This window comes from Eschrichtius robustus, chromosome 12, assembly GCF_028021215.1.
Source record: "Eschrichtius robustus isolate mEscRob2 chromosome 12, mEscRob2.pri, whole genome shotgun sequence".
NCBI lineage: Eukaryota > Metazoa > Chordata > Mammalia > Artiodactyla > Eschrichtiidae > Eschrichtius > Eschrichtius robustus.
Genome location: NC_090835.1, coordinates 48,040,807 through 48,101,754, shown reverse-complemented (window position 1 = coordinate 48,101,754; position 60,948 = coordinate 48,040,807). Strand labels below are relative to the sequence as shown.

Sequence of the window (60,948 nt, the reverse complement as noted above, 5' to 3'; positions counted from 1 at the left end):
AATACACAGGAAACAGACTCTAAAAGGAAGTGACGTGCTCAGGGTTCCCCTGCTACTAAGTGCCAGTATTAGGGTGCAATCCCAGGACTTTAGGGTCTATGTTCTATGTGCCTTTCATAACCCTGTTGAGTGAAAATGAACATGTACTCGTTGTATTTAAAAAATACAAAAGTAGTACATTCTCACTGTAGAAAAATATAAAAGTAGTACATTCTCACTGTAGAAAACCTAAAAAGCATAGAAAAGTATAGAGAAGAAAATAGAAATTACCTATAATCCTATTATTCAGAGATAATCACTGTTAACATTTTGGTTTGGTATTATTTCATTCCCATTTCTTTCCTTTGCATAAGTGTTTTTTAAAAATTTGGATCGTATTTCATTGTTTTTCTCTTTATCCTCCATTTCATCAAAATCATTTCCCCCATGGCATTAAATATTCTTTAAAAATGTTTACAATGGGTGCCAAACCATCATATGGCTAGACCATCATTCATTTAAACCCTGTATGGTTGAAAATCTAGTTTTCTTCCTCCAGTTATATATGATGCTGGCATGAATAGCCCTTCTGTTAATCTTTGTCTACTTCTGATTACTTTCCCTGTATGAATTCTTAGAGAATTAAGGTTGATGATACTGAAAAATTTCTTTTCCAGAAAGTAGCAGTTAGCCCCACTTCCAACAATATATGTCATTTATGACGTTTCTTTCTCCTCATTATGTTTTCTCTGGTGTTGAATAAGCTGTGAGCTATAACGATAGGCTTTCCCACACTCACTACATTTATAGGGTTTCTCCTTTGTGTGGGTTCTTAAATGTAGAATAACTTGAGAAGTCTGCCTGAAGGTTTTTCCACACTCGTTGCATTTATAGGGTTTCTCTCCAGTGTGCACTCTCTGATGATCAATAAGATTTCGATTAGAAGTAAAAGCTTTCCCACACTCATTACATTTGTAAGGTTTCTCTCTACGATGAAGTCGCTGATGTTCATTAAGGGTCTTCTTTAAGATGAAAGCTTTCCCACACTCATCACATTCATAAGGCTTCTCCCCAGTGTGAATTCTCTGATGGTCCATAATCTTTGTATTAGAAACACATGTTTTCCCACACTCCTTACATTTGTAAACTTTTTTTCCTTTGTGCATTCTCTGATGTTGAGTAAGGTTTGAACTACGGCTAAAGGCTTTCCCGCACTCGATACAAGTGTAGGGCTTCTCGCCAGTGTGAACTCTGTGATGTGAAATCAGACCAGAACTCCGACTAAAGGCTTTCCCACACTCCTTACATTCATAAGTTTTCTCCCCACTGTGGATTCCCTGGTGCCGAATGAGGTGTGACTTACCGCTGAAAGATTTCCCACATTCGCTGCACGTGTAAGGCTTCAGTCCAGTGTGGATCCTCCGATGAACAACCAGGTTGGAGCTATGACTGAAGGCTTTTCCACACTCCTTACACTTATAGGGTTTCTCTCCTGTGTGGATTCGTTCATGTACTGTGAGGTTTGCACTCTGACTAAAGGCTTTCCCACACTCAGTACACACATACTGTCTCTTTTCAGCCTGACTTCTCTCATTTATTGTAGGGTCGTCTTTTTCAGATTCTTGGTCACTCACTTCTGTGAATGTTTTATTATCCTTAACTGTCTTCTGTTTGAAGTTTCTTGTCTTTCTCCTCATTTTCTCTTGCTTGAAGCATCCCAGTGGCCCCTTGAGTCTTCCCTTTCCCTTCAGAGGAGCCTTCTAAACATTGACTTCCTTGGCAACACCTCTGCGGAGTTCTCTTGAAAGTATGAGATTCAGATTTTTCGGGAATGATGTTTTGGAATCAATACTTCCTCAATCCCCGTTTCACCATCTGACAGAAGAAAGAAAAGTTGCACATGTCACCTGCTCTCTATACTAGAGGAAGGAGAATTATCCAAGGATAACAAGATGTGGCAGAACACAAGGTCCCTCATGGAAAAGTAAGTGTTCAAAGGCAGGGGGACATGATCAAAAAGATGAGAAAAATGAGGATAGACATAGAGGCCAATGGAAAGGCTTATGGAAAGCCAGGGGCTGACAGGAGCCCAACATGTCCAGCATCAGAATGAACGATGAGTAGTATAAAACCCATCCTGGTTTCTTCCTATCTCATGCTCTACTTCCAGAATTGGAGCCATCTAACTCCTAATCTGATCCCTAGAAAAAATGCACTGAAAGATCCTTCGTTCAGTAGTTTAAGTGACTAATCTTCAGATCAGTTTGGCATTTAGTTCATGCTGACCTATTCCCCTAGTACCAGTGATATAGTGGCTGGAACAAAATAGGTGCTCAAAAATTGTTTTCTGGAATAGTAACTCGGATTTTGTCTTAAGGTATGACTAAGATTTCATCTTTTGCTTTGGTCTAGGTACTACATCCCTCTTCTTAAACTTTGTTGTGATAGGGGTAACACAATTCTTCCAATACTGGAGAGTAGTCACATCATAGCCTACTCTGTAGGGGCTGGTCTGTAGCTGGATCCAGCCATATGTGCTAGTTCAGTCTGTCTGCTTTTCACCAAGCAGTCTATTGGGTGAACCTGAGAGGTTGAACTGGGAAACAGGGTTAATTAAAGCATGGCAGGGGAAACTCTAATAGGACCTTGCATGGTACAGTGGTAAAGTGTCTGAAGATGGCAATAGGGTGAGAGTAGAGGGCAGCACAACCAAGAGGGGCCGATACATGAAACCAATGTCAGGGAAGAGCAGGAATTTCCCAACTGGTTTGACGTAAAACTCTGGACATATAGATATCCCTAGCAGACCTCAATCTAGAGGGGATTGAGTCATGAAAGAAAACTGAATGATGACTCCATGATACTAATGCATGACTAATTTTCCTTTTACTATGTTCCTTTTCAGACTTGTCCATATTCATAATTATATAGTTGTAAATATACAGTAGATATAATTTTGCATCCTACTTCTTCTACTTAATTTTTATAAGTATTTTTCCATATTGCTATTAACTCTTCATATGATCATTTTCTGACTGTATAATTCACCACCAATTAAACTCCTTACACTTTACTTACAATTTTGCTAGTGTCAGACATTTCTGTTGTTCCCTGAGGTTTAACCACTATTAATAACACTATCATGATCACTCTATACATATAAAGTTGTCTTCTCATTGAAATATATTCTTAGGATAAAAGTTCCACAAGTGAGTTATTGGGTCAGAAGGAATGACGTTGTTTTGTAGTACTACCTACTGCTTTCCAAAAAGTTTGACCAGTTTTCATTATCCCATAGCTTTCTGATAAACTGAGTCACGCTCTCTGAAGGAGGGACATATCCAATGGTGAGTGCTCAAGGCCAGCAAGAAGAGAACTGTGGAGGTTAGAGTTCACATCTCAGAAGGGTGGGTGCCACCGATATGATACACAGGCACATATACACAGACTCATGCCCAAGATATGGAGGGCAGGCAGAGAAAATGGTGGGGGAGGAGGGGTTCTTGGCAGGAGCCTGAGCACACTCACATCCAGCTGCTGTTACCCTCCTAATCAAACAGGAGTTAGCAGGTGGAGGAAACTCAGTGAGAAGCCAGGGGAACTGCAGAGCAGAGTGGGACAGCAAGTGAAGCCGCCTCCAGAGTTCTGAGAAAGTTGATGGTTCTTTCTCAGCTTCTTTTCCATTTTTAATCTCTGAAACTTTCTTTTCTTCATACATTTCTTAAACTAGTAATTATTGAACACTCTACCCTGTACATATCTCTGTCCTGGGTCTCACGCAGGGAAATTTTTAAAAAGCATTGTTGCAGAAAAGTGAAACCATTTGTGGTATGGATGTGATAATAATGGATGGATGACTAGGTGGATAAGTTTATGGATGTGCTGTTATGAAAGCCTCCCATTTTGCTGGCAAATTGTCCTCTGCTAACTTGTGTTATTGTTTAATTCTTCTTCTTTCTACAGTATTACTTATGAAAACTCAGGAAATGACTTTAGAGGAACAGATTCCCATAATTACTAGAACAAAGTATGTTAGAGATTCAGAATGAGACAGTGCCCTGAAGCCAGCCCCCAGATGTCTCATTTCTAGGCATGGCTGATCCAATGCTCCCCAGTTAGCTACTGCAGTAACTATTATATCCTTAAAGGCTATTATGGAAAGATCAGTCTTGCAGCCTTCCAAGAAGAGGTGTTCAGGAAAAACACTAATAACCAGGTATTTACATGACTCCGTCTGTCACAAGCAATAAATACCATTATTGAATGCAAAAAAAAAAAAAAAGTTCTGTTACACACTGTGTCCCTCCAAAATTCATATGTTGAACCCCAAGCCCCCACTGTGACTATATTTGGAGATGTGAGTTCTAAGCAGGTAATTAAGGCTACATGAGGTTATAAGGGTGGGCCCTGACCCAATAGGATTAGTGTGTCCATATAGGAAGACATACCAGAGAGTTAGCTTTCAACTTGCACTCCTGCCCCCTTCCCACCACATATACAAACCGAGGAAAACCATGTGAGTACACAGCAAGAAGGTGGCTATCTACAAGCCAGGAATAGAGTTCTCACCAGAAACTGAATCAGCCAGTCACCCTGATTTTGGACTTCTAGTCTCCATAACTGTGAGAAAATAAATGTCTGTTGTTTAAGCCACCCAGTCTGTAGAATTTTGTTATGGAGGCCCAAGGAGACTAATATAAACGTGAAATATCATACCTACTTTTAAGGAACTTACAATGGAGTGATGACAGTACACTAAGAGACTAAATTACAAATTTACAAAGTACCCAACCAGGGGATGAAGGGGGCTAGGAGAGGGAGTGAGTACTGGGGCTTGAGACGCTTGTGGAAAGGTGCTTAAAAAAGGCAGAATTAAAAAAAAAAAAAAAAAAAAAAAAGGCAGAACTTTGGCTGAACCTGAGGATAAGCAAGGACTGTTTTCTCAAAAGGATGTTAGCACAGCGTTGATGTACTCAGAAATAAGTGGGAGGTTGCACTATCACATAGCTTTATGAGGGCAGGAATTTTTGTCCATTTTGTTCATCATTGTATTCCTAGCAAAGTTCCAGGCACATACCAAGCACTCAAAAAAATTTTTTTTGTTGTTTCATGAACAAATGAGGAAATGAAACAATCGAGTTGTGTGAAGTGATAACAGCCAGAACACTGAAATCACGGGGCAAAAAATATGGATATAATCTGCTGGTCAACAGGAAACAAGTTCTAAATGGAAGAGTGAAATCTACCCTTAATTTCCTCTCTGTTTTCTATATTCGTTTTTTGTTTTTTGTTTTTGTTTTTTTTGGCTGCGCCATGGCGCAGCTTGCAGGATCCTAGTTCCCTGACCAGGGATCTTACCTGTGCCCCCTGCAGTGGAAGCTTGGAGCCCTAACCACTGGGCCGCCAGGGAAGTCCCTCTATTTTCCATATTCTTTTTCCTACCTTGCTATTCTCTTTTCTTGTTACTTTCTTTCTCACTCTCACTTGTCAAGAACAAAGTTTTTCAAGCATTACCATTCATTTCCCCTAGTCCCAAACTTCCCTCCACCCCCAGCACATTCATGTTTCTCTGCGCTTCATGAAGTGGAAAACAGGAAAGAGGAAGCTGGGGTATCCCATGAGGAGTAAACTGAGGAAAATAAAAAGAAAGAATCCAAGAGCTGTCACCTAGGAGTAGGGTGATCATATACCCTGGTTTTCCCAGAATAGTCCTGGTTCATACCTGCTATTCCAGCATCATTATTCTTTATTTTTTTATTAAAAAATTTTTTTTCCAGCATCATTATTAATAGTGCCCCCCTTAATTCACAAAAGCATCCCAGTTTGGACAATAAATTTTGTATCACCCTACCCAAAAGTGAAATTAGGAAAAGAATGCTTTTGGAAGATTAGCCCAGATGGATTAGAGTTGAAAAAAAGAATGGAGGAAGGGAAATGAGTTGGGAGAGAAGTTTAGGAATGCAGTATGGGTGACCATTAGAGGGCCTGCCACTTTCTAGGTGCTGAATAAATGTTTGCTGAACGAATAAACAAATGTATGAGATAGTGAGACCCTAGTCCAGAATAACAACAGGATAGAAAACAAGTCCAGCTATTTCCAGGAAAGCATATGCATATATCAGACTGGATATAGAGGATGACTAAAGGAAAGAATTCTAGGCCATCAGATCCAGGTCTAAATATTGAGAATGGTACTATCACTAAGAAAGATGGGGATGTGGGAAAACATTTTAGACAAGAGGAGGAAGAATATGTCAGGAATACTAATTTGAGAATAAGACATAGGGGACAGATGAAGTCATGAAAATGTATAAGCTTGCTGAAATAGAGATTTTGGTTAAAGGGCAGGCAGAGAGAAAGAGAAATGCACAAGGACGTGATGTAAGGATGCTCAGGGTGGTTCTGGAGGACCTGAGGAGGAAGCAAGACTTGTCAGGAGAGCAGGGAGGGATAGTTTGAAGAGAGTTTGACCAAAAGGAAACCTAACTATTTGTCCTCTTCCCAAATGGATGGGAAATTCCCTCAGAAATTCTGGAAGAATTCCCAGGCAGTAGGGAGGTGGGGTCTTAGCTAAAGAAGTAGGAGGAGGGACAGATGAGGCCATAAGGATAGCAAGTCACTAGGGGTATCCAGGCAACTGGGCACAAAATTACAATCTCAGACAACCAGAAAATGGAAGAGGACCAATGAGGCCCCACAGGTCTCTGACCCACAAATCCCTGAGACTGATGGATGAGTGTCCTGATCTCAGGAGCACCATTCATTTCAGGCTGTGAGGAACCCACAAAGGGAAGAGTTCTATTCTGAGAGAGAGAGACAGAGGTTTTACCTAGAGACGTTGTATTCCTTTAATTCACCAGCATCACCAGCCTTTCAGGTCCCTCTGGGCAGTGGTCACATGGTCTTTGGTTACTGTTTAGCTGCAGTGGAGTGATGAATAAGAGGCAATACCTGAAAATAAATTCCAGAGAAACAGATGAGTGAAGTGTAAAAATTTAAAGGAAAAAAATAAAAGAACTATTAGAAATTATCTTGATCTCAGGGAAAGGCCTAGGCCTTAAGCATAAAGCAAAAGCTGACACCATAACAGAAAAGCTGATAGATTTGACCATATAAAAATTTCTTCACTTAAAACATAAAAAATCTGTAATATAAAATAGAGTTGCATTATACCATAATTCCTTCTGCGTATGTCTGTGCCCCTCCTCACATGTATACTTTAAGCTCTAAGCCCCCAGAGAACAGGGCCCATGATATTTGTATATGGATCCCACACAGTGCCTGGCACATAGGGCTCAATAAATGTTTGATTTGAAACGTTAAGTAAGTTCAGGATTCTATCTAATTCTATCTGGGTGTAGGGATGGTGAGAAGTGCATCCTCCACACATGACCACCCTCATCCCTCCTCTCCACCTGTTTATCTCTTTGGTGCTTCATATTGTTGAAACACCATGACAATACTGACATTCCTGGCAGTTCTGTCTCAACAGGGCCATCCAAGGGCTTAAATTCCCTAAGAGACTCACCTAGTCTAACTGCTCAGAGATTCTCAGAATGTCAGAGTTAGGAGGAAACTCCTAGACCACCTCGTCTCATATTAAAAATTTGAGCTGGGGAAACTGGAACTTAGAGGAGAGCTGGGACTCAAGCCAAAGTCTCCTGACACCCAAAATTGAGTTCCACTACATCACCCTTCCTCACCAAAACTCTACTCCTCAGGGTACAGAGGTCCTCCTCCCACTTCTCTGTTTCTCTCGAGAAATGTTCCCTTTCAGACCTGGTTCCCATACTCTCTAGCAGGCAGGATTCCCGTCCCCAGACTAACTAATTTCACAATAAAGATCTCACCTGCCAAAGAGAAGGGAATGGCTCACTTTCACGCCTGTGCACAGTAGCCTCACTCCAAAGGATCTGCCCAGCACAGATCTTGCCTCATCTCTTCCTTCGGTTTGGTGAAAAAGTTCCTAGTGGGGTCTTGGATCACTGTAAACACATAGAAATGACTTGAGTTCTCTGAGAGCTCAACTGCAAGTGGACACTCAGGGCAATGTCCCATCCCTGGGTCACTTCCCTTTCTATTGAACTGAGAGCAATAGGGATAATCATTCCCATTTTAAAGATGAGGAAATGAAGCTCCCAGAGATGGAATGACTTGCTGAATGTCATATGGGTAGTAAGAGATAAGCCTTCTGCGTCGGAAGGAAATCCTCATTCCATCACACCACGGTCGCTCCTTTTCACCTGTTCTGTTGATATCTAAGTCTCCACATTCTCCTCTAACTGAAAAATGCATTCCAAGTGAGAAGTTCTCTGCAATCCAGCTTTCCAACAAAAGTTTGCAGAAAAGGGATGAGGGAAACTCTGCTGAGTCAAATGTCTTTAAAGACAGGAAGAAATAAGGCTTTACAGGGATGCTAGAAGGAGAATTTTTTTATGATTACCCATCTCTCAGGATCACTAGGCCTCAAAATCGGTTTTGTGTTTCCCCCTTCAGATTCCCAGACCCCGCGTCTAACCCTTCAAGCTTGTTCCATTTCTTCCCTACCAGAATATAGCTCTGCCTTGTACACAACTGTAATCCCTGGAACTAATACACTACAAGTTGGTGCTAAGTATTTGTTGAATGAATGAATGAGTAACCTTCGGCAAGGCTCTGCCCTCCTCTCTGGGTCGGCTTCCTCACTGAGAACACAGCAGGGATTGGATTAGTGATCTCAGCCAAATACTTAGGTGTTGCGGAGCCCTTTGAGAGCCTGGGCGGGACGTGGACCGCTTTTACCAGGGAGGCCCCATGGCTAGCAACGAGGATGATACAGTTCTGTCACCACTGTCAGCTGGTCCGAGTGAGCAGCTACGCGGAGCAGGAGACGAGACCCAAGACAAAGGGGCAGCGCAGAGCATGGGGAGCGCGGCCCACGAAGACACCTTGACCTGCCGCGCCCCCGTCTCCGCAGCGGGCAGCGGTGAAGGAGGCCTGGCCCCCGGCCTATGTGCCCCACCCGCTCCCAGAACCGGCCCGAAGCCCCACACCAAGCTGCCACATACCCCGCACAGAACGCGCCCGAACCACATCTTGGAACAAAGCGGAGAAGGAACTACGTCACCGACTCCCCACTAACTCCCACCCTAACCCTCCGGTCTTTCTAGGCATCGGGAGGTTTCTGCATCTCTGTGCCCCCTTCGCAAGCCCGCGGGTTAGGGGACGCCCTGGCCCCGCCTCCCGCCCAGTTTTACCCTACCATTGGCTGAGAGGGCGAAAGGGCGTGGAGAGTTCAGCCAATAGGCGGAGAGCCCTGGACGGGGTGGAGCCTGGGGAAAGGACTTGGTTAGGGCGGGAAGAGGGACCAATCAACTGGGCGGCCAGACTACCTTCCTCGAACTGAAACTCTCTGAAGTCACACCCCCAGCTCAGGCTGCTGAGCCGAAAAGTCATCCTTTCACACATCCTTCTCCTTTCAGCCTCAAAGTCAGGATCGGCTACCATTTATCGGCAGCATATAAAAATACGTGTCGAGTGCCTACTATGTCATTGTTCTAGGCTCTGCAGATACAGTACTGAAGACAAAGAACCTACTGCCCCATGAAGCTTACCTTCAAGTCAGGGAGACAATGGATAAATAAATACCTAGAATGTAGTAGTGCCTAAGGGGAGAGAGAGAGGGAGAGAGGAAGAGAGGGAGGTAGAGAGAGAGAGAGAGAGAAGGGGGTAAGTGGTGGTGGGGTTATTTTATAGATGACAGGGAAGGCAGAGACAGGAAGTGAGCAATTTAGGCATGTGGGCAGCTGGTGGAGTATTCCTGATAGATGGAACATCAGGAAGCAAAGGCCTTAAACCAGAAGGAAGGGGGCGCACGTTTTGGTCCATAAGGGATTTGGATATGTCCCAAATAACACTGGAGGGTTTTGGGACTGAGAAGTGACATGATCTTACCTTTTTTTTTTTTTTTTCCTGCCACATGTTCAAAGGTTTATTAGCTATCAGATACGAATGGAGCCAAGAAACTTGTTTTTCTATAAATTCTAATTTCTTGCTTTCAGTCCTTAGCCATTTTGACATAAACCTTGCATAAAAGTTTCACTCCATGACATAACGTTTTAAAAATTTGCTCTGGCTGCTCTGCTGAGAACAGTCTGAAGGTGGGCAAGAGTAGAAGCAGAGAGATTAAGAAGCTACTGCACTATTCCAGATGAGAAATGATGGTGGCTTGGACTAGCTTAGAGGTGATTTAGGTGATGAGAAATGGTCTACATATATTTTGAAGGCATGTCCAGCATGATTTGTTAATGAATTGGATGTTGATTAAGGATGACTCCATGGTTATTGATTTGAGCAACTAAAATAAGACTGCCTTTTGGAAATAGAGTAGACTGAAAGAGGAACAGGTTTAGGGAGAGGGATCAATAGTTTTGTTATGGATGTGTTAAGTTAAAGATGCCAATTAGACATCCAAGAGTAAATGTCAAACAGGCAATTGGGATAGGAGTCAGGAGTTCAGTGAAGAAATCACAACTAGAGATGTAAATTTAGGTGTCGCTATATAGGGCAGGATGGGACAATCTAGGGAGTGACTATAGACAAAGAAGTCATCTGAGCAATAAGCTTTGAAGCTCGTTAATCAATAGATGTGTGTTGAATACTTAAAGAATACCAGGAGCGTTCTTATCCATCAATTCTTATAGGTGGCACAACATTTTCTAAAGAAGATTGAGGCACAGAGATTCAGAGAAATGATAAGACTTGCACAAGTTCATACCCCCAGTTGATGCTGGAAGTAGAACTCAGGAGCACAACACTATTGCCACTACATCAGGAAACACTTAAGAAGAATATTCATGTACATTATGACCGTAATGATCAACTTGGTCTTGCTTTTCACCTATTCTTTTATTTGGCGGAGGAGTTGTCAATTCTGATTAAAACTCTTAACTCCACCTCTGGTCCCGGGGGTAACAATATTTCATTAATATTCCAGCCCCAGCTGGTCTCTAATTCTAGAGAGCATAATGAGGACACATTAAAAATACAAATTCCAGGCCACCCTATCCAACTTGTTGCCTTTATCCACAAGGATATTTATTTTTTCTGACAAAACCTATTCATTCAGTCCAGAATGATGTCACTGCTCAGAATCAGAGTATTTGTGGGGTTCATAATTGCCTAAATATTCAGCAATTTCAATCTTTATCATGACATCTGTCAACCAAAGAAATTACAACTCATTTTTGGGTAAATGAAATCAATATCCAGTTATTCAGGTCTTACTTTATTGGTCAAAATGGTGATAACACAATGCTTCCCTCTGGTAATTCAGTCTCTTTGAGGCTATGACTCTCTGGCTTTAAGAAAAGATCAGGGGGGAGTTTCCTGGTGGCGCAGTGGTTAAGAATCTGTGAGCCCTGGTCCAGGAAGATCCCAGATGCCGCAGAGCAACTAAGCCCATGTGCCACAACTACTGAGCCTGCGCTCTAGAGCCTGTGAGCCACAACTACTAAGCGTGCGTGCCACAACTACTGAAGCCCGTGCACCTAGAGCCCTTGCTCTGCAACAAGAGAAGCCACTGCAATGAGAAGCCCGTGCACCACAATTAAGAGTAGCACCCACTCGCTGCAACTAGAGGAAGCCTGCGCGCAGCAACGAAGACCCAATGCAGCCATAAATAAATAAATAATAAATTCATTAAAAAAAATAAAGAAAGAAAAATCAGGGACTTCCCTGGTGGTCCAGTGGTTAAGAATCTGCCTTCCAATGCAGGTGACTTGGGTTCAATCCCTGGTCAGGGAACCAAGATCCCACATGCTGTGGGGCAACTAAGCCAGTGCGCCGCAACTACTGAGCTCGCAGGCCACAACTAGAGAGAAGCCCATGCACCACAGCAGAGGATCCCACATGCCGAAAGGAAGATCCCACGTGTGGCAACCAAGACCTGATGCAGCCAAAAATAAAACAAATAAATAAATAAATATTTTTTTAAAAAGATCAAAGGATACTTCAAAAGTATAAAAGTGAATGGGACGTTACTGCCATACACACCACACACACACACACACACACACACACACACAGCTTTCATGGGCATTAAATAATTTAAGCCTCAGAGTAATTTTATGGCTCAATGCTGTCCTTATTTTTATTTATTTTTACTTTTAGTTTTTTTGGCCACGCCATGCAGCTTGTGGGATCTTGGTTCCCAGACCAGGGATTGAACCTGGGCCCTCAGCAGTGAGAGTGTGGAGTCCTAACCACTGGACCGCCAGGGAATTCCAATGCTATCCTTATTTTTAGATAAGGAAACTAAAGCCTGGATACGTCAAATGATTTGCTTATGGTTGCACAGCTAGTAGTGGACAATTTGAAACTTGGACTGGGTTTTCTGACAGTAGATCCTGTGTTCTTTTGTCTACTGCCACACTGCCTCAAACTATAGATTGCATTTCTTCTAAAAGGTGTTGAGTTATAACAAGCTGTCCATAATCCCTTTTTACCTTTTTCAAACTTTATTTTGAAACTTTCAAACGTGCATATACCCTCTAGCTAGATTCAATAATTATTTTGCCATATTCGCTTTTTCTCTCCACACACACATACACATTTTATTTGTTGTTATTTTTAGCCATTTGAAAATATGTTGAAGAGATCATGAGCCTCCAACCCTAAACACTGCAGCATGCATCTCCTAAGAATAAGGACATTCTTCTACAGAAGCAAAATATAACTTTCAGATTTAAGAAATCTAAACAATTGCATATTATCATCAAATGGGCCTACTATTAAATATTACATCCATTCCATATTTAGTGTCTCCATTGATCCCCAAATATCTGCTACAGCTTTTTTAAAAAATTCAAAGTTCACTCACTGCATTTGATGGTTGTGTTTCTGAAGAGTCTCTCTTAATCTACAACAGCCGAGCAACTTTTTTCATTTCACTGACTTTTCAAAGAGTCTAGGTCAATTGTCTTATATAGTGTCTCACATTGTACAAATCAAAAATCAGTGAATCTGACTTATTTTCTCATCATATCCCCCTATATTTCCTGTAAATTGGAAGGTAGGAAAAGAGGCCTGATTAGATTCAAGTTAAATCTTTGCTTCACTGGTGGTGTTAGAACTTATGCATTACATGCCATCCTTAATTTCTTTTTCTTCTTGTTTTGTATTTTGTGTGTACATTAAAATTTCTCCATAATAAAAAGTAAAAACAAAACATTAAGGCTGGCAGTGGGGGGAATTAGGGGGAGGGATAGGTAAAAGGTAGGGAATCTCTTTTTGAGGTGATGAAAATGTTCTAAAACTGCCTGTGGGGATGGTTGCACATGCATGTGAATATACCAAAAATCATTGAACTGTACATTTTACAAGGATGAAATATATGGTATGTGAATTATATTTCAATAAAAATGTTAAAAACAAAAGTCAGGAACTCACCTCAGAGAACCATTTGTGTACCTGCCATAGTGCTGAAATGTCCAGGTTTCAATAGAGAGTAAAATACAGATTGAGGAGCCATTTGGAAGACAACCCAGGAGGCAGTAGCCACAGCGTTCAACCTAGGGGGAAATGTGTTCACTTAAGAATAAGGCCAACTCCCCACATTAGCAGGTCAATCCAGACTTGCCCTTCAGTTAAACTGATATCATGGGCTACATTTTGTCCCCTGCAAATTCGTATGTTGAAGTCCTAAATCTCAGGACCTCACAATGTGATTATATTCAGGGATAGAGCCTTTAGAGTGGTAATAAAGGGTAAATGAGATCATTAGGGTACATCCTAGTTCAATACCACTGTATAAGAAGAGGAAATTAGGACATAAACTAACAGAGGGAAGACCATGTAAAGATAGAAGGAGAAGATGCCCATCTACAAGCCCAGGAAAGAGGTTTCAGAAGAAATCAACCCCGCTGACACCTTGATCTCAAACTTTCAGCTCCAAAACTGTGAGAAAATAAATTTCTGTTGGTTAAGCTACCCAGTCTGTGGAACTTCGTTATGGCAGCCCAAGCAGACGAACACACCCAACTTCCTTGAGAAGCAACATACATCCTTGAGAAGCAACCAACTCATGATTCCCCCAAGAAGAGGAAAAGGGATGTTCCAGAACCTGGAGATGCAGAGCAGGTGGCATGTTAGAAGATGGCTTTACCCTTGATATTAATTATGGGCCAAGACATTATAGCTTCTTGTTTGGGGGAGGGCAGGTAGAGCACAGCTTTAGCTCTGCCTCAATGCAAGATATTCCTGACTCTTATTGGAGCATATTGCTCTGGGAAAATCAGAGGTCCCTAACCAGATGTGCAACTTCTCTAGTTCTTGCAGATTTTTGGGAATTGCCCAGCTGTTCCTGATTCTACAGTTCAAATATCCCACATATCCACTCTCAATGGAAACCTCAGGGAGCCCCTGAGAAGAGGTGAATTGTCTAGTGTTCTTCTAATGGTTCTCTTTTGAAAGTCTTTTAAATAACTCACTATCTCGTTATTTCAGTGCTGCTCATTAGGACAGATGTTGACAATGGATAGCATGGTAAGTGCACAGCTTAGCCTGGAGAATACAGTTGCCAGTGGCTTTAATTTTAGCACCATAACAGCTACCATGACCACCTTCTTCATAAATGGACCCTGTAGTAGGCTGCACATACCTCAAATCCTAAGGGCACCAGTAGTGTGGCTCTCCAGTGAGAGCTTGAGTGTCATCGATTTTTGCTCATTGTTGAGGCAGCCTGACTAGAGGTTTCACTAGTGGCCTTTTTCTGAAATCAGGTCATGCTGACTTGCCAGGGTCCCTACAGGTATGGTGTAATTGCATCATTCTGTTCCCTCCTTCCCTGGGGAGCAACACAGATAGTCTCTGAGAGGGGATATAGCATTTTTCAATCTCACCCAAATGGAAATCAAAGTATAAGGTATACAACCTGGTGGATGAGCATGTACCTATGCACCCCGTGGCCCTGAACATGTAGCCGTTGTTACCACTCCTCATTTAATCTTAGAGGAATATATATTGTCCTGTGATTACTCTGTCCTTTCATCTCATTGTACTCAAATCTTGGGTGACTGTTGGCCCTGTCCCTTTCCATCCACAATCCATATGGCACCAGCTTGGGAAACTTAATATCTTGTAAATGCATCATCCATACACAAGACAATGCAACTGGAAGGGACTTGGGGGAGAAGCCTGTTAGATATCATAAAATGCCAACTGTACATACATCTCTAGAAATGTTTAGGTCATTGGACTGAGTCACCTAGGGTGGAAAAACATTATGTTTTCAGTCAGTTGCAAATTCCTAACCAAGAGTCACAGATCAGAAAAGGGGGTGGAACACCAAATATTTCTCTCAAACTGTGTTTTCATGCAAGGTATTCACAGGTCTTTAAAGGGAAAGCGCACCCATCCTACAGGGCATCCACCTGGGCAAAGTACAGGCCGTTGGTCCTGTGCATATATTAGTGGGAGGACTGTCGTGGTTCAGTAAGGAATCAGTCTACAGTGTCCTATCCTGGGTCAAATATCTGTACCACAAGGTACTTGGAGCCAGCTGACATCATAACACCTTCCCATTATCCCCCTTGGGCAAGAGTTTTACAAGGCCCCATCAGGCTAGAACACATCCTAATGTTAGGGATAGGGGGTTTGTTTTTAATTTTCTATAGAGCAAAAGCCACCCTGTGGGTATTCACAATTTGTCCCTAACACCTAGAGTATCCTTTGTAAGACTCCAAGAGGTCGACAACTTCACAGAAATGTCTTCCAGCATGGGACAGTACTCGTCAACTTGTCGGCACCCAAAATCTCTGGACCTTTCCTACTGGTCTTAGAAGCTGAATTACCAGGGTTTGGGATGCAGAATATAGCTGTGGAATATTTTCTTGGTGTGTAAGAGGTAAGAGGGTAAGTGTGCAGCTCCTAACACGTTTACCACCATATTTGGTCACCTGAACTATCTCCTGGGTATAAATTTTGACTGATTTTTTTTTTTTAATTTTTTGGCTGTGCCGCGCGTCATACAGGATCTTAGTTCCCGGATAAGGGATCGAACCTGTGTCCCCTGCGATGGAAGCGTGGAGTCCTAGCCACTGGAGCACCAGGGAAGTCCCAAACTTTGATTTTTAAAAGTAAATTGGGAGCTCTATCACACTGCTTACTGTAATTCTTTACTTGCATTGTGGACTCATGAATGGAGCAGAAGCCATGTGCTATAACTAAAAGCTTTTCTACACTTATTCCAGGAATAATATTTTTCAAAAACGTGTACAAAATAATAGACGCTCTGGATGAATGATTTCTTGCCCTCTAAAATCCAAAACAGATTATAACCCAGGTGGGTTTTGCTATGTCAAACAAGAAATAAACTATAACCAAGGCTTTCCCACACACAAATAAGTAGACTTCCTTGTAAGCATAAAGTCTCTGGTGGATGTTTCACACAACTGAATGTTTTCTCACACTTATCTCAGGAATAGTTTCTTTTCTCAGTTTGGAGTTGCCGAGGTAAAATAAAGTCTGAGTTGTGACTGAAGGTTTTTCCACATTCAGTTCTTTTACAACAAAGCTATTTGCAACAGGTAGAGCACATGGAAGGAGCCTCCGCTGTACCCATAATGTGAAGGCTGAGCGAAAAAGAAAAGAGGGCTCTGGGCGGAAGGTTTGTAACCAGATTAGCAAAATGTCAAGCTGCTCCTTTACTTCTTTACTGCTGCACAGCATATTAGTAATATAAATTTATAACTCACCTTCTAGCTCCAAGTCTAAACAGACATGCAAATAGAATATAAAGCAATTCAAGGAAAACCCACTTTCCCTATCTTGGGGCAAATATTGTTGATTAGTGAAGAAAAAGACAAATGAAATATGAGGCTAATAAAAAGTCTCTGCAACTTGAGGCAGTAAAAGGACATATGAAAAAAATATATTCAAGGGACCTCCCTGGTGGTCCAGTGCTTAAGACTTCGCCTTCCAATGCAGGGGGTGCAGGTTCAATCCTTGGTCGGGGAGCTAAGATCCCACATGCCTCTCAGCCAAAAAACCAAAAATCATAAAACTGAAGCAATATTGTAACAGAGTCAATAAAGACTTTAAAAATGGTCCACATCAAAAAAAAAAAAAAAAAACTTAAAAAAACCCCCAAAACTTGGCAATCACGAAAGGAAAAGTGAAAGGAAACCAAAATGTAAAACATTATGGATGGGGTTTGCCTGGTGGCGCAGTGGTTGGGAGTCCGCCTGCCAGTGCAGGGGACACGGGTTCGAGCCCTGGTCCGGGAAGATCCCACATGCCGCTGAGCAACTAAGCCCATGTGCCACAACTACTGAGCCTGCGCTCTAGAGCCCACGAGCCACAACTACTGAAGCCTGCAGGCCTACAGCCCGTGCTCCACAACAAGAGAAGCCACTGCAGTGAAAGGCCTGCGTACTGCAGCGAGGAGTGGCCCCTGCTCGCCGCAACTAGAGAAAGCCCACGCACAGCTAGGAAGACCCAACGCAGCCTAAAAAATAAATAACTAAATAAAATCTATTTAAAAAATTGTGGATGAAACACAGCTCTAACTACATATACAAAAGAGAGTAAAAGAACTGTACAGAATACTAGGTGCAGCTTTATGCCACTCTTTGACAGTCCAGTAGAAAGGATGATTTCCAGATACACATCACCAAAATTTACACAGAGGTAGAAACTTAAAGAGGGCAGTAATTGAAGAAATCAAAATGTTGCTAAATATTTATGCTTCTCGGGGCGGGACAGGACAAAAAAAAAAAAAAAAAAAAAAGACTTGTCCCTCTCAATTCCCTCATCCCCCAAAATGGATCAAGCCCAGTTAATTTTACTGTTCAAAGAATAATTCCCACATTATTTAAACTCTTCCAGAGTAATTAAAGAAAAACAAATACATTTTGCAAGGCAGGCAAAATCTTATTAGTAAATTCAATTTAGTTCTGTACTTAAAACATCATGAACAAATGGATTTTATTCCAGGAGTGCAAGGAAATTTCATTTATCTAGAAACTCGCTCCCCCTAAAATTACAAAAATAAAGGACATTATCTGTAAAATTACACTCGATTTTTTCTTTTAAAAAACGTGGTAGAACTTAAAAACCATCATAACAAAAACTCAAAATACAAAACAATAGTAATTATTATAGGGTATAGTATGTGCCAAGCACTGTTTTAAGTGCCTTACACTTATGAACTAATTTAACCCTCACAGCCCTGAGGTAGCTCCATTTTATACATGGAAGAGCTAGACACAAGGAAACGAAATGACTTACTCAGGATCACACACGTAAGAAAGTAAGGAGTCAGGATTTGAACCTAGAGTACCAGGCACAAAAATCTATTCTCTTAACTACTGTATTATATTGCTGCTTCTAAGAATAGGAATAGGGACTTCCCTGGCGGTCCAGTGTTTTAGACTCTGAGCTTCAGATGCAGGGGATGTGGGTTTGATCCCTGGTCAGGGAACTAAGATGCCGTATGCTGTGCGGAATGGCCAAAACAAACAAACAAAAAAATAGGAAAAGAAGGAAACTTCCTAAACACAATAGAAAATTTATCAGAAACCAACAATGAAATAACAATAGTGAGACTTCCAGGGGTACATGTAGAAGATATCAATGAGGGCTTTATATGAGATATCCTATGAAGAGATGTCACCTCTATCTTTAGAAGCTTCTAGTCTGGTGGGGGATGGGGGGAGGGGAGATTGGTCCAATTTAAGGATGATTCAATTACAGAACTGAGTTTTCAAAAGGTATTTATTAAACAATTACCATATGAAAATTATTATCTATATACTAAAAGAAACAGATCCTCAAAGAGCCTATAATAAGTTGGTATGAACACATACGCATTAAATTGAGAATAATTTACAACGCAATTTAACAACAGTTGTACACATAGCACCAGCTAACTCAAAGCACTGAGGTCCAACAAATAGCAGTTTAAGATGAATGAAGACGTATTTGAAGAAGAAAGTCTTTCAGAGATGAGTTGGATCTGGCAGGTTCTGAGGGACACAGATTAGCAAAAGAAAAGAAAAAAGATTTTCTAGACAGGGAACATAAGTGATGAGGGACTACATTAGAGTAGAAGTTCAAAAAGTAGACAAGGAGGGCCACAGCCAAGAGAAGGAAAGAATGAATCAGTACCTTGGAGAACGACTTTATGTAAATGGTAAAATGGAGGAAGTGGAACAGAATAAGGAAATATCTCTGTCCTTGAGAAGTACACATTCTGATTTTGGGATGCCTAAGTAAGAAATGAGATAGATTTTTAAACAGATGATAAAAAAGAAAGAAGGAAAGAAATCTACAAGTACATGAAATGTGTAGTCCTTACTGGGGAAGGACCGTACTGTTACTCCCACTCTCCCACCTTTGTGACCACCAGAGAACATTTAGGGAATGATCCAATTTGATTAGTGGTTCCAAGAGGAGACCAGGGTGAGCATACTTCTTATATAGAAACCTTAACTCAGAGCTCCTTGCTGTCTTAGAGAATCATGTCTTAAAAAACAGACCGAGCCAGACCTGAGTGCTTTTCTCCAGTGTGAGTTCGCTGGTGGTGATTGAAAGTAGAACGCTGACTGAAGGCTTTCCCACACTCAATACATTCATAGGGTTTCTCTCCAGTGTGAACTCTCTGATGCACAATGAGCTGTGAGCTGTCACTAAAAGCCTTCTCACAATCTTTGCACTTATAGGGTTTCTCCCCAGTATGAGTTCTCTGATGTACCATAAGACTGGAGCTGTAACTGAAGACCTTCCCACATTCATTACATTCATAAGGTTTCTCACCAGTGTGAATTCTCTGGTGTATAATAAGATGTGAGTTTTGATTGAAGGATTTTCCACACTCTTTGCATTTATAGGGCTTTTCACCCGTGTGAAGTCTCTGATGTCGAATGAGACATTTACTCAGACTGAATGCCTTACCACACTCATTACATTCAAAAGGTTTTTCTCCAGTATGAATTCGCTCATGGTCAACAAGTTGAGAGTTCTGATTGAAGGCTTTCCCACACTCACTGCATTTGAATGGTTTTTCCCCAGTGTGGAGGCTCTGATGTCGAATAAGACATTTACTTCGACTGAAGGCCTTGCCACATTCATTACACTCATAAGGCTTCTCCCCAGTGTGGATTCTCTGATGGTCAATAAGATTTCTGTTGGAACAGAAAGCTTTCCCACACTCATTACACTTGTAAGGTTTCTCACCACTGTGAAGTACCTGATGATGGACAAGGCTTTTACTCCGAATGAAGGCCTCCCCACACTCATTGCATTCATAGGGTTTCTCCCCAGTATGGGTTCTCTGGTGGTCAATGAGTTGGGAACTCTGAGTGAAAGCTTTTGCACATTCGTTACATTTATATGATTTCTCCCCATTATGGAGTCTCTGGTGTTGAATGAGATGGGAGCTGTGGCGATAGGTCTTTCCACAATCACTGCATTCATAGGGCTTTTCCCCTGTGTGGATTCTGAGATGGACTATGAGCTGAGAGGTCTGCCTGAAGGTCTTGCCACACTCATTGCACTCATAGGGTTTCTCTCCAGTGTGGATTCTCTGATGCCCAATGAGGTGAGAACTCCGATTAAAAGCTTTGCCACATTCATCACAGTGATAGAATTTCTGTCCCTTCAGAATTCCCTGATGTTCTGCAGGACTTGAGGACAGATCTGGATGTTCCTCAAGTTCCTTATATTCATCACATTCATCTTTTGTGCATTTATTTTTATCCTCCTGTGTTATTTCCAAGAAATCACTCTTCAGTCTGCTCCCTTGTTCACCTGAGGGTTGAACTTCTAGCTTCTCTAAAGCCTCTTCACAGGCATCTCCAGCTTCTGGTCCTCCAGGAATCACTCCATAGAGTATTCCTGAGGTCCTATCAGATGACTCCGATTCTTCAGAAATTTCCTGCTTTGGAGGCAACTCTGAACTCTCCATCCTGTTCTCACCTGTTGCCAAAAGAAAGAAGAAAACAACTGTTACTCACTCTTACCCTACTGAGGAAATGAACTATCAGGAGCCTATGTACCTAAAAAAAAATTCATATTATGGGTAAGGAATGAGGAGACACACTGAGAACAGGAGAGAAAATGAAAAAACAGCTCAAATTTCTCTTCATGGACAGAAAAACAATAAGGGGAAGCTGGTCAGTGGAGGAAGGCAGAAGAAGAGCTATCAGGACAGAGGGATGCTGAGCCAGCACAGCCACGTGAACAGGCCAGTTGAAAGGCAAGAGACCAGACTGTAAAGCATGGTGTGATCTTCCAGAAGTCACTTAGATGTGACGTCTCCTTAGTAAAATGATGAACCCTAAGGTCCTTTCCAACCATGACATTGTACGGTTCCACAGTTCTCAGCAAAGATGTTGGGGAGAGAGACTGGTGGCAAATACCTCAAATCGAATATGAGAAACAATGTGGGCAAACCTGAGAGTAGAAGGAAAATTTATATTATGAGGATATGATTAGGAAAAAGTGTATATAAGGGAGTGATTCTGGTATAACAGGACAGTGACAATATTTGGAGAAGCCATGGGTAGAGAAATACTGGGGAAAAGTATTGAAGGGGAAAGCAAAGCTATAAAATTGGGCACCCCTTAGTCCCTGGAGCACTGGACTGGTAAGTACAATACTGCACTCCTATAAAAACTAGGAATGGGGCTGCCCTGGTGGCGCCGTGGTTAAGAATCCGCCTGCCAATGCAGGGGACACAGGTTTGAGCCCTGGTCTGGGAAGATCCCACATGCCGTGGAGCAGCTAAGCCCGTGCGCCACAACTACTGAAGCCCGCACACCTAAAGCCCGTGCTCCGTAACAAGAGAAGTCATCGCAATGAGAAGCCCGTGAACCACAACAAAGAGTAGCCCCCCCAAGCCGCAACTAGAGAAAGCCCGTGCGCAGCAACTAAGACCCAACACAGCCAAAAATAAATAAATAAATAAATAAATAAATAAAACTAATGGGGGACTTCCCTGGCAGTCCAGTGCTTAAGACTTCGCCTTCCAATGCAGGGGGTACGGGTTTGATCCCTGGTTGGGGAGCTAAGATCCCACATGCCTTTAGGACAAAAAACCAAAACATAAAACAGAAGCAATATTGTAATAAATTCAATAAAGACTTTAAAAATGGTCCACATCAAAAAAAAAAAAAACCCCAAAAAACTAAGAATGGCATCAATAACTTGAAATATAAATCAAACATGTTTTTGGTATCTAGATAATCAGGAATCATAAGGAAAGTGAGCAGTCGAATATTTGCTTTTAAATTCTAGGATTTTTCAGTACAAAAACTGGGAGAAGGCAGAGCAATTATGGTTATAGCTTAACCTAAAAATGTTGGTTCCTTTCAATGACATCTACATCAGGGCTATAAACCTTCATGCTAATTTAGTGTGTGCAAGTTGTAGATGTCTGAATCTCTCACTTCTGAGCCCACCCTCTCCAGAGTAGGCTACTGTCCTACACCGGTCAACCCCAGAAACTCTCCTGACAACAGCTCCTTCCAGGAAGCAGCCCTGCCTCAGTCATTCTGAAGGAGAAGCTGAGGCAACCATGCTTTGTGCCAAACAACCCAGCTCATCCCATGATGGACAACAGGTGACTGGAACAGGGCCAAGCACTAGATGCAAGTGTAGCTTATCTGTAGATTAATCATCCGCCTCTGTGCAGCCAGGACCAAAGTTCTGCTCAAACAAAGATGCTATTTAATGGCTGAACCACCCGTGGAGTTCCTCTCTACATAAATTCTGAACTGAAGGTAGGACAAGATGAAGGAAATTACAAGTAGAAGCCGAAGCTGAAATGATGCATGGAGAGAAGGCAAGCCATCGGGAGCCAAAGCAAGCAGAACGTGTGAGGAAACAGAAAGTCTAACTAAAAAGGAGCTCTGACGGGGACAAAAGCTTCAGAGTGGAGAATGGGTATCAGAGGGAGGAGAAAACAGATACACAGAGCACAGCTGTCTTACGACACTGGTGTAAAAATCCTTTCACTTTTGCTGCTGTGGCTCCCAAGCTCCCAGGTCCCTACAAGGCTTTGTTTCCTGAAGTCTGGTCTAGCTGGTCAGTTTGTTCTAGGTTTCCATTCTTTTAGCCTTATTCTAAGTAACTTAGCTCATTGCTTACAACAAAAACTGAGTGGCTTTCTATTCCTTCCAACTACAACCTCTAACTAAACCAGCCCAGCTCAATTAATAAGAAAGTAAAAAGAATGTTAATAACTGATAAAGTGGATGATGATGTAGAAGGGTTCATTATACTATTCTCTCCACTTTGTCTCTTTATATTTTCATAATAAAAAGTTAAAAAAAGAAAAAGAATATAGCAAAGAATATGTAAAGAAGACAGACACTAAGTTACTGGGTAACAGAGTCATTACCCAATGAAGCCAGGCTGCAGCAATTTTCTGGCATGATGTTCCGGTACAGGGCTGCTTTCTGGCTGAGTGCCGGACCTTTCCACTTCTTCTGAGTATAGTCCACAGACAGGAACTCGAACTCTGCAGCCTCCTGGAATGACAAGCTTCTATTGCTCAGGGACATTCCCAGCCTGGAAAGCAGTCATTAGGGGCACCAAGAGCACAGGGTCGGGGAACCTGGTGGTAAAATGGGCGGGGGGGGGGGGCGGGTAGGGAGGGAATCTGGGAAAGACAGATTAAAAGGACAAGTCCAGGGAATTCCCTGGCGGTCCAGTGGTTAAGACTCAGTGCTTTTACTGCCATGGGCCCGGGTTCGATCCCTGATCGGGGAACTATTATAAGATCCCACAAGCCGTGGGGTGCGGCCAAAAAAAAAAAAAAAAAAGGACAAATCTAGGACAGGACCAGCTCCAGGGGAAGCCACAGGAGCAGACTCAGAATGGGCCAGAGGCCCGGAGATGAGCTCTAGCTATTCCTGGGCCACAGACTTGGAACTCAGGAAGCTCACCTGGGGCCTGACCATCCGGAGCACAGTTGCCGCTGCTTGGTCTCCTACGTTCCCCACTTGGGGAAGGGCAGGCACTGGGGAAGCATGCTGAGCTGAGGGAGGAAAGAAAGCTCTGAGTGGGACCAGCCCTGCTCTTGGCTCCAATGAGGTCTCTATCCCAGCAAGTGGATTCAAGAGAACCCAGGTGGCTCCACACACACGGACCCTCATCCCTGTTCCATAAAGGCGTTATCCTTTGTGAGCTGTGAACTTTTCCTGGAGGCACAGAAGGTCCCTGTTCAAACCGAACTGGCGGCTCCTTCCAGCCCTCTCTCTGCCACTCTCAGAAGGAAGCTACATTTCTGACCACCTTCTCTCTCCCATGGCTTCCCCAGCAGCAGCCTGCCTGGTCTCCCCCTCACCTCTCTGCCCCTCATTCCCTGGTTTCTCTTCCTTCACCTGCCCTCTCATCACGGACACTGCAGGCGTTCAGGCCTCAGAGCTTCCCCTTTCCCTCTCTCAGAGATCTCACGACTCCCATTCTCTGCTCTTAAGCTGTCAGTTCTCTCTGAGACCCCTATCACAAGCCTCCAGTTGTCTATTGGACATTTCACTTGGGTGTCCCACAACACCTGAAATTCAGTGTCTAAAGTGCATGTTTCCATCTTACTTTCCTGACTTCCCAAGTTTTCTCAGTGATTCCAAACATCGGCCAAAACCCGCTAATTCTCCCTCCTCTCCATTGTCCCATGGATTCTTCGTTCAAATATGTGTCACATCTATCACTTTCCATTCCACTCAAACCCACTCAGGCAATTCCTGCCTCACATCTGTTCTCCTACACTAGCCTCCTAGTGAGGCTCCCAGTCACTGGTCTCCACACTCAACCCACAGTGCTCATGTGCCACAGTAATCCTTCTGAAATACTGTTTCTAACGCTTCAATCCCCTGCCCCCAAAATCTTCCTGGCCTCCATCCAAAGGCCCTGCACAAGCAGACCCCAGGCTCCCAAATAAGTCCTTCCTGACCCGACCTCAATGGGGTCCAAACTCCCACTTAGCGAGTGTCTTTGCTCCAGCCCTCCATGATCTCGCTCACCGCTTACGATGTCCACATGGCTCATTCGTGACGGCATCAAATGCCTGCGGACAGATATCACTCACATGTATCTTATGAGGTTGCCTCTTCTTGCACTTAGGACTGACTCTCTGCCAACTAGATAACAAGGTCTTTGGAAGCAGTGCCGGCGTACTACATCTCTCTGGTCCTCAACAGTGCCTTTGCCATGAAACGTGCTTGACAAAAATGTGCTAAATACACGAATGATTGGAGAATAAGCAAAAGGAACAAACAAAGTCACTAGGGAAGGAAGACACAGGGCAGGGCAATAAGGGACTCCAATGGGGTGGGAGATGGGGAGATGAAGGAAAGGAGACTCCGAAAGAGAGAAAGGAGGAATGACTTAAGGCCAAAGCGGGGGAGGTGAGTACCAGAGTGCCCACTGGGGAGGCGGTGGTGTGCCCCAGGGCCACCAGGAGGCTCCAGGTGGGCTCCGGGTGCCGAACCCTCACTGAGGAGTGAGGTAGGAGGAGATTCCTCTGTTGCACCCAAGGCTGTCATCTCCTCTGAATGCATTTCCTGTTCCTGTGCCGGAGCTGAAACCTAGAGACAAGGAAATAAAATTGGGTCCAAAAGAGCATCCTTGGGTACAGAACCCAAAACCTCTAAGAAGCACCCCCAGGAGAGGAAGCCAGGGAAAGAAGAGCCAGAGGGTCCTTCTAGCCCCACCAGTACAGCCAACTGGGGCAAAAATGTCAAAGCAGGATCTACAGCTTACAATCCTATTTGCCATCCCTCTGTTGACCCTTTTGGTAGGAGCTTCAAGACCAGATTATATAACCATTTCCACTCTGTGTCAGTGCTTCAGACACACATTTGCTTATGAAGAACCCCCTGGAAAAAGGAGTCAGGAAAGTAATTCAGTACACTCCCTAGGGCCTCAGCCTACAGAATAGATCAATCAGAAGTACCAAGGAGTAAAAAGTGACAGGTGTATGTACCTGTATGTGCACAAATAATGCTACAGAGGCTGACAGCTGGAGCAATACCCCAGAACAGCAGCTGACAAACCTCAGCTTTTCCAACTTCTCTCAGCAAAAGTGTCTCCTCTTCAGAGAAGCCATCCCTGACCACACTGACAAAGCAAGGATAGTCACACTCTCTCAAATTACCTGGTTATATTTTCTATAGCATACATTAGTCTTTAAATTATCTTATTTATACCTTTACTGTCTATTTCTCTGCCAATGAAGTATAAGCGTTTTGAGGGTGAGCACTGTGTCTTGGTCACTAGCTCCTAGAACAACGCTTAGCCCAATGGTGGTGTTCAATTAATATTTGCTGACTGACTTCCTCTCGATATTTTGCTAAGAGTTATCTGCAAACTTGGTTTTCCGTATGTACTACCTCTCCCCAAAAATCTATACAAAAAGTCAAATAGAAAAAAAAAAAATTTAAAAAAAGTCAAATAGGATCACATAACACCAATCTTTAGAGACCTTGAGAATATCTCAGAGCATAGACCTTTTATTTTCTAACCCTTGCTTGTTGTCATCAAATCAGTTCCTCACAATCTCATGGTTACTACTTGTACCAGCACTTAGAGCAGAAAACCTAAAACATTATCTAAATAAATCACTTTTTAAAAATGGAAATATAGTTGATTTACAATGTTGTGTTAGTTTCAGGTGTACAGCAAAGTGATTCAGTTATACATACACATATATTCATTCTTTTCCAGATTCTTTTCCCTTGTAGGTTATTAAAGAATACTGAGCAGAGTTCCCTGTCCTATACAGTAGGTCCTTGTTGATTATCTTAAATAAATCACATTTATAAGCTCACTCACTCTGGCATGTACATAGCACAGCGTAAGGTGAAAATAACTTCTCCTTCAACAAAACACATGGATTTGCCCTACTGGGTTACATCTGCTGAGAAGTTAGGGGGCTCTCTCCTTTAGTGTATAGCTCTCCAATGGAATGGTAGGTCCAAGAGGCTCCCTGCAGTCTGGGGTTCCCCAGCTCTCCCCTGGATGGTTCTTATAAATGGGACTTAGAGCTCTTAAATACAGCAGCTGTGGGTACTGGCAGAAGATAGAACTTAACTGCACTGTGATAACACAACCTTGTAATTCACTGACAATGAAATCCTGATAAAGTTCCTATTCGTTACCTAGGACTCATAAGTGTCCTCTCCTCGCAGGCCATGAAAACCCCATTCCAATTTTCATTCCAAGATGGCATTCCACAGCAAGACATTAGGGAAAAGGTAGTGGCTTAGAATCTAGGGAGCTGGAAAATCCTGGTTCCCACACACATGGACAAAGGGACTGCTTACTAGCTCTGTCATCTTAGATGAGCCAGTTAACTTCTCTGCGCTTGCATCGCTTGTCAAATGGAGATAATGATTACTATTTGCATACCTTGTAAGCCTGCTAGGAGCTCAAATTAAAAAAGATATAAAAGCATTCTGTAAATTCTGCAGCCCAGTAGGGATGCCTCTACCGCTCTCTCCAGCCCCAATGTGCACACATGTGCATGCTCACTCCTGCTGATCAGAATGACATTCCTTAATCTCCTCCTGGCAAACTCCCATGATAAAGCCTGTTTTTTCATTTAGTCATAAAAACATTTTCTGAATCCAGGCTAGGTGAGATAGTCCTGTTCTCATGTCCTTATGTAGGAAAACTTAAGCTGATGACAGTGGCAGAGTAAGAAATGGAGTCCAAAGATCCCACTTCTAGGCTAGAGCCATGAGTGTTCAGCTGCCCTGACTGCCAACTGTTAGTCACTCTCTTGGGTTTGTGACTCAGTCACCTTTCTTCTGAGGCTCGCTGGATAAAAGACAGTTTTAATGGAGGCTACATTCTCTTCTGCTTAAGCAAAAAGAAGGCGGGAGATAGGGAAATTTTCCTTCTACCCACCTCACTAAATAGCACTCTAAACATTTCCTCAACCACTTGTCCTTGACTATGGTTGGACCTAGCTGCTCTCTAGACCCTACTGATAGTTGATTTACCCCTGTGTTTACTTGTTTAAACAAGGAAATAACGACTGACAATGAATCTGATACTGTCAGAGGGTACTGGCTATTACTCCTGGAAAAACTCTAGCCCTAGGACTCCAATCAATTGGAATTCATTCCCTAGGCCTAGATATGTAATCATTTTTGAAAAAGCGCTGAATAAAACTGATGTACTGGGTACTAAGGAAATTTCACTGGTACTGGTTTTTCCTGGTAAAGCACAAAGGAGGAAGAGTAGAGGGGACCCTAATCCATCCTGCTCAGTTACAAGGGAGCAATTGGAGACTCATCAGGAAGAACTGACTCATCCACAGTGTGATGGTCCTTTGATGTCAACTGAGCTCTAATTTAGGTGTTGCTGTGATGGTATGGTGTACAAGTGATTAAAATTCATAATCGGTTTAAGTAAGGGAGGTTATCTTAGATAATCTGCATAGGCCTGATTCAATCAGTTGCAAGGCCTTAAAATCAGAGCTGAAGGTTCCATGAAGAAGGAATTCTCTTTGTGGACAGCAGCTTCAGCCTATGCCTGAGAGTTCTAGCCTGAACTTTCTGACGGCCTACCTTACAGATTTCTGACTTGACTTGTCAACTCCCACAATGACATGTCACTTTCTAGCAATATATATATGTATGTGTATATATAATTTCCTCCTGGTTTTGCTTCTGTGGCTGAACCCTGACTAATACACATAGTCACTGAACTAGTTAGCTCTGTGATCCTAGAAGCCAGATTTCCCACTGTTATGACACTGCTGACTCTCTAACTTTTCCTTTTATTTGAGTTACCCTGGCTTAAAATTTGAGAGAACCCCAGAAAGTAGGGAAAATCAAAAATAGAATTAAAGAAGCGAAAAGATCCCCGTTGGGTTTGGAAAGCTAGAAAAGAACAAAATGATGATGAGGCCCAGAACTGTTACATCTCATAAGGAACCTAAAAGGCAGGAAAACAGCACAGTAACTTGGAGAAGTCCGAGGAAGTAATGAGAACTTCTCAAATGAGGGCCCATGTTATCAGCATACCCTAAGGCCTACTTCTCCCTGACATGCTTCCCTGTTCTAACCAGTGTGCAGATCCTCTGCGTGTCAGGAGCACTGTGTGCAGCTCCAGGCTGCAGCTAGGTTCACGACACAGTACTTCACAAAGTAACTTACAGAGCGTGGCTGGGATCTGCATTTTTGCTTAAGGCTAGGAGCACAAAACTCTTTCTCCTTTATACATGGCACTGGCTCAGGGGTCCCAAAGGCAAACCAGCTTAGAGCCTAGGGAATGGAGAATGTCTATTCTCAGGCTACCCCAAGCAGTATAGAATGGTTCCAGATGCCATTCTAGACTCGGCCGCTCACCTCTCCTGGTCCACTAACGTGTCTCTGGAAATCCTCCACCACAGCCACAGCCTCCTCGCCACTCTCAGGGTGATGCAGCTGCACCCAGGTCCGCAGTTCCCCTGGCAGGATGCTCAGGAACTGCTCCAGGACCAGCAGCTCCAGGATCTGCTCCTTGGTGTGCACCTCCGGCATCAGCCACCAGCGGCAGAGCTCCCGGAGCCGGCTCAGCGCCTCCTGCGGCCCAGACATCTCGTGATAACATAACTGCCTGAAGTGCAGCCGGAAAATTTCACAGACAGGAGGGTGATTCTTTTGGAGACTGCAGCCCTGCCCCCAGCTCTGGCTCTCTGGCTCCTGTTTCACAGTCAAGCGTCCCTCCTGCCTCTGGAGAACAGCACCCCTGGGGATGAGGCCTGAAGTTCCTCTGCCTTGGGCGGCCATCGTGACACCAAAGAGAAGCTTGTTTCAGTTGTGGTTTGTCCGATTAAAATGATGGTCTGTAATTCAGGTCTCAGAAGCTGTTGTCAGAGTTGAGGATGTGGGGTGATGGGAACGTCACCTACAAAAACATCAAGAGAGAAATCAGAGTCCACAGAGTGCTCAGCCCCAGGTGGATGACAGACCCTCCACAGTTAAAAAGCAAAGCTCTAGAAAAAAAAAAGAGCACAACCAGGGCAGTCTCTCTAAGCATCTCTCCAAGTGACTTCCTTAAAGTTTCAATGGCTCCCATCACCTACAGGATAAAACCTAAATGTCTATGCCTAGCATCCACAACCTGGCCTGAGGCCTCTGTCCTAGCCACACCCCCTACCACTTTCCCCAGGTACCCACCAGGCTAGAAAGACTGCAATGATCTCCAAATGTGGGATATGCAAGATAATCCAAAAGGTGGATAAAGAAATACTAAGTTGTTATTTAACTATTTAGTGGATGTTTTATAATGTGCACTGAAATTTGTACAGCAGTACATACCTTTAACTCACAAATAAACCTATGTTGGAAATGCATGCTCAAAACTCTTCTACTCTACTCTTTTGTAATAGAGATGCACAATAAAGAAAGTTAGCGACTAAAGCTCTGAAGACACAGCTAGAAGCCACACATACTCCTTCTCTGGATTTTTCTGCTTCTGAAACTTCTGACAAACACCTACTCACCTGTCAAGACCCAGAACAAATGCTATTTTTCTCTTGAAGGCATTCCTGATTGCCTCATGCAGGAAGGGGAGCTGGTCACCTCCCTCTCGGTACTTCTCAGTGTAACACTGTATTTTAACTAATTTATGCACAATTCATCACTCACACCCTCCAAACTGCTGGATGGCCACAAAAGAAAAGGAACCCAATGGAGTAAGAAATGCCAGACCCTTTTCTACTCAACCCACTTCCCCTAGAAAGCCTTGCTGATCTCTCCAGGCTTAAGTGTGGTTACTGCCTCAGTGAACCCACAGTACCTTTTTCATTCAAACCTCTGCTAGAGCACTTCTCACACTGTGTTTGGGACTTCCACGACTGCCTCCTCCACTTTACGGGAGGACTCAAAGGGCAGAGCTGGTTCCCAGTCATCTTTGTACGTGTGTGTGTACTTGGCATACAGAGGCACATACATATCTGGGAAGTGAATGAATGATACTGAAGTTGGGGGTGGGGGCGACTTTTATCCAGTTTACATACTGTAAAACCCTGAAAATGAGCACCTTAGTGGTAACTAGGGCATCTGTGCTATGCTTCCAATTCACCATGCATCTTGGTACCTTGGGTAAGCTACTCTCTCCAGGGCTGAATTTCTCTAAAAAGACCAAGATAGACTTAAAAATCTGTGACTCTGCTCTGAGATACATAGAAAGTTCAGGCCATTTTCCTACTTCCCTTACTGCTCCGAATGCTCAGCCCCTCATCTCATCTGGATTTTTGGCTCTCCAAGCTATACTTCACGTCTGAAATTCTGACTGGGTCTGACCCACTTCTGACGCTTCGTACTGTCTTCCAGCGCAAGGCTGGGAAAACGTCTATCTACATTTCGCGTTCGACCAGGCTTCTGCGGCGCCGCTCACCTGGCCACGTCTGCCCTGCTCATCGCTGTACCCGCAGGTGCTGGGCTCTGTGCCAGGCACGGCTGGTCAGGGCACTGGGACAAAGAGGCGGCTCTACATCTAGCGGCTTCTGAGCGTCACGGGGACCGCGCCGCCAGCCGCGGGGGCGAAGAGTGGGTCGGGCCGGCGTAGCCGACCTGGGCTGTGGGCGGCCGCAGCTCCAGCCTAGCGGCCCCGGGCCCCGGCAACACTTCGCTCCCCGCCCCGGGCCCGCTCACCGGGGCACCGCGCCCGCGACCCCCGAACACCAGACGCCGCCGCAGCCGGTATAAGCGAAAACAATGGCCGGGCCGGAAACGAGAGAAGCCCCACTTCCGGCCTCTCCAGGATCCCGGAAGTCTCGGTTGAGGAAGTGGGCGCCCGCGCCCCCGCGCCCCCGCAGCCACACAGCTGGTAACACCTTGGGCGCGGAGGCCACCCCCTCCGGACCTGGCTGGGGCACAGCGGCAGCAGCGGGGAGGGGGGTCTCAACTGAGACCTCAGGCTGCACACGTGCTGCTCTCAGACCATTCTAGGTCTGGGCGACCCTGCCGCACCCCAGCTTTGCCCCTTACCCTCCTGGTAGCCTTGGGAAAGAAAACCTAACCTCTGAGCCTGTTTTTTCATCTGAAAAATGCAGAGCACAGCGTGCACCTGACAGGGCTGTGAGAGCTGAAAGGGGTAACATAAGGACACTACACAGCAAAAGACCTGACATATCCTGAGCATGCAGTCAGATATTATTATACTGTTTGTGACGCCCAGGGCATTTTCACCCAATGTGAGTCTTAATGAAATAAGCAACAGGCATCTCTGTCTTACTAAAGAAGAAATGAGCCCAGAGATTGTGATATTTTGGCCAGCAGGTGTGGTTAATCTTTCCTAAAACAGAACAAGCACTCTGGTGTCCAAGGAGAGGCCCCCTAGGGAGGGCCAAGGAGCTGATAAAAAGTGGGAAGTTATGGGGACAACATAATCTAGATGCAATTGTCTAGTCTAATATCTGGGAGGCAGGTGTTACCCAGGTGGACTTCACCTGGAAGAATGGTTTGCATACAGAAGCATGTGAACAGGTCCCTGCTGCTAACATGATTGAGGAGGCTCTGAAGGCATAACCTCCAAAAACGAATGATGTATGGGGCTAACGAAAAGCCTCTGCAACTTGAGGCAGTAAAAGGACATATGAAAAAAATATATTCAAGAAAAACTTGAGTTCCAAAGAGAAACAAAGGGCAAAGGATAACATCAGCCACATTTCCAATGGAGTTAACTATGTATCTTATGCATTGGGTTGGCCAAAAGTTTCGCTCGGGTTTTTCCGTAACATCTTACGGAAAAACCCTGATGAACTTTTTGGCCAACCCAATATCTTGTTGTAGCCTAGCAAGTAGTTCCTTTACAGGGTCTGAAGTAACAGTAACCTGTGCTGTCCAGGCCATCAGCAATATCCCAAGGGTGTTCTGGGTCTACCTCTGGACCTGACATGTGTCCGTCACATCTCTGCATAAGCCAGGACAGAAACGAAGGCATAAGAAGACCTACTGCAGGGTTTTTACAGTCTTTAAAGAGGTCTCTTAGAGCAGTCTTGGCCCACTGAGCCTGATGAGTGGCCTTCTGATATCAAGGTCACCCTCTACATTTGGAAACCTCACAGGGAGGTCTTGGCTATCTGGTCCTAGCTTCTGCCTGACATTGCCACTGCGTGTGGCCCACTGGCCCATTAAGGCCTCAGAGACTCAGGGATATCGAGCAGGAAATCTCTTAAGGCCAGGCCAAATGCTGTCAGCTCTTTTTCAGGTTTCCCTGATGATGCGTTGTCCTGCAGTTCTGGCTGCCTGGTATGTAGGAGACTTAGGGATCTGGAAAACAAGATTAAGTTTTTTCATTCCTCAGAGCTGTTTCATGCCCAGGTGGTTGGCTTTCATTGTCTGTGAGAGCCAGCTTCATCTGGGAAGTGTGTCCAGACTTCATAGGTTCCTCTGTGGCCAGCACTGTGGGCCTAACCTACCATGACTGGATTGGGTTCTAGTGGAGGAGACATGCTCCATGACGCCCCTCATATAGCACCTTGGGAAACCTATATTTGGGCCAAAGACAGTCCCAGAATACCTGAGGGAACACCACCCCTGACCTCTCTGGGAAACTATCACATTAGCTTTGGTATGAGAGCTAATAGAACAAGTAACCCAGTTCTATGTGCCTGAAACAGAACTCACCATCTACCCCCAACCCTGAAGCTCCACTCACATTCACATCACTATAAAGGGCACTATCATTCATCCAAGAGCCCAAACTAGAACCCTGGATGTCATACCATGGGCTGGGTGACCATAGGAGAGCTACGTAGCCTCTCTGTGCTACAGCTTCCTCATCTGTAAAATAAGGAGAATAATAATAATGACACCTAAGTCATGAAGTTGATATGAGGATTGGATGAGATTATATATATATATAAAGCACTTAGAATGTGCCTGGCACATTGTAGGTATTATAGGTGTTTTCTAGTATCATGTTTACTCACACTTCTTTATACCCTGTATCCAGATTATTGCTGAGTCTTTGCCCCATTTGTATGTAATAACAATAATAATGACAACAAAAAACAATAGAAAATACCTATATCACTTACTATGCTGCTCTGCATCATCGCCACTGTTCACTTCCCTGTGTTAAGTCCTGCCTGGTGTGAGGGCAGCTGTGAGAAGGATGTTCCTAGGGACCTTTGGGATTTAAGGAGACCACAAAGAGTGGAGCATGGTCAGGTCTGGAGATTCTTTGTCCCCAAACTGCTCATACCTTCTGACATCATCTGTGTGGACAGTCCCCTTTTCAACAGCCAGGATACTCTTACACACCCTGAAAATAAGATGGGGGTCCTAGAACTGCTCCTTGTGGGGGGATAGTTGTAATATGGGCAGGAGACCCCAGCTACTATGCTTGAATGGGAATGTATGAGGCCCAAGCTCTAGCCAAGAGAGCAAAGAGACTGTCCTATCACCTTGAAAACTTCTCCTTGTCCTTCAAGAATTAGCTGAGAAACTCCATTCTCCAGGAAGACATCCCGGGACCCCATCTCCCCACCTGGATTAGGTGCCCCTTCCTTTGTGCTCCTGTGGTGGCCTGCCGTGTGCTTGTCACGGCCCTTATTTGTTGCACCAGGTTAACACTGTTTACTTGTCAACTTCCCCCATGCACAGTAAGCCCTATGTGGGTTGACACCATGTCTCTCTGGTTCACAGTTGGGTCCCGAGGCACAAACTCTAAGCCTGGCTGGTTTTAATATCTGTCTTGGCCGGAAGACAAGGTCAGTCCACCTTTATTTCCCTGGTGTCCAGTACAGAGCCTGGCCTAACTCTAAGAAATGTGTCCTTGATCCAGGTTGTTGTGGAAGGCTTTTTAAGCAGGGAAGGAATCTGTTAAGTCTGGGCTTTGATTGCCAGCTATACTGAGGGGCTTGGAGGGAAAGAGATTGAGACATCCATTGTATCTGCTTATCTGCTTTGCCACCCCAGTGCCTCTGTAAGACAGAATCATTAGTTTACAGGCGAGGATTCTGAGTCTCGGCAAATGTCCTGCTTCCTGGGTAACACTTTACTGGCTGAAAAGGGCACGGAAGGCTTTGAATTCAGGTCTATAGACCACCCCCCTTCCTCCTCTTTTTTTTCTGTTTTAGGATCCTATCTCTAACCCTCATTCATTCCTCATTCTTTAATTACTCTCAGATTTCTTCCTGCTGGTGGTGTGTCAACGATGGTCACAGAACATGGCCTCGTGGTAGACTCGGGAAAGGCAAGGATTCTCTAGGTCTTCTGGCCTCAGGTATCCCGCGAGGAGCCAAACCCTGGCGCAGAGACGAACGAGATAAGAAGGCCTCCGAGCTTCCTAGACGGAACCGGAAGTGGCTCCAAGGGCCCGAAGATCGGAGAGGAATTCGCTTCCGGCGCATCTTTTGTTCAGGAATCGTTGGCAGCTACTGCGGGTGGGGAGGCTAGCGGGCTAGTCGTGGAGCTTCCTCCGGTTGCCAGGAGTGGGAGCCGCGGTCCCGGGCTGTTCCTGCCCGCTGTTGGCGCTGGTATTGACCCTCCCCCGTGACACACATGATGAGACAGGCCCAGAGGGCAGCAGGAAACTTCCGGGGATACCAGCGCATCCCCGACGGGGTTTGGTGGGAACGCAGGACTGTCTCCCCGCCTAATACTGCTCGACTCTCCGTGCTTCCTTCCCGGCATTTATCCCAGAGGTCTTCGGAAAAGCGGGGCACTGTATTCCGTGGTCTTTGTTCTAGCTTAATCCCCGTCCCGAAACCCCTCAACCCGACCCTCAGCTCAGCCTCTGGGCCACCGAACTGCAGATTTGCCAAGTGGAAGAAGCGTTTTCAGCCTATCCTACCCACAGCTCCCACAGACACCAGGGATGTTATTAGCAAGGACTCGTGGATTGCACAAAGGATCCTTAGAGCCGCTGGTCCAGCCACCACCTTCCTACCTGTTATGGGTGGGGAAACAGGCCCATGGAGGGATTTGAACTGAGACCTTCTGCCTCCCATTCCAGAGACCTTGTCTCTTTTTCTGAGCCAGTGTCTGTGACCTTGAGTCTCCTAAACCACAGTTTTGGTCTTGGAAATAATAAACTTGATACTATTGGCTGTAATCTTTCAGTTTCTGGGTATTGTTGGGCCTTAGATTTGAAATCCAAATTCTTCCACAAGCATCTCAAACATAGATTGGAGTTTCTTTCCAGCCTGTGAGTATGGCAGACCTCAACTTTGCCACTTACAATCTGGGATTTGCAATTTTGGGCAAGTTATATATCCACTGAGTCTTAAGTTTCTTCATGTGTGAAATGGAAAAAACCAATCCATGCCTGCTTATCCCTCAGAGTTGGGAGGATTGAGTGAGGTAAGTTGTGAGTTTTGACATGTCCTGTTAAGCACTAGCCAAAGATTAACAAAAGCACCTACACAAGAAACTCTGGATTCAAGGAGGGAGATGGAAATGACTGGACGTTGGAAACATGAAGGGCAAGGGGCAGGCAGACACTGATGACTTACAAAAGGCAGTATCTGATAACAACGTAAGAGAAGTTCAGAGAGCGAAGAAAGGGATTGATCTTGAAAGCGGTCAGAAGCAGCCTCAGAGGGAAGAGCATTTGAGTTGAGCCTTGAAGCAGGATTTAGGGAGGTTTGGCAGGGAGAAGGAACAATATGATCAAATGTTGAGAGATACACATTTCTGGGGGGGGTCGTTATTTCAGTCCAGTATTATAAGCTGTAGGGAATTTAAAAACGGTGATGAGATCTCTAGTTTAGATGTATAAAATCTATGTGCCCCCTAAGCCACCGTAATGTCCCCTGATGATCCTGTTTTTCCACCACTAGAGGACAGGTGATATTGTACTTCCATTCCTTATTGCTAGTTGAACAATCGGGAGAAAGCCAAGAAGAAGCTGAGCCCTGATACTCCAGGGAAATTGTAAATTCTCTTCCCATTTTAGGCCTCCAGGATGTCTCCATCTGCACTTGGAGGGCTTCCATGACTAAGCCTAATCTTTTCTAAGAGTATCTAGCAGATTACCCTGTGCCCCAATAACACCAGTGTTCCATACACTCATGTTTCTATAGAGTAAGCATGCAGAACTTGCTAAGTGAGTGGATGTTTCCTACTTCCTCAGAGAAGGCGTTCCAGAGGGCCAGGTTGGTTCTCCCAGGAGGTGGGCAGGAGTATTTTTCTCTCTTTCCTAGCAGTGTCTGGAACAAGGCTGTCTCCAAGGGTTGCTCACCTGAAATATGTTGAGCCTGTTGCCCTGTCATCCTACATCCCTGTCATTTCTGGCTTCCTTCCATTGCCCAGAAGCTGGTGGAGCCTGGGAAGAGGATAACAGTGAAGAAAAGTCTGATATCTCTTTAAGTACCAATTAGGGTAGAAAGGGCTTGTCATTGGCATCAAGTTTACTGATAAGGGATGCACAGTAAAGTTCGGAGAGTAAAGCTCTAGTGGAAACTTCTCAGTGTGAAAAGGTCAGTTGTGTACTGGAATTTAGCTTGTGTTTGCTCTTTGCTTCTTGGACTATGATAAGTGCTACAACTCTTCTCTGGAAGAAGCACTTCCCTCCCCGAAGTTTTAATGTATCTTTTCTTTTAGGACTTTTCTAGCCCTCTTGCCAGAATTTTGTTTCATTTCATTAATCCTAATCTCACACCTTTGTTCCAAACAGTTTCACTCTGCCTTGATGTCCTCCAATTTCAAAACTTATAGCAAATACTAACCATTAAAAATTCCTGGTAACACTGTCTGAAAAATGAACTTCTACCTGGCTTCCGCATTTGTCTTTTTTTTTTTTTGATATCTATTAAACTTTCTTTTTTATACAACTATATTTTATACCAGTGATCTATGTGTCATAAAGTTTGTGTCTGATTTTCTCCTTTCTTTTTTTCTATTGAATAAAAGATTCTTTAAATTCTATAGTGCTTTACAGTTTTCAAAACTTTCACACATGTGATTTCATACAATACCATAATAACTCTTTTTTAAATTCCCTACCCCTATATTACCCTCCCCACTTTCCTCTCCCCACTGGTACTAGTTTGTTCTCTGTATCTGTGAGTCTGCTTCTCTTTTGTTTTATTCACTAGTTTGTTGTATTTTTCAGATTCCACGTGTAAGTGATATCATACAGTATTTGTCTTTCTGTGACTTATTTCACTTAGCATAATGCCCTCCAAGTCCATCCATGTTGCTGCAAAAGGCAAAATTTTGAAAAAATTTTGTTGAAGTATGGTTTATTTACAATATTGTGTTTAATTTCTGCTTTACAGCAAGGTGATTCAGTTATACATATATATATATATATTTTTCATATTCTTTTCCATTATGGTTTATCACAGGATATTGAATATAGTTCCCTGTGTTATACAGTAGGACCTTGTTGTTTTTCCATCCTATATATAATAGTTTGCATCTGCTAATCCCAAACTCCCTGTCCTTCCCTTCCCCACCCACCTCCCCCTTGGCAACAAAATGTTTCCTATGTCTGTGAGTCTGTTTTTGTTTTATAAGTATGTTCATTTGTGTCGTATTTTTATTTTACTATTTTTAAAATTAACTTATCTTTTTATTTTTGGCTGCGTTGGGTCTTCATTGCTGCACATGGGCTTTCTCTAGTTGCGGTGAGCAGGGGCTGGTGGCTTCTCTTGTTGCAGAGCACAGGCTCTGGGTGCGCGGGCTTCGTTAGTTGTGGCACGTGAGCTCAGTAGTGGTGGCTCGCGGGCTCTAGAGCGCAGGCTTAGTAGTTGTGGCTCACAGGCTTAGTTGCTCTGCAGCATGTGGGATCTTCTTGGACCAGGGATCGAATCCGTGTCCCCTGCATTGGCAGGTGGATTCTTAACCACTGCGCCACCAGGGAAGTCCCTGTGTCGTATTTTAGATTCCACATATAAGTGATATCATATGGTATTTGTCTTTCTCTTTCTGATTTACTTCACTTACTATGGTAATCTCTAGGTCCATCCATGTTGTTGCAAATGTCATTACAGTATTTCATTCTTTATATTTATTTATTTGTTTGTTTGTTTACTGGCCACCCTGCACAGCGCGGCATGCAGGATCTTAGTTCCCCAACCAGGGATCCAACCCATGCCCCCTGCAGTGGGAGCCTGGAGTCTTAACCACTGGACTGCCAGGGAAGTCCCTATTTCATTCTTTTTAGTGGCTGAGTAGTATTCTATTGTGTGTGTGTGTGTGTGTGTGTGTGTGTGTATATACACCACATCTTCTTTATACATTCATTAGATTGTTTCCATGTCTTGGCTGTTGTAAATAATGCTGCTGTGAACATTGGGGTGCATGTATCTTCTAGAATTATAGTTTTGTCTGGGTATCTGCCAAGGAGTAGGATTGCTGGATCATATGACAACTCTATTTTTCGTTTTTAGAGGAACCTCCATACTGTTTTCCACAGTGGCTACATCAACTTACACTCCCACCAACAGTGTAAGAGGGGGTTGGGACTTCCCTGGCGGCCCAGTGGTTAAGACTCCAGGCTTCCACTGCAAGGGGCATGGGTTCAATCCCTGGTTGGGGAACTAAGATCCCGCATGTCGCATGGCACAGCTAAAAAGAAAAACAGTGCAAGAGGGTTCCCTTTTCTCCACACCCTCTCCAGCATTTATTATTTGTAGACTTTTTAAAAAATAAATAAATTTATTTATTTATTTATGGCTGCATTGGGTCCTCGTTGGTTGCTCCGCGGCATGTGGGATCTTTCCAGACCTGTGCTCGAACCCGTGTCCCCTGCATTGGCAGGTGGATTCTTAATCACTGCGCCACCAGGGAAGCCCTATTTGTAGACTTTTTAATGATGGCCATTCTGACTGGTGTGAGGTGGTACCTCATTGTAATTTTCATTTGCATTTCTCTAATTAGCAATGATGAGCAACTTTTCATGTTCCTATGGCCATCCGTGTGTCTTCTTTGAAGAAATGTATATTTAGGCCTTCTGGCAAGTTGCAAAATTTCATTCTTTTTTATCCACCTATGTCTTTTAATTCCTTTCTCCAGTCTACATTACTTCAAGCAGTTTCTGGAAAGTCAGCTTCATTTAGTTCAGACTGTCATTACATATACATATCTGTTACATCCTAACAGATTGAATTCAGAAGCAGATATGAGAATCCAGCCATCTTCTGTTAAAAATCTTTAGTCAACGAATCCATTTACCACTTCAGTCCACTCAGTGCCCTCTGATAAGTGCACCTAGAGCAGTAAATTCAGTCCAATCTAAAATTATGGTCTTCTCTCTCAAATCCCCCCATATCTAATACTATACATATTCTTTGTATCTAATTTATGGGATTCTCACAAAACCCCAGGCAGATAATACCCTCTTAGGAAAGCTGTATTCTCTTCAATCTCTACTTTCATAATTCTCTTGTAGGCTCTGCTGAAAGCGGCAAGAAGTAAAGAGCACACACCAAAATTCTGAGACTTTCCTGCCATTTCCTCTAACATTACAGCTTTAGTGGGCATATGGTCTGCATTGCAGTGGACAGCACGTAACTGAACCAGCGCTTTTCCACTGCATAACCAGATTCATCAGCAGCATCCTACTACAACAGGGTTTCTCAGTCCCAACCGTTTTGAATCAGACAATTCTTTGTTGATGCATGTAGGATGTTTAGCAGCATCCCTGGCCTCTACCTATAAGATGCCAGTAGCACCCTACCTCCGGTTGTGACAGTCAAAAATGTCTACAGATGTCCCTTGGGGAGCACTACATGTTCCAAATTCTGTATCAATGAATAATTCTTTGAACAGTAACAGAAATCGGAAAAACAGCAGCTTAAGCAAATAAGAAGTTTATTTTTCTCAGTACCATCAGGCATTGCATCTGTATTTTAAGCAGGACTGAGGAGGAAGGTGAAGACTTCTCACCAGAGGGCTTTAAAAAAATTATGTGGTAAGAGACACCCCCACCAAAGACCTTCTTTTATATGTTAGAACTGTGCATATGGCCCCCCTTAGTTCTAAGAGAACCTAGAAGACTGATTATTTGAGGTTTCTAGCCTCTATAGCAGCTCTGTCAAAAGGTTCTGTGATGATGGAAATGTTCCATATTTGCTCTAATAATACGATAGCCACAAGCCACATGTGGTAAATGAACACTTGACATGTAGCTAGGATGACTGAAGAAATGAATTTCTAATTCAGTTTAATTTAATTTAAATAGCCATACGTGACTAGAGACTACCATATTGGCATATGGTAGTCTCAAATAAAGCTCTAAAATAAAGGAGAACAAGGAGAAAAGGGGTTGGAAAAGATGCTGGGTAAGCCAACCTAGAGTATCTGCCCCAGGACTACTCTTACTTTCTTGAACTTCCCTTCTACCTTGACTTCAGGGAAACATACTCTCTCAGTTCTACTTCTTTGACACACCCTTTCTAGTATAAAGCATCATGCAACTATGGGGCTCTCAATGTGGACCAAGCTCTTCCTCCATCCACCCCTTGAATGTCAGTGTTCCCCAAGGTTTTCCTGACCTTTTTATCTCACTTTTCACACTTTCCCTCTCTGGGTAAGTTCATCGACTGATTGTTTCACCCACCTCCCACAAGTTGATAACTTCCAAATCTAAATATCTGCTAGAGTGAACTCCAGCTTCATACATATGTCTCCTTACTTGTCTCTACCTAGATGTTTCGTGGGCACCTCAAAACTCAGTATGTCTCACATGGAATAGTTACTGATGGAACAAATATTTGTTTGGCACCAACTGAATGTCAGACAGTGGGTTAGATGTGAGGAATAAAGATACGAATAGGCTAGCTGTGGATCCTTTTGGTTCTTATAGTTTAGCAGATGGAGTAGATAGGTTCTCTGTACTCAACTATCTTCATTTGGTTCCTCTTGTTCTCAACCAAGGGCAGGGGTTTTTTCCTTTCACAATGTCATCCTTCTAGATCAGCAGTTCTCAAACTCTTTAGTCTCAGGAAACTTTGAAACTCTTAAAAATTGTTCAGGACCCCAAAGAGATTTGTTTGTGTGGTTATATCCCTTGAGATTTAGTTATTAGAAAACTGAGATAAAAATATGTATTAATTTATTTAGAAACAATAATAATAAACCCATTACATGTTAATATTTATGTCATTTAACAACCTATTTTTATGAAAAATAACTTTTTAAAAAAAAATTACAAGAATGTTTTATATTTTTGCAACTCTCTTTAAAGACTGATTTAACAGAAGTTGGCTAGATTCTCATATCTGCTCCTGCATTCAGTCTGTTGCACTATGACAGATACGTAGCCTCTGTATACTCCACGGTACACTCATGACAGAATGAGAGTAAAAGGCAATGACATTTGATTATTATGAAAATAACTTGGACTTCATGGACCCCCTGAAGGTGTCCCAGGGATCCCAGGTGCCCCCAGGCCATGCTTTGAGAACTGCTCTTGTTCTCTGGACCACCAGAGTAATTCTCTTGTTTTAGAAGGCTTACAAATGTCCCAGGCTATTGAAAAGGTGGTTTGGGTGAGCTGTGTGTGCCTCAGGTCATGTGCCCCCTGCTGGTTGACCAAGGATAGTCTGCAGGCAGCTGCTGAAGAAAGACCCTGAATATGAATAGATGGCTCCTGGCACAGCAATGGGCACTTGAATTTCGTGGGGTGGTCTTGAGTCTCTGGCACAAGAACGTGGTCTGGTAATAATGACGCGGGCACAAGTGGAAGCTGGGCTCACTCCACATATGTGTTTGCCTCCTCTCCTCGTGATTTCCCCGGTTCCAGAAGGCCCCACCAAGCTCCTCCCTCTTCATGCTTCTTCATTTCTCTTGCGGCCCTAGGTTTTTCCCCTGTCCCAGCCCTAATATCTTCTTATGTTACCTTTTTTTCAATCTATCATTTATGAAAAACCATTGTCCCTTGTTCCTTTGATTGGCTCTTATTAATCAACATCTTAGTTTTCAAAATTGTCTCTGATGGGCAGTTTCAGTCATCTGATTTGGATGTCAAAGCTAAATATTATTTCATTCTCTTTGCATTTCTGTTGCAACAACCCTAAATTCTCCCTGAACTGCCTCTGACTGACGAGGGGAGGGACACCTACATGGTAGAATGGGGGGAAAATCAAGTCAATCAACATTCCAAAAGATTACCCTGCCAAACAGGGAGTTGCCTACCTCAGCTCCCTGTTCCCATAAACCCGCTCCTCTTGGAGGAGCAGTAGAGTAGACGTGAGACAGTTACTGCCTGAACCGGGGTGGTGAGAAGCAAAGGGAGGATGTGAGAGACATTCTCAAGGAATAACCTAGGGGAGGGAGAGGGAGAACCACAGCTATGGGAGGTAGCCATGAGGATGCTGACATCTGAACTGCGGCTTGAGGAAAGAGAGTTGGTTTTATAGGAAGAGATGAATTTTAGACATGAAGTTTACAGTGCTGAGGAACGTCCAAGTGAAATGTACAGCGAGCAGGAGAAAGCGTGGGGGAGGCTTTGGGAGAGAGTCTGGGCTCCCGTTTTTTCAGAGGCCCACGGTAGTCTATGTAGAAAGACAATGTCTCACTTTACCACATGCCAAGTCCAACAAAAATGAACTCAGCCAGCAAAAATATTTTTACCTAGGCAGGTTAAATATCAAAAATATGCCAAACATTATATTACAAGAGGTGCAAGAGCAGCTGAAGCCCTGTACCTGGTAAGAACAGAAGAACATGTGATGAATTGCCATAGCTTTATTCACAGGATGGGCCAGGGGCCCGTCCTTGCTATGAATTTGCCATTTTTGCCATTCTTGTCATTTTGCAAACATTTTGAGAGAGGCTATCTCTTTTTCTCTGACCATTTATAGTGGGCATGTGAATCAAATGCTTTTAGAATAGAACTGAAACGTTTAAAGAACTCTTTTCAGTTCATTTTTCACCCACGATGATCCCAATCCTCAGTTCTCTGTTTTCATCAAATCTCAACATTTCATCGACTAATCTTAATAGTCCAGAAGCTTCAGCAGTTGATTTATAAAGTTAACACATAGGTTGGAAGACAAATACAGTAATTCTTATCCTCCTGTATCAACAGTGTACCATTAAAACCTTTTTATTTTGAAATAATTTAAGACTCACAGGAAGTTATAGGGACTTCCCTGGTGGCACAGTGGTTAAGACTCCTCGCTCACAATGTAGCGGGCCCAGGTTCGATCCCTGGAGCCCACATGCATGCCACAAGTAAGAACCCACCTGTCACAACTAAGGAGCCCTCCTGCTGCAACTAAGACCCAACACAACCAAATAAATAAATAATTTTTTAAAAGTTATAAAAATAGTACAGAGAGATCTTATAACCCTTCAGCCAGCTTCCCCTAATGATAACCACTTATATAACTAGAGTATACTGTCAAAACCAGAAGTTGACATTGGTACACTACTATTAACTAAATCACAGACCTTATTTGGATTTCACCAGTTTTTACGTGCAATCTTTTCATGGTGGCGGTGGGGGGAGGTGTAAGCTGAATAATGGCTCCCCTAAAGATATCCACCTCCTGATCCCTGGGACTTGTATTATCTTATATGGCAAAAAAAAAAAAAAAAAAGGATTTTGCAAATGTGATTAAATTAAGGATCTTGCGATGGAGAGATTATCCTGGATCATTCAGGTGGATCCTACGTACAATCACATGTATCCTTGTAAGTGAAAAACACAGAGACGAGGAGAAGGAAGTGTAACCACAGAGGCAGAGATTGGAGTGGTGCAGCCACAAACAAAGGATAATGGCAGCCGCCAGAAGCTGGAAGAGGCAAGAAACAGATTCTCCCCTAGAGTCTCTGGAGACAGTGTGGCCCTGCTGACACCTTGATTTTGGTCCAATGAAACTGATTTTGGACTTCTGGCCTGCAGAAGTGTAAAAAGATAAATTTCTGTTGTTTTAAGGCACTAAATTTATAGTAATTTGTTACAGCAGCCATAGGAAACTAATAGAAGGTGTATAGTATTATGAAATGTTATCACATGTATAGATTCATATAACCACCACCACAATCAGGATATAAAACTGTTTCATCACTACAAAGAAACTCTCTCGTGCTACCCCTTTATACTCACGACCACTGTCCCCTCAGCCCTAACCTCTGGCAACCACTGATCTGTTCTCCATCTCTATAAACTTGTTACTTCAAGAGTTCCACGGGTGCCTTTACAATTACTTGTCAACAACCACAAAAAAGCAGAGGCCATACAAAACATAACAAAAGCAACCCAGCATTCATCAGAAAGTTGCACCTAAACTGAGTGTCCATAAACAGGTATCTCCAACAGAGCCTAAACCCGAGATACTCGCCCAATTCTGAGGGAAACCCCCTAAGGGTATCGTCCCAGGGGGGCTGGCCTCAATTTCTTTCCCAGGAACTGGGCTCCTGGTGCCCCCTGAGTTTTTCCTTTCCATGTTTCCCTGCCTCACACTCATTCCCTGCAACTGTCAGGGACATGTAACCAGCATGCCGCCACCCATCCCAGCACAGCTAACTCTTCCAACTCTCAAGTTTCCCAGGAAAGCCAGGATATGTTATCTCAGGATTTGGTGGCTTTTGAAGACATGGCCTCCTTCTTCACTCAGAAGGAATGAGCCAGACTGGCCCCTGCTCAGAGGATCCTACCTGTACAGGGATGTGGTGCTAGAGAATTATAGGGATGTGCCCTCCCTGTGGTAGGCCCTAGGTGGTCCTGGGAATGAGATTCTGCCCTTTAGGGCTCCCTGACTTTCTCTAGAGACCCTAGAATCTCAGATGATTCTAGCATAGAAATAATCACCCTCTGCCCTGCCCCCTCAGGTTGCTTGTCACCCAGCTCTCTGTTTGGGGCTGCCTTGGGACCTGATGCAGCTGAATTGGCTATGGTGAAAAGGAAAGTGAGCTGACCCTTCTTTGACCCGAGGACTGGCCCTTCTGGGATCAGGATTCAGAGCTCGTTTCATGACCTCCCTGAACCTTCCTCACTCTCCCTCCTGGGCATTTCATTTTTTTGTTGTTCCACCAACCCCCACATGAATGAACCTGGAAAGGGATCTGGGAGTAGCTCTCTGACACCTCACTCATCTTTTTTTGTCTCATTTCATTTCTTTGAGTAGCATTTCCATTCCCAAACCCTGTTCTTTTATCCAAACTGGAAGAAGAAATGAACCATGGAGTCCTGATCCTTAGAAAGATCTGGGTGGAGAAGATTCTCGCAACCTGAGGAGAGGCAAGTGATGGAGAATGTTCTTTTTTTGTTGCTGTTCTTTTTTCTTTCTTTTTTGGCTGTGCCAGGTGGCTTGCAGGATCTTAGTTCCCTGACCAGGGATTGAACCCATACCCTTGGCAGTGAAAGTGTGGAGTCTTAGCCACTGGACCGCCAGGGAATTCCCTGGAGAATATTCTATTCTTTCCTTATGACAGTTTCTTTTCCAGTGTCCTTACATATTTAGGGCTTCTCTGTGGTGTTGATTTCCTGATGCTTCGGAAGATATGAGCAATGGCCAAAGGCCAAGGCCATGAGGTATCAGCAGACACCAGAATTGCTCTGCTGCCCAGAATTAGTCTAGGAGGGCCTAATATCTGGCTGGAAATGCCTTCTTGAAAAAGACATGCCAAAACCATGCTTTGGGGGTTTTCCTTTTTTTTTTTTTTTTTTGCCAAAAGGGGATGTGGTCTCTTCACTATAAAAACTGGTGGTTATGTTGGCTGAAGGAAAGAATTTTGATCACATAAAGAGCATATAGCTCTTTCTCCATTTTCCAGCAATTGCTTAAATGCTAGTAATGAAAAGGCTTTGCGATTTGGGGCTGTTATAACAAAAATACCATAGACTTGGTAGCTTATAAACAACAGAAATTTGTTTTTCACTGTTCTGGAGGCTGGGAAGTCCAAAATCAAGTCACCAGCAGATTCAGTATCTGGTGAGAGCCTCTTCCTAGACAGCAGTCTTTTCACTGTGTGCTCACATGGTAGAAGGGTAGGGGGTCTCGATGGGGTCTCTTTTATGTGCACTAATCCCATTCATGAAGGCTCCACCTTCATGATCTAATCACCCCCCAAAGGCCCCACCTCCTAATACCATTACCATGGCAGTTAGGATTTCAACAAGTGAATTTTGGTTGGACACATATATTCAGACCATAGCAGGACCCAAATACAGCATGCAGCTCAGAGCTGACCATGGATATACTATTTAAAAAAAAAAAAAATCTGTCCACTCCAAGCTCTAAGCTCACTCATGATTTTCTGTCACAAACAGGAAAGTTCAGAACCCTCAGACATGACACCAAAGCCCTCCTCCACTCAGGTTCATGCTTTACTTTCTAGCTTCATATATCCCTCCTTCTCCGTCATCATCCTCAGAGCAACCCCCCCCCCAACGCCATGCAGAGTGGCATCCTGCCAGGAGGCTCCTGATTTAATCACTAATCATGCGTCCCTCACCCCTGTGCAACCAAGGTCTGTCTCACTGAGGGGAAAGCAGCAATCACTTTTGCTCTACCTTGGGCTTCCTTTATAGGGCCCGGTTCTTATATATTCTCTGGTTCCTAACAATCCTTAATGTTGACAAGGAAAGAAGTGTTGAAATAAATTGACTGCCAGATATTTCTCCAGCAAAGATGGGTGTACTCAGGATCAGCAAAGAATTGCAATTCATGGTCTGCAATCGTGGCAAGCCACATGCAGTTTCCTCGTATGGCAAGGGAAGGGGAACACTTTTATAGAGAGGAAAAGGAAATTGGGATGGCTGTAGTAAACAAAGAATCCATGGCTTTTCATTGGTTGGGTCCTTGCCAGGACAGGAGTCCTTCTTCTTTCTGTTGGGCCCTGCTATCAGCACATATGGTGAGAACTCCCCCTTCTAGTCTCCAAGCTCTATTTAACTGAGGTTTCTGTTTATTAATTTTTTACATTTCCCCCTTTTGATCAAAACTTTCTCTGAAAGCATCACTGACTGAGTCTGTTTTTCTAGTTTCAGTGGCTTTTTGTCCCTCAATATCAAGAAGGATTTTTTCTGGGGGTAGTGTCTCATGTCAGAGAGAAAGTACACAGATTGGAAACCTATTCAAGTAACAAGGAGGGGTAAGAGGGAGAACTCTCAGGTACTCTTTTTCTAAAGTTCATATCTTATCAAGATCATAGAAATTTTTTTTTGAGATCTGAAGCATTATATCATCAAAGGTTTGACAACAAACTTCCAACAGGCCTGGTCATCTTGGGAAAGCTATCTCATCAGATGTCATCTGCCTCAATTTGGGGAAATCTTTACTTTCAGGTCACCAGATGATGTGCAGGTCCAGTCAGGATCCAGTGCTTTCTTTAGATGTGTCATGTGAATCCAAGAATTCCTTGGGGTTTGGTGGCACAAGGGTTTGGTTAGCAGTACTTGGTAGGGGACTTTCCAGTGATGCTGTAGAGAGTTCTTCTGAAAGTGTCTTTTCCAGTAGACAAAAATCTCTAGTTTGCAAGGTGTGATGCTTAAGGTCTTTATCTCCTGAGGGTGCACTATGAAAAGATTGCCCTACTAAAGCATGGTTATTTTTAATAGAAGCAATTAGGCCTTTATGGTATTGAAGTATCTGTTTTTATCAGCTGTGGGTCAAAAGAAGTAGGAGCCAAGTGCATTTGGCGTCCTATGACTATCTCAAAGAATGAGAGTTTGAGTTCCAAAAGCGGTGGATCTGAGATTTAGAAGGACCAGTGGCAATGGTTTTGGCCAGGGTATTTGGAGGGCCTCTACAAATTTTGCCAACTGAGTCTTAATAATATTGTTAGTGTATTGACTAGACTAAAGGATTGAGGATGGTAAGTACAGTGAAAGTGTTGTAAAACCAGCTGAACAGCACAGACTTCTTGAAGCACTTGGCCTGCCAAATGGGTTACTTGATTTCTATGAAGTTTGAGAGGAGTTCCCCAGGTAGGGATAATCTTTTCCAAAAGGACTTTAGTTACATAAGAGGCAGTAGGCTGTCTGCAAGGGAAGCCTTCAGTCCAGTGTGAAAAAGTACAGACCGTGACTAAAACATATTTATATCTAAGAGACAAAGGAAGTTGTATGAAATCCATTTGCCAGACCTTGAATGGTCCATTTGGCAGTTTAAAATGTCCAGGAGCAGTATGAACAGGCTTCCCTGGGTTGTATTTTGACAAGTGGGACAAGTGAGGTAAGCACTTTTTGCAAATTTGTTAATGTTTCCCCAGCAATATTGATTCATGAAGGCTATCATTTTGTCAGTAGATCAATGGTTTAATGCATGTACAGTGGTGAGGAGTGGGAATTTTAGAGCCTCCAGTAGGACTGGATTGTTATTTGGTACAAACCAGAGCTTTCTCTTTTGATCAAATCAACAGTTGTTGAATTTCCAATCTTGTTTTTCCTTTTTTTAAGGCCAAATGTTGGGCTTCTACAGCCAGTTTTTCTAAATTATCCTTTGGTGAACTAATCTCTTTGGACCATGACAGGTTTGGCTGCTGTTGGTCCCTTTAAGGGCAGCATTCCTTGCAGAAATATCAGAGGTGATTTCCCTTAGCTTCCAGAGAGTCAGGTTTAGAATGCCCCAGAATCTTAGTAATAGCTAAAGCAGCAGGTAAAGTGTTACATTCAGTAACTCCCGAACATAGGACCATTTAAAATTTTATTTCTTCTGGAAGTAAGGAAGCCACGTTGCTTCCACAACATTCCAAAGTCATGAGCTACTCTGAAAGCATATCTACTATCAGTATAAATATTGGCAGTTTTGTCCTTGGCTAAAGCACAAGCCTGTGTAAGAATGTATAATTCAGTATGTTGGGCTAAAGTAGCCATAGTTAAAGATGCTACCTCAACAACATCAAAAGGAGTTGCAATAGCATACCCAGCACAATATTTGCCATTGTCACCTTTTTTTTTGGCTGCACTGCACGGCATGTAGGTTCTTACTTCCCTGACCAGGGATCAAACCCATGCCCCCTGCAGTGGAAGTGCGGAGTCCTAAACACTGGACCATCAGGGAATTCCCCATTGTCATCTTTCAAATAAGAACCATCAGTGAACCATGAGAAGTCAACGTTACCCAGTGGAATTTCCTGTAGATCATTACAGGAGGTGGTCCATCAGTGTTATGCACTTGTGAGTTACTTGATTAGTGACAAGAGAAGAGTAGCCGGGTTAAGGTTAACACTAGGTAAAAGAGTTATGTGAGGAGCAGTCAACAAAAGGACTTCGTAGGAGGTGAGGTGGCTGACAGAAATGTTGAGTATGATGAGAATTCTCCTTTAAGGCCTTGAAGGCTATGTTGTCCAATTCTTCCCATTAAGTTGGGTTGGATTGTTACTGTTAAGTAAAACATACAGAGATTTGGCCATAAGAGAGAAATTTGGAATCCAATTTCATCAATAACCAACTAGCCCAAGCAAACCTCACAGTTAGCATTTGGTTTTGGTTTGGGGAAACTTACAACATCATGAAGTCTATTTGGTTCTAGGTATAGCTCTTGTTCTGATATCAGATGCCCTAAATATTTTTTTTATTTATTTATTTATTTATTTATTTTTGGCTGTGTTGGGTCTTCGTTGCTGCGTGTGGGCTTTCTCTAGGTTGCAGCGAGTGGAGGCTACTCTTCGTTGTGGTGCATAGGCTTCTCATTGCAGTGGCTTCTCTTGTTGCAAAGCACGGGCTCTAGGTGCATGGGCTTCAGTAGTTGTGGCTCGCGGGCTGTAGAGCGCAGGCTCAGTAGTTGTGGTGCATGGCCTCCGCAGCATGTGGGATCTTCCTGGACCAGGGCTTGAACCCGTGTCCCCTGCACTGGCAGGTGGATTGTTAACCACTGCGCCACCAGGGAAGTCCAAGATGCCCTAAATATTGAACCTGGGTTTCAGCAAACTGAAATTTTTCTTTGGGGACCTTATGTACTTTTTAAAAAAGCTTTAGTAAGTGTATGCTGTCTTCCTGTGAGGAGGCTCCGGAAGGAAAGCAAAGAAGCAGATCATCCACATATTGCAACAAAGTAGAACCTCTAGGGAGCTTTATATCATCTAGATCAGCCTTCAGGATTTGTGAGAAATAAGGACTCTCAATATAAAACTGAGACATTATTGTTCAGGTGAGTTGTTTTTCTTTCCAAGTGAAGGCAAAAGGTATTGGCTAGCTTCAACAACTAGAATACTAAATAATGCATTAATCAGTTACAGTAAACAATTTACTTCCAGTGGGAATGGATGTTAATAACTCATGAGAGTTAGGAACAACAGTGTGTTGAGGTATAACAATGTTGTTTATTTGCTCTGAGGTCGGAGACAAACCCCCATCCTTGGCCCTTAGGTCTTCTCACTGATAAAATGGGAGTATTACGGGTGCTAGTACAAGGGAAAATGAGGTCTAACCCTTGTAATCTGTTATGGGCTTTATGCCTGGAAGGGCTTTTTATTTATAGGGTATTGATTAATTCTGGGAAGAAGTTTTGAGGGGGCTATTTGAATCTTGCTGGAAGGTGTGCTATGAATTTTGCCAACATCAATTGGAGATTTTGCCCAAAAGGAAGGTGGTAGTTGATTCAGTAGGAACTAATGATCAGCGTTTCCACAATCAGCTTTAGTACAGTCAGAGACAGAAAAAATAAAAATGTCAAAGAGTTATTCAATTCATGTGTTGGTTACTTTAATGGCTACTGTCAGTTTCTAGAATTATTTCAATTTTGGGGGAGAAATTCCATCATCATACTTCTCTAATAATAAATAAATGGATGGGCTGGAGGAACTAAGGAGAAAAGGGTGTATATCTCTCAAAGAGCCTAAACAAAAGGGAATAGGTTCAGAGACAGGAACCTCTTAGAGATCCCTACTATTTGAACGTTTTAGTACTCCAAGCCAGGGGCTGTTCAATAGTGGTGGGGTTGAGCATCAAGTGTGGGGCTCTGGTGTCAATGAGGATTGGAAGAGATTCATCCCCAATCTGGAGAAATGTTTCTCCAACCAATTAAGAGGGAGGATTAGAAAGAGCCCCATGTAGTTCCTCGGAGCCCCATCTTTGAAAACAGGGAAGATGTTGGAAAGGGTGGTTGGAGGGCTGAAGTGCTTAAATTTGTAACAATCTCTTTTCCAATGTCCTGGCTATTTGCAATAATAGCAGAAACTAGGAGGGTTTTGGTTTCATTTCTGAGCGTTCATTTGTTGAAGATTAAGAATTTTGGCAGTCTTCCTTGGAGGTGACTCATCTAGAGTATGAGAGAGCTGGCTTGCCAGATTAACTAAATCTGGAGTGGACATAGTTTCCCATTCCATCCTGGTCCTTTTCACTAGAAGGGAACGGTCTCAGTTCAGCCCATTAATAGACACAGTTAAAAGCTACTTGGATGGAATCAATATCTGAAGGAAGAGCAGAATTTCCTTTAAAAACAGTCTGAAGTTGATTGTAAAAATCATGAACAGGTTTGTCAGATTTGTGTGTAAGCCTGAATTTTGTTCCAATCAACAGGCCTTGGAAAGGCCCCAGGAATTGCTTGATGAAGTTGCCTAGCGATTGCCCGAGCCTGATCACGTAAGTTAGGTAGCTGGTCTACCAGTTGTAATTCTAGAGACCTTTCAGGACTTTCCTAATTGGTGGCTTTCATCCAAAGCTGGGTCTGGCCTTCACCAACAAGCATATGAACTAGATGATATAAGTCAGAGAATCCAGGCTGACAAGTTAGAATGGCTATATTAAATTCCCCATCAAATCTGTGAGGAACTTCAATTACTTTGGGAAAATCTTTGACTATGGCTCGCAGTTCAGCTTTAGTCCAGAGATTATAAGAAATTAAAGGTTTAGCTTCTGGAACCTTTGAAGGCTTGATTTTAAAGGGACAGCTTCTGACAAGTTCAGAGGAAAAGGGAGCCGGGAGAGTTTCAGAGAAAAGGGGAAGTATGGTGGGAGAATTACTAAGGGGGAACTGAGGGTATAGAGGAGGCGTAGGCAGCATAGATTGCAGAGAGACAAGATGGTGCCCGAGGCAGAGCCTGAGGCAAAGAGGCCAAGGGAGAAGAGCCTGAGTCTTTGGGAACTATTTCATCTTTCTTTAATCGTTTGTTTGCCTCAGTTGATCTCAGAATCTTACTTTGCAGAGAGGCAATTTAGACTCTGATAATGTTGGAAAGCCTTAAAATATCAATTGAAATAAGCATTCCACTCAGTTCTGGAAATTTTTGAGCTCTTGTAGTCCATTTCAGCTTTAAGGAAATTAAGTTTGGGGATTTCAAAAGTTCCCCATAATGGCCATTGATATTACAAGTTACCTTTAGTCAGGTCAGTCCATTTAGTTAAAAATGCACATGAGGGGACTTCCCTGGTGGCGCAGTGGTTAAGAATCAGCCTGCCAATCCAGGGGACACGGGTTCGACCCCTGGTCCAGGAAGATCCCACATGCCGCAGAGCAACTAAGCCTGTGCCACACAACTACTGAGCCTGCGCTCTAGAGCCCGCGAGCCACAACTACTGAGCCCATGTGCCACAACTACTGAAGCCTGCGGGCCTAGACCCCGTGCCCTGCAACAAGAGAAGCCACTGCAATGAGAAGCTCATGCACGACAGCGAAGAGTAGCCCCCACTCTCCGCAACTAGAGAAAGCCCACGCAGCAACAAAGACCCAACACAGCCAAAAGGTAAATAAATAAATAAATTTATTTTTTAAAAATCCCACAGCATTGTAAATCAACTATATTTCAAGAAAAATTATTTTTTAAAAATGCACATGAGGAAGCCATAATACATAAAAACATAAAATTGGCCTGAGTCCCTGTAGGCACCCTCAAAATATTTAGATAACTAGGATCCCATTTCTCAGAGGTTTTTCTCTAGAGTAAAGAACAATTTTCAAACAGCTCCAAGAGCTTACAGCACAAACAGCTCAATTTAAATAGCTTGCAAGCCTGAATACCAGTCAGTCCTAAGGAGATAGCTTGGTCTCGGAGAAGCCAGGTGGAAAGGCTTTTTCAGCCAGTCTCCAGAGAATGTCCCTTTCCAAAGGAATAGGCCAAAGACTGAAAAACCAGCACAGTTTCAGAGAAGCAGCCCCTGTTTCTGAAGGAATCAGCCAAAGGCCTTTTCAGCCAGCTTTGGTTGACAGTCTGACTTCAAAATCAGACCGAAGTGCCAAACACATACAAAACAAGGCTTCAACCAGAAAGATGAAACCTTTAAGTAGATCCCAAATAAACCCTGTGGAGCTTCAAACGCAAAGAGGGCATGAGCTCAGATCCAGGAGAAAGACGTGCCTTGAAACTCCAGGGTCAGCAAGAAAGCAATGAGCTAGAAAGCTCAATAGGCTAAATTGTGGTTACCACACCTGTTTGCTCACCAGCGCGGAAGCCATGGGAGGATCTTCAATGGTCCCTGTGTGGGCTACCAAAATTTTGACCTGAAACAAATAGACTGCCAGATATTTCTCCAGCAAAGGTGGGTTTATTCAGGATCAGCAGAGATTTTCAACTTGAGGTCTGTAACCATGGCAAACCACATGCAAGTTCCTGAACGACAAGGGAAGGAGAACCCTTTCATAAAGGAAAAGGAAGTAGGGCGGGTATAGTAAACAAAGAACCCATGGCTTTTCATTGGCTGAGTCCTTGCCAGGATATAAGAGGAGTATTTCTTCTTCCTATTGGGCTTTGCTATGGCCACAGGGCATGAGAGCTCCCTCTTCTGGTCTCCCAACTCTATTTAACTGAGTTTTCTGTTTATTAATTTTTAAAAAGAGATTTGGCTTTTGCTCCTTTAAGTGTGGCCCTCAGAATAGCAGTCTCCCCCTATTATCTGGGAGCTTGTTAGAAATGCAGAATCTCAGGCCCCAGCCTAGTCCCATGGAATCAATCTTCGTTTTAGCAAGGTCCCAGGTGATTTGTATGTACCTTAAAGTCTGAAAAGCACTGGTCTGGGTGGAGCCTTCTGTTTACAATTCATGCTTCATCTCTAGGAGCCCCAACAGTCCCAAGGAGGAGAGGTTGGGAAGCAAAGGGTACATATGAGGTTAAGGTCTTCTAATCAATGGCACCTGTGGACTCTAAAACCTAGGGACAGAGGGCAGGAGGCTGAAACCATTGGCCACCCTTGGGGTCAAACACAACTTAGGTGGAGCAGATTTTTATACAGCCCCACCCTCCAATTAGACAAACAGAGGAGGTTCCTATCACTTTTTCTTAAGAAATCCATGTGGAACTTTTCCCCAGGAAGCAAAACAAATTTAGGGCAGTGCTTCTCAACTCTAATGCACAAAAGGACCTTTTTAGAGCTTTGTAGAAACCCAATGCCTGGGCCCTGCCCATGGGATTCTGGTTGAATTGGTTTGAGGTGGGGTGGAGGGCTGAATTAAAAAAAATTCTCCTGATATTCTAATGTGCAACTAAAGTTGAACTGCCAACTTAGAGGGTTTCCGTTAAGATAGTGGGTTTCCAAATGTGGTGCCCCAAACCACTGCATGAACATCACCCAGGAACTTGCTACAAAGGCAAATTCTCAGGTCCCACTCTAGACCTACTCAATCATAAACACTGGAGTAGGGCCCAGCAAACAGGGCCTCCAGGTGAGGCTGATATGTTTCAGAACCACATCATAAAGGCAAAAGAAACAGCACAGGATGCAACCTGAAAGTCCCTTTTGTGGATCTTTCTAATAAACTACAAGTTCCAAAAAGAACTTAAAGGGCTTAATCCATATTCCTATTTATTTAATGTCATGGCCAGCAAGCTTCATAGGGGATTGAGTCTGCCTTGGAAAGCTGTCATAGTGCCTGTTCTTGAAGGGGTTCCGAACAAGTCCCCCAAAAGATGCTACTTTGGCATGAGGATTATTTTGCTTAGAGGTCAGTCAAGACCCAGCAGACTCAGGAAAAGCTCTTTATCTCCCCCTTAACTGACTAAAAGAAGCAATCAGTTCCTCCATTTGTGGGGATGTTACCGAGCAAAGGGCTTGCTTTCTAATGTGCTTGGAAGCCAATACTATAGCACCAGCTTTTAGGCTCTCAATCTGTCTCCCCCATCCAGTGTTTGGGGTGAAATTTAAGACGTAGGGGAATTTCAAACTTGGGAGCTGGTTGGCTAGTCCTGAATTAGTCCAGATAAGCTACTTGTGCTGCTGGAAGCCAGATTTTTTTTTATTAAAGGACTTCTCGCTTCCTAAAGGGCTTCAGTGGCAAGACTGAAGATTCTTGGTTCCAGGGTCATCGTGGAGGCCTGGGTCCCTGCCTTACACACGTGTGGTGCTATCTCTGTAAAATAACTCAAGGTTTGATTAATCAACCACCTATTTAAAGAGGCAAAACCAGTTTAAGCTGGTGCTGTTTCACTTTGATTACAGGATTAAGAAAGGAATGTTATCTCCTAAGGAGTTATCTTGCTGGCATCAGGAGAAAACTGCTCTTTTCGGTCAAGCAGTCATCCCTGAATCTTCTAAGGAGGTCTGGTTAATGTATAATGTAGATGCGCAATGCACACTTAAAGGGGTTTTCCAGAAAGCAGAAAAAGAAAACAGCACTGAGTTAAGCAGTGACTGATAAAGTATAATTTTAAAGTAAAAGCTAAATTTGCACAGCAACGAAGACCCAATGCCGCCAAAAATAAAAAAAAAATTTTTTAATTAAAATAAAGAAATTAAAATAAATAAAATAAAGCATAAGAACTATCTAAAAGAAAAAAGATAAATTTGTATTAGTCTAATATTGCCCTAAACATATCTTTAATATGAAAAAGGTAGCTTTCGGTATGAAAATTTAAGGCATTTTTATGACTAAATCAAGCTTTTCTAACTTCTCTGCTCTTATGCCCAAGAAAGATCCTCTGTAAAGATCTCACTCATGAACAGCTCCTGGACTTGGATTAGCCTCGGAGAAGCCATGATTGATTTCAGTTCGGGCAATGTGGAATTTTGCCTGAGCCCTGTGATCCTGGTAAACAGTGAAGGTTAAGAAATCCCCTCACACTTTTGTGTTCCAGAAAACAGCTTACTGCACAGAACCACCCTCCCATATATGACTCAGTTAAGACTCACAGACACCCTCCTTGGTACTTAAGACAAAGCCAGATACAGACTGGCCAAATTCCCATTCTTTGTCTCATTAGCTGAGCTGCTTGTCCCCACTGATCAATCAGAACAAAATGCTTGCTAGCCAGACTTCAGTCAGGCTTCTCTTTCCTCCAGGCCCCTGACCTCTGCTGTCCCCCAAGGCTGAGCAAGCACAGAAAAGTGGAACATGCCCCCTTATCAGCTTCTCCCGGGAATCGGGAGTAGGACCCCAGGGAGATACTTTTCTGTCAGACCCCACTGGTCATTTCGCCTTGCTCGTCCAGCTTTCCCCCCAAAGATTCTGCTTATCTTTGCTTCCTCTTTACCCTATAAAAGAAAAACCATCTTCTGTTTGATTGGAGACACTTGTAGACCCCAGGGTCATGATCTTCGTCTTGCAATAGTCCCACTTTCCCTCTTGCATTAATTCTTTTGAATACAAGTCTCTATTTACTAAGTCTGGATTGGTTTTTCTCTGGCAGTTTCCTACCATGCCAGCCATCTTTCAGTTTGTAAACACACCAAGCTCGTGACTACCTTGGGGCCTTTGCATGCTGCTTTCTCATCTGGTACATCCCTTCCCACCTTCTCTGACTGGCTTCACAGCCCTCCTGCCTGTCCTGACCCTGGCCCTGCTCACTGTATACCAGAACCTAGCGTCATAGCCCTATTCTGCACGTTTGATATAAGTGGAATCATATAATATGTGGTCTTTTGTGACTGGCTTCTCTCACTTAGTATATATTTTCAAGGTTCATCCATGTTGGAGCATCTATCAGTACTTCATTTTATTGCCAATTAATGTTGCATTGTATGGATATACCACATTTTGTTTAATCATTCCCAGTTGATTCCCAATTTGGGTTGTTTCCACTTTGGGTCCATCACATGAATGCTGCCACAAACATCCATGTACAATTTCTGTGTGGACATATGTTTCCATTTTTCTTCGGTATTCTATTAGGAAAACCACCAGTTTTCTCCTCCTGAGTAGGAAAAACCCCTTTTCTTCCCTAATGTGTCTTTCTTTCCTGTGTGTCTTCTTTACTACTCACACAAAACACTTAACTTCTGCTACTTTTGGTCACCAAATGCGTGAGGTTTCTCCCCACACCAAGCAATTCTCTGAGACACCATCTGGGTGTCCTACAACTTAATTCTGACACTATGTACCCAGAGATAGTGTCAGATCCCACAGATTAAGGGCTCAGTCCCACAAGACTGCCCCACCCCACTTCTGATGCCGATCACAAGTAGTAGGTCCCCAGGTTACCCACAACTTCTGTCTGCGTTGTCTACAAATCAGAGGTTCCCATGACCCCCTCTTTGGGTTGGATTAATTTGCTAGAGCCACTCACAGAACTCAGAAAACACTTACTTATATTTGCCAGTTTATTAAAGGATATGCTAAAGGATACAGATGAACAGTCAGATGAAGCAATAACATAGGGTGAGGCCTGGGAGGGTCCAGAGGGCAGGAGCTTCTGTTCCTGTTGATTTGGGGTGTGTCACCCTCCCAGTATGTGGATGTATTCACCAACTTGGAAACTCTCTGAACTCCATACTATTGGGATTTTATAGAGGCTTCCTCAGGTAGGTATGATCAATTATTAACTCCATTTCCAGCCCCTCTCCCCTCTCTGGAGGATGGGGGGCAGGGCTGAAAATTCTAAGCTGCTAATCATGGCTTTTATGTCCCAGTGACCAGCCCTCCTCCAGGAGCCCATTCGGAGTCACCTCATTAAAACTGAAGATTCTCCTAGTGCTCTTCTTATTACTTAGGAAATTACAAGGGTTTTAGGAACCCTGTGTCAGAGATCAGGGACAGAGAACAATATATATATTTTCATATAGTAACACTATGTTTAACATTTTAAGGAATTGCCAAACTGTTTTCTGAAGTGGCTGCACATTTTACATTCCTACCAGCAATGTATGAGGGTTCCAATATCTCCACATTTTTGACAACATTTGTTATTATCTAACAGTCATCCTAGTGGGTGTGAAGTGGTATCTAATTATGGTTTTCATTTGCATTTCCCTAATGATTAATGGTAATGAACATCCTTTTTATGTGCTTATTGGCCATTTGTATATATATATCTTCTTTGGAGCAATGTCTATTCAGATCCTTTGCCCATTTTTTCAACTGGATTATTTGCCTTTTTATTGTTGAGTTGTAAGAGTTCTACATACATTCTGGATATAAATCCTTTATCAGAAATACATTTTGCAAATATTTTCTTGGGATTTTCCCTCATTCTTGAATGATAGCTTAGCTGGGTATTGAATTATAGGTTGTACCCCTCTTCCAACGCAGGAATCAGAAAACTTTCTCTGTAAAGGGCCAGATAGTAAATATTTTCAGCTTTGAGGGTCATATAGTCTCAGTCATAACCACTCAACTCTGCCACTGTAGCAGGAACACAGCCACAAATAATATATAAATCAATGGGCATGACTGTATTTCAATAAAACTTTACTTATAAAAACAGGCAACAGGCTTGATTTGGCCCATGGGCTGTCGTGCAGCCACTCTGCCAAATTTGGCATGTATGTTGAGATTAGTGATACCACACATTCATCAAAGGTTTATTACTCACATAATGAGGAATTCTGGGAGAGTAGGGTGACTCCCACGCAGATTCAAAATGGCTTGAGGGACTTCCCTGGTGGAGCAGTGGTTAAGAATCCGCCTGCCAACGCAGGGGACACGGGTTTGGTCCCTGGTCCGAGAAGATCCCACATGCCACGGAGCAACGAAGCCCATGCGCCACAACTACTGATCCTGCGCTCTAGAGCCTGCGTGCTGCACCTACTGAGCCTGCGTGCCACAACTACTGAAGCCCACGCACCTAGAGCCCATGCTCTGCAACAAGAGAAGCCATTTCAATGAGAAGCCCGTGCACGGCAACGAAGAGTAGCCCCTGCTCGCTGCAAAAGCCTGCAAGCAGCAACAAAGACCCAACACAGCCAAACAAACAAACAAACAAAACAAACAAAAAGGCTTGAGAGAGCAGGGAAAGGAAATTGGTCTGAGGTTTTTATGGTGGTTCAGGATTGGGGCCAAGGTAGGGTTCTCACAGATGGGCAGAACTTGAATGGTTTGAATTTCCTACTGGCGTCAACGGAGGAAACACCTGGGATTTCTTACCAGCTTGCTCAGATGTAGGAGAGAAGTGGAAGAGGAGAGTTAGGCTTAAAAGATGTCAGTTGTCAAACATAAAAAAAGATGAAGCAGACTCTATTACAGGCTGTAGTTGGCTGACCCCATATTCAAGGTTTTTGAAGATACCACATTATCTTTTGGCTTCTATTGCCTTGTTGAGAAATCTGTTGTCAGTTTAATTGTAGTTTCTTTGTAGGGAGTCCTTTTATCTTTGGTTGATTATAGGATCTCTTTATAGCCTTTGATGCCCTGCAATTTCATTACAATGTGTGTAGGTGTAGATTTGTATTTATTCATCCCGTTTGGGATATGTTAAGTCTAGGGATTTCTGAATCTAAAGATTCAGCCCTTTAAACAATTTTGGAAAATTATTGGCTATTCTATCATTGAACATACCCAGATATTTTTTATTCTTTTCTGAATTCCTAATTGATGTAGATGAGACCTAATTCCTTCCCCTAAGTCTCTTAGTATCTCTTTCACATTTTCAATCTCTTTCATATTTTCAATCTCTACATCTCTGTGCAGGAGGGCTTGTTTTCAGGTTATCTAATATGCAAAATTACTTGAAACAGAAATCCTGTCCCACCACTGTTGACTGATTGATCTCAGAATGAACATGCAGCCTCAACCTGGATGTTCCTGAGTTTTTTGTTTTTAAGATTTATTTTTTATTTGGTTTATTTATTTTTCACTGCATCGGGTCTTAGTTGCAGCATGTGGGATCTTTCATTGCGGTGCACGGGCTTCTTTCTAGTTGTGGCGTGCGGGTTTTCTCTTCTCCAGTTGAGGCGCGAGAGCTCAGTAGTTGCCCCGCAGCATGTGGGATCTTAGTTCCCTGACCAGAGATCGAATCCCCATCCCCTGCATTGTAAGGTGGATTCTTTACCACTGGA

The 60,948-nt window shown here is 43.4% G+C and overlaps 1 protein-coding gene across 1 annotated transcript; it reads right to left on the bottom strand.

Moving 5' to 3' along the window:
* Nucleotides 1-539: 539 nt before the first annotated feature.
* LOC137773983 (zinc finger protein with KRAB and SCAN domains 7-like) lies at nucleotides 540-31,644 on the bottom strand. The gene is given in 9 exon segments (XM_068559132.1): nucleotides 540-1,548; nucleotides 3,049-3,052; nucleotides 16,138-16,215; nucleotides 19,513-20,934; nucleotides 23,360-23,489; nucleotides 23,907-23,998; nucleotides 25,376-25,547; nucleotides 29,319-29,859; nucleotides 31,354-31,644. Coding segments are annotated over 8 exon segments (3,174 nt in total). The 5' UTR covers nucleotides 29,742-29,859; nucleotides 31,354-31,644; the 3' UTR covers nucleotides 540-695.
* Nucleotides 31,645-60,948: the final 29,304 nt, after the last annotated feature.